Source organism: Salvelinus alpinus, chromosome 3 (genome assembly GCF_045679555.1).
Source record: "Salvelinus alpinus chromosome 3, SLU_Salpinus.1, whole genome shotgun sequence".
Taxonomy (NCBI): Eukaryota; Metazoa; Chordata; class Actinopteri; order Salmoniformes; family Salmonidae; genus Salvelinus; species Salvelinus alpinus.
Window position 1 is genome coordinate 36,518,628 of NC_092088.1, and position 60,948 is coordinate 36,579,575.

Genomic DNA, 60,948 nt, shown 5'->3' on the forward strand with positions numbered 1-60,948 from the left:
TATACATGTGTGTTTTGCAAATTTCAAATCAGATTTGGGCATAACCAGGTGTCAGATATTAGTCCGTGGGCCAGGCGACACACAGAGGAGACAAGAGGCAGAGGCAGAACTGGTTTGCCAGAGAGTGATGGGCTCCACAGGCCATCAGGGCCTCTGGAGCAGCCTCTAGATTCCCATAAGGGGTGATTAAGGGCATCCGCAACCTGGTGTTGGTCCAGATCAGTGATTTCAGGCGTATACGGGGAGGAAAGCATAACAGCATGAGTATGGCAGCGAGAAGCAGCATTCTTAGCAGCAGCATCAGCAGCTGCATTACCTAAACTAACGCTGTCAGTGTTGCCTGTGTGGGCACGGACATTAAGAATAGCCAACTTGGCAGGAAGCAACATAGCTTCAAGCAGGGCTTCTATCTGTAAACAGTGTTTAATACGGGTACCAGATGCGTTAACAAAGTTCCTACCTTTCCAAACCCCTATCCAAGACGGGTAAACGCCAATGCATATGCAGAATCAGAATAAATGTTAACCTTCAAACCACTACCTAATTTACATGCTTCAGTAAGTGCTAGAAGCTCAGTTTGTTGTGCTGAGCAATGTTCAGGCAAGGGCTGTTCAATCAACAATGACCTATGCAGTGAGACTATACCAAACCCTGCATGTTTCCTACCAGTCTCCCTATCAATAAAGGCAGAGCCGTCAACAAAGAGAGTAACATCAGAGAGCTCAAGAGGTTCATCATAAAGGTCAGGTCGGGCCTTTGAATCGCGTTGTACTTGGTCAGGAAAATGTCTCTACCCAGTAGGCTAACAGGAGTGGCTGGAGAGTTCAGAAAGGGAACCTTAATAGTATTACCTTATTAGTATTACCCCCAGGTCAATTGTTGTATCTTCAGTCCAGTACAACTTTTGAGGTATCCCAGCGACTCCCATCATCCTCACTGACTTAGATATGAGTCCCAGACCGAGGTGTTGGCCTGTGGAACCAATGCAGGAGGTGTGGCTCCAGTGTATATTAAAAATAGTACCTCTTGATCGTTGACCTTCAAAGTAATGATTGGTTCTTTGGTACCATCCGGAAATATGTACTGGTGACACTGGAGAAGGGGGTCAGGGCATCCCTATTGTTGATAATTCTGCGGTGGGAACCACGCCTGGTTTGTCGCAGGTTGTTGAGGCCATCCATATTGTCGACCATTCATTGGTTGAGTCTGGGCAAAAAAACAGGTTGAGGCTGTCCTGTAAAGGCCGATCTCCCGCCTCGTCCACCTTGGAAGTTCCCTCTGCCAGCATTCCCTCTCCATTGACCTCTCCCTCTCTGCTGCCAGGGTTACTGCTGCTGCTGTGGTTGGTGAGGTCACATGTTTCTCATATTTCCTGCCACACCGCAGTACCAGCACACCAGCGGTTGTCTCAGTGTGGGTTCCCATATGGTTGAGGAGGGAACTGAGTAGCAGATGTTTGGGTAAACTGTGGAGAAGGTGGTGGAGGAGGTTGCTGCTGTATAGCAGCTGGGGTTACAGCCACCATTAGATTGTTGGTTTTCCCTTTGTCCAGCTGGGCCAGCTGGGCCTTCTTGAGCTGTGTGTCAAGTCCAGTCTTCCTCTCTTTTTCTTCAGTCTTCATATTTTTCTAGGCTCTGCAGTGGTGTCTAATGTGGTCCTCCTTATTAGGGCCTTCAAACCTGTCCCATTCCACAACATTCATCAGTTTATCTCTGACCCACTTGGGCAGATTTCTGCAGTCTATCATAAAAGAGGTGGTGAAAGTGAAAGTGGAATCAAACCTCTCATTGGTTTCTCCTTGCCATTCCGTCTTCATCTTATCCATCCAGTCGAGGATATCATCATCTCCAGCGAAGAGCAGTTCACCCAGTCTTGCAACATCTCTGGTGGTGGGAAACATTTCCCTCAACTGTCGGTAGAGTGCTTGTCTGAAATGGGTGAAGGGCAGTTCCACTCTTGTGTTCAGTGAATTATTCACGTTCTCTCTCCTCTCTCTTCTTCTCCTCCCACTGTCTCCTGTGTTGTTCAGTTTTCATTCGTATTTATTTTTCCTCTCTTCTGTTCTCTTCATTCACTGCGTGACTACCACTTAGACTTTGCTCTTTATCTTCATTATTACGACCTCGTCTAATAACCTCAACAGCATTATCCATTTCTCTGTGCACCTTCATTTCTTGAGCTGCCATGAGGTCCTTTGCCGTGGTAACGCTAGGATAGAGAGGTGTTGATTGTGTGTTGGCATCATTCCATATTTCCCCAAGTTCTTGATACATTCTACCCGGTGCCAGAGGTGGAGAAGAATTATCGCCTGGAGCTACTACATTTACATTACATTTACATTTAAGTCATTTAGCAGACGCTCTTATCCAGAGCGACTTACAAATTGGAAAGTTCATACATATTCATCCTGGTCCCCCCGTGGGGAATGAACCCACAACCCTGGCGTTGCAAGCGCCATGCTCTACCAACTGAGCCACACGGGACCACTAGTTCGTTTGGGAGTAGTGGATCAATAATTTAAACCTATCTCAGCAGTAGGGAGGGGGCGGTGGAGCATATGGTGGGGCGCTACACTCCAGATGAAGCTTCTCTTTCTTAAGAGAGACAGGGTCTTTAGTCATTGCTAATTCTTTATTCAAACAGGTGGCTTTCTGTTTGGACCAGAATAGATCACCCTCAGTTTTTAGAATTGCCAAAGCAGTGACAGAGAACAGAGTGGATTTCTTCTTTCCCTTTGTCTTATCTTCATGTCTTCTTTTCACAATGTCCTGCATATGTTGATACTTGGTTTTATTAAATGACCCGTCCGTAGGCCATCTATATTCAGTGGCTTCCTTTGTCCAATCATGCCATTTCTTGAAAACCCAAGTTAAGTCCTTTTCCATAGTGTGGTATTTCCCAATTAAAAACTGTAGAGGAGTGGCGGGTTTCATTGGAACCGGCCCCTCTGAAACCCGGCATATCTGCCAGATCTCAAAAATGTTTTTGTTTTTTTCATATATTTTTTCATTTAGGCTCTACGTGTAATGTGAATACAGATAAATGAATGCAAAATAACCCTATATGTGTATAGTCTATCCCTTAACTCACATACGTTTATTTAAAGCAGGGTGATAAGTAAATGATAACAGAATACCATGTAATGTATGGGTGGTGTAAAATAATCTTCCTCTATGGAGCAACCACGAAATAGTAAAGGGTTCAAGATGATTTATAGCTGGTATAAATGTTGGTGTAACCTCCACAACAATCCTGGTATCTCTGTGATAATCTTCTCCTTCCAAGGGAGAAACTTTTACTTCAAACCTATTTCTTTTTAAAATAACATGGGTCAGTAACACACGGGTAGGTCTATTTCTTAATACAGCAATGGTGTATGCTTTAAGGTTTATACCCCTACAGGAAACTCTTTGAGATTTGGACCTGAATGTCCACACAGTAAATTCAAATACACGGGCATTATAATGTTTATAACTAACTCCTGATTTAATGTCCTGCCATCCAGTCATACCACACAGAAGACATGATACATAGAACAGTGACAAAATATATAGAACAATTACAGAATACCTTATCACAATATTAACAATCAGCGTTTATACTTGGAATTTTGCCCTAAGTCCTATCACCAAGTCACACAATAATCATTACAATCGGCGTTTATACATGGAATTTTGCCCTAAACCTATCACCAAGTCTCACAATAATAAACATTTAACCCAGGAATGTATAACCTATTTCCACCTAGGTGGTCTGTGCTTCCTTCCACGGGTTGTGTAACAATAATTTCACACTTTCAATTATTCCACTATTACAAAGAAATGTAGGTTCATATAAATTTAACAGCGAGGCGCCACTTACTTGCCAGAATGACTCATTAACCACAGCATGCTATACAAATTACAGACTTTAGATATAACAGGCGTCTGCTTACCCTGTAATTTTGTCTCGCTTGCACGTGGATCAATGGTCAGTCCAGCGAAGTGGTCACTCGCTCCTGGCAAGCTCTCCAAAATGTTGGTCAATTTCTTCAACAAATGATCATGTCTATATAATTATCAAACATACATTAGTCATGACAAGGTGAACGAGTGTAAGCATCTTCTGACAGGGGGCTGGTTTCACCAGGTCTGTGGCAGCTTTGTGTTCTCAGAAAACCAGATAACCACAGTGGGATCCAGACAGGAGGAGTCTGAATGTAGTTGCTTCTGATAGTGTCTGAAGGTCACAACACTCAACACAGGTCTTAACACACACACAGAGGTCTCCTGAAGAGGAGACCTTACAGTTTATCATAACATAATTTATTAACCCTTTAAAAGTATAAGGCCTTGGTTTAACCTTCTTTATAACAAACAATTACATGACTTACAGCATGGTCAAGCAAATTTACTAAACTACTGATTTAGAAGCACGGAGTTACTGTGAGTCAGCACAAAGACAACAGGAGAACTGCTATTACAGCACAGTTTCAATTTAAACATCATCAAATCAACTAGACTGTATATGTTTACGCAGGTCTGCATACCCACATCCATGCCCACACATGCAGTCAAAATTCTAATTTTTAGAGTTCATTTTCTGCAAATCTACACATTTTGCCATAGGGTGGAAAGAAATGTTTGCAGTTTTTAATATGGTATCTGACTCCGAGTGACTAACAAAATTAATGGGGGCCTCTATCTAGTTTAGATAGCTGGCATCAAGACTAACTTACAATCTAAAACATGTTAGCTGACATGGGCCAATTGAGTGACTGTCAGTGACTGACATAACATGAGAAAAACTGCGGCTGCACATCCAAATTTCGAAATTGCACACTGTGTAAATTTTTGTAGACCTACCACTCCTTTTTGGGGTCACGGATCAAAATGTTTGAAAACCACTGGGATACATGATAGTGGCAACAAATGGAGTTGGGTTGGATATAGTAGGCCTAATCGTAGGCTACAGTATTTATTACAATCTTCTATTTTGACTGGAATTGTGTTGGCCATTGTTAATAAGTGTAGCATTTATTCCGGTTCAAAATATATTTTTTAGGATCCCTGATTTTCCAGATAACTGATATTTAAATAATATTTTACTTGAAAATGATTGTGATCAGTGGTTATTTGTGGCTGGATATAGGTTATATGTGTTAATGTTCATCTCTCTCTCTCTCTCAAATTTTCAAATTTTTCAAATTCAAGCTGCTTTATTGGCATGAAAAACATTGTGTCAATCTTGCCAAAGCAACAATGTATACAATATACATTGTAATAAAATTATAAACAATGACAAATAATAATATAGAATGGCAGTAAATAATAATACAAAATTAAATATAAAAATAGTAACAATAAAATGGTAACAGTCAATAATCGAATGTAATGTAATAAAAAAATGAAACTATAACTAACTTATAACTAAATAACGGTCATCTTCACCATTACATCGGTACTACAACTACTATCATCATTACCACTACTACCCCCACCACCATCATTAAACTGCTATCATTACCATTACCACCCATACCATTACTACTTGGAATGATAAACAACAATAATAATAGTAATAACAATAACAGTAATAACAATAATAATAATAATAAGTAAGTTACTGCTTACTATGCAGATGTTATTATTCAGTGTCTCTCAGGCTATGGCAGGCAAATACATATTTGGCTGCAAGAGGAGCCATTGCTCCTTCGCCCATGAGTATTTTTAGTTTTTCCTCTGGGTTTAATAAGTAAAAATTTTGAATAAATGTAGTCATTTCTGTGAATAATGAATCTCTTGGTGAGGAATATTTATCACAGTAAAGGAGAAAGTGCATCTCTGTTTCTACCTCCCCTGTCGTGCAGTGAACAGATACACGCTCCTCTTTGGGTAGCCATGTCTTTTTATGTCTGCCGGTTTCTATTGCCAATCGGTGGTCACTCAGCCTGTACTTGGTAAGGATCTGTCTCTGCTTCGTATCTCTGACAGAGTAGAGATATTCAGCCAATTCATATTCTCTCTCTCTCTCTCTCTCTCTCTCTCTCTCTCTCTCTCTCTCTCTCTCTCTCTCTCTCTCTCTCTCTCTCTCTCTCTCTCTCTCTCTCTCTCTCTCTCTCTCTTTCTCTCTCTCTCTCTCTCTCTCTAGCCTGCTCTATGAGCATGGTGTTGGGCCACTGCAGTCCTCCTCGAGGCCAGGAGTTGGCGCTGATGGCTGGCTGGCTGAAGAGACAGAGGAGCATCATGAGGAACTGGCAACACATACACGCTCCTCTTTGGGTAGCCATGTCTTTTTATGTCTGCCGGTTTCTATTGCCAATCGGTGGTCACTCAGCCTGTACTTGGTAAGGATCTGTCTCTGCTTCGTATCTCTGACAGAGTAGAGATATTCAGCCAATTCATATTCTCTCTCTCTCTCTCTCTCTCTCTCTCTTTCTCTCTCTCTCTCTCTCTCTCTCTCTCTCTCTCTCTCTCTCTCTCTCTCTGTGTCTCTCTCTCTCTCTCTCTCTCTCTCTCTCAATTCAATTCAATTCAATTCAAGGGGCTTTATTGGCATGGGAAACATGTGTTAACATTGCCAAAGCAAGTGAGGTAGATAATACACAAAAGTGAAATAAACAATACAAATTAACAGTAAACATTACACATACAGAAGTTTCAAAACAAGAAAGACATTACAAATGTCATATTATATATATACAGTGTTGTAACAATGTACAAATGGTTAAAGCACACAAGTTAAAATAAATAAGCATAAATATGGGTTGTATTTACAATGGTGTTTGTTCTTCACTGGTTGCCCTTTTCTTGTGGCAACAGGTCACAAATCTTGCTGCTGTGATGGCACACTGTGGAATTTCACCCAGTAGATATGGGAGTTTATCAAAATTGGATTTGTTTTCAAATTCTTTGTGGATCTGTGTAATCTGAGGGAAATATGTCTCTCTAATATGGTCATACATTGGGCAGGAGGTTAGGAAGTGCAGCTCAGTTTCTCTCTCTCTCTCTCTCTCTCTCTCTCTCTCTCTCTCTCTCTCTCCAGCCTGCTCTATGAGCATGGTGTTGGGCCACTGCAGTCCTCCTCGAGGCCAGGAGTTGGCGCTGATGGCTGGCTGGCTGAAGAGACAGAGGAGCATCATGAGGAACTGGCAGCTACGGTGGTTCGTTCTAAGGACTGAAGCACTGTACTTCTATAAGGACCAGGATGAGACTTAACCTCAGGTATAATACATTAGTTTAATGCACATTTTCAGGTCATTCTACATATATTAGGACTGTATCCTACTCTCTAAAAGAGTTAATAATATGTTCTCTAATATCAGAAACAGGACACTGACTCTGTTGTATCTCCATGTAAGTGTCTCCTCGGGCCAGTCGACCTGTTGTCCCTCTCTGTATCTCTGGCTCCTCCAGTCTGGATTCTGTGTGCCTAGTTACCCGGCCACACTGGTTAGTTATGTAGGCTAACTTTTAATGTGGTAACTGGCTCCTCCATTCCAGCTCTGCAGGCTGTATAGTTGCTGGCTGTTTGACTGCTAATGTGGTAACTGGTTGGCCTCTGGCTAGGTTGGGTTATAAGTCAGAGACTTTAGTATCTGACCCCAGACCTGCCTATACTGGAGGGCATGGTAATGCAGAAGAGATGGAAGGGATAAATCGACGTAGAGATGTTTTCCTGAGTCATCCATCTCTCTGCCTTCAATACTCCTTCAGTTGGACACCTGCCAAGGCTTAAGCAGATAATGGAGTCTGTCATGTTTGGGAAAGTTTCTGTAATGTTTGTCATGCACAACACGTCTCCCTCTGTGCTTTAAACTATTTCAATTTCAAACAGAGACATAAGTAATGTTTCTATTTTGTTTTACCAAACCACACAATGCTCGACCATTAATATTTTGTTCTCTCCTTCCTGTCCTCTGTCTCTGTCTCTCTGCCTATTCTCTGTCTTTCTGTCTCTGTCTCTCTCTCAGGGATGCATCCTTCTCCAGGGCAGTCAGGTCAGCAAGCTGTCGGCCAATCAGGATGAAGCTGGTTGCCACCTGTTTGAGATTGTTCCAGGTAAGTCACCATAGTGGTATCTAACCCTTCCCTCTGATGAGGTATTACTTGAACTTATCCGTCAAGAAGCACTCATTTTTGTTTGCCGTTTCAAAATATATTGCTACTGTGTGCCCTATGCTGAACAAGACCCGTGTAAAGCCTAAATTATGAAATGATAGAGTTTCTCAGGGAACTCTGGGTAGCAAAGCAGTTCATAGACTAGAAAGTTATCGGTCTTGGTTAATATTGTGCAGTGCATAATACACTCAATACTTTGAATGAAACATAACTTGCATAACATAAACAAGATGTCAGACATTCCAACAAGGGATCTATTTAATGTGGTTCTAAACATGGCGGCGTAGGCATGGTGGTATTGTGGAAATACACACACACACACACACACACACACACACACACACACACACACACACACACACACACACACACACACACACACACACACACACACACACACACACACACACACACACACACACACACACACACACACACACACACACACACACACACACACACACACACACAATCTGTGGTTGTTGTTTGATAAGGATTAGCTATTTTGTGCAAGCTATTTTGTCCGTGAGAAAGGAACAACAGTGTAATAGAGAGAAAGAGAGAGGAAGGAGATAGAAGGGGGGAGGAGGGGCCATTTGGAAGAAAAGAAGGGATAAAACCAACAACTCCCTTTTTCTGAATGAATCAATGAATGCATGAATTGAATCAATTAAGAATACTTCTTGTATGACTTGTAAGGGGACTTGTAAGGAGATTTGAAACATGACTTGTAAGAGGACACATAAGGACTTTGTGGGCTTGTGTACTGTGCTACACTGGGCTGCTAACTCTCTCTGTCCTGTCATGCCCTGCTGGCACACAGGACCAGCCCTGCTTGGCACACACACCCTGGCTTGGCTGCGTGTGGACTGTGGACTCTACCCCCTGCAAAGCCAGCCAGCTGATAACTGACATGGCACAGCTGTAGCCCCTCTCCCCTCGTCCTCTCTCCCTGTCCAACCTCTCCACTTGCTCTGCTCTCGCTGCTCTGTGACTGTTGGGTGTGCACTCTCTTGTTGGCTACCCTCGCCCTCTTTCCTTGCTCGGTTGCCCCGTTGTTACACTGTCGCCTGCCTGTCTGGCCCTGCTTCTCCAGAGCTAGTATGGGGCAAGACTGTTGCAAGCTCCACAAACCCCAGATGGTCTACACTGTGGGTAAGGGCACCTTGTGCGTGTGTGTCTGTTTGTCTTTCTGCCTGCCTGCCTGCCTCTGTGTGCTGTGTCTGTGCAGTGTTTAGGTGTAAACACCTTGGTGGTGAACAGGTTATTGAGGGTTCTGTATATGTTCAGCGACGATCATGCAATGTGTGGCTATCTCAGTTGTAAATCACTGTGTGAAGCAGCGGGGCAACCAGAAGAGATGCAACGGAACTCTAAACTGCTCGTATGTGTTCAGACACTCACAAATACACACACCAAACAGCCGGACACACACACACACACACACACACACACACACACACACACACACACACACACACACACACACACACACACACACACACACACACACACACACACACACACACACACACACACACACACACACACACACACACACACACACACACACACACACACACACACACAGAGAGAACATTCAAGAATGCAGTATCATCACAATTAATACATGAATATCCAAATCAATCACTTTAATTTGGGCTCTTTCAACCTTCTCTGCTACTGTACACACTTCTCTGCTCCCTCCCTCCCTCATTCTGTCTGTCTGTCTGTTCCTCTGACTCAGGTGATAAATCTGAAAGAGAAAGTGTGTGTCTGTCTGTCCCTCTGTTCAGAGAAGGGAAAGTGCTAACCCTGTTGACCTGCATTCATGAACAGCCACTGGCAGCCTATACAAATCACATGAATGTCAATAGCGTCAACACCCACTGGTTGCTAGACGACTGCGCTTGTGACTGCGTCATGCTGGAGAGAGAGAGAGAGAGCGAGAGAGAGAGAGAGAGAATCTGAATGATTACAGCATATTGGATGACTGTCATTCAGATTCCATTCACCCAACATTAATAGGTTTAACCTACTACATGATATTGGAATTTGCCTTATACCCATCATGAGGTTGCTACAACCTAGCTACAAATTAAAGTTTATAACGTAGGTGCACAGGTCGAGAGACAAATTGGAATAATCAAGGTGACAGACAGTGACACATTAAATACCGCCTTGCACACTCTTGCCTGCATCTATCTGATCTGGGGTGTAATCATTAGTCCAAACAGTTGCAAAACGTTCCATTTTTCAACTAAAACAAGAGTTTCTATCGGACAAATTCAGGTAGGTCCCTCGCCATTTAATTTAATCAGTTTAACAAACATTTTGCAACAGAATTGGTGGAATGAATACACCCCTGATCACTCACAGTTCACGTTCATAGCAGCCACATACAGATTCATCACTTTGCTCATTGTATAATTCCTTCTCACATTTTGTGGACTTCAGTGCACAACAAAATTGCTCTCTGTGACCAGTAGCAAAAGCTTCTCCAAGCCAAACCTTCGTACCATAACCACTAACCGCAACACAGCCCACATCATTGTCAACATATTAACGTTATAGTCAACAAACTACACTGATCAAAAATATAAACGCAACATATAAAGTGTTGGTCCCATATTTCATGGGCTTTAATTAAATATCCCTAATATCCCCTTTCCATATGCACAAAAAGCTTATTTCTCTCAAATTTTGTGCACAAATTTGTTTACATCCCTGTTAATGAGCATTTCTCCTTTGCCAAGATAATCCATCCTTCTGACAGGTGTGGCACATCAAGAAGCTGATTAAACAGCATGATCATTACACAGATGCAGTTTTGTCAAATGGTCTCAAATTTTGAGGGTGTGTGCAATAGGCATGCTGACTGTAAGGAATGTCCCCCAGAGCTGTTGCCAGAGAAATTCATGTTCATTTCTCTATCATAACGTTGTGTTAGAGGATTTGGCAGTACGTCCAACCGGCCTCACAACCGCAGACCATGTTTAACCACGCCAGCCCAGGACCTCCACATTCGGCTTCTTCACCTGCGGGATTGGATCGACGTGTACGACAGCGTGTTCCAGGTCCCGCCAATATCCACAAACTTTGCACAGCCATTGAAGAGGAGTGGGACAACATTCTACAGGCCACAATCAACAGCCTGATCAACTCCATGTGAAGGAGATGTGTTACGATGCATGAGGCAAATGCTGGTCACACCAGATACTGACTGGTTTAAGGTATCTGTGACCGACAGATGCATATCTTTATTCCCAGTCATGTGAAATCCATAGATTAGGGCCTCATTTATTTATTTGACAGATTTTATTTCATGAACTAACTCAGTAAAATCTTTGAAATTGTTGCATCACGTTTATATTGTTGTTCAGTGTAGAACTAACGCGTTAGTAAACCCACAATCCAATCCACAAGTACAATGACTTAGTACAGTGTACAGCAACAGTTTAGCAGTTACACCGGTGGGCCCCGGTGGCAATAAATTAATAAAACCGACAGCTTACCTTGACTTGGACGAGTTGCAGTGCCTTAGCCAGCTAGCTAACATAAATAGCATTCTTGTCCGTTTGAGTCAGGTTGTTGAGTAGAATAAATTAGCTGCATTTATCACTAAGGTAAACTAAAAGGGGGGAAAAATACAAAACATATCTTTCTCTCTCTGTCTCTGATGCTTCTCCTTAATTTTTTAAGAAATTGATTTGTTCAAAACTGTTCAACTATTCTTTCTCTCTCTTTGAGTCAACTACCCACCATACTTTATGCACTGCAGTGTTAGATAGCTGTAGCTCATGCTTTCAGTACTAGATTAATTCTCTAATTCTATGATTGGTTGTACAACATGGAGGACGTCCTCTGAAAGTCGTCAAAGTAATTGTGTAATCTATGGAAGGGAGTGAGAACCATGAGCCTTCTAGGTTTTGTATTGAAATCAATGTACCCAGAGGACATAAAATAGCTATCCTCCAGCTACACCACCGTGCTACCCTAGAGGGTGCTGTTGAGGCTACTGTAGACATTTATTACAAAACAGTGTGTTTTAATAAGTTATTTGGTGACGTGAATATATTTAGTATAGTTTTATCTAAAAAAAAGTATAATTTTTTTAATGTTTCACTATTTTTATTTTTCAGAAATTCACTGAGTTGGATGGTCCTCCCTTTCCTCCTGAGGAGCCTCCACTGATGTGTGTGTGTGTTTGTTTGCAGGAGGCAGTGGAAAGAAGGATCGTTCAGGTCTGAGCGAGTCTTTCCTGTTGATGGCTAACTCTCAGAGAGACATGGAGGAGTGGGTCAGAGCCATACGAAGAGCTATATGGGCCCCGCTAGGAGGAGGTAATACACACACACACACACACACACACACACACACACACACACACACACACACACACACACACACACACACACACACACACACACACACACACACACACACACACACACACACACACACACACACACACACACACACACACACACACACACACACACACACACACACACACACACACACACACACACACAGACACTCTCTCATACACACAGACACAAACAGTAGCAAGAAAAAGTATATGAACCCTTTGGAAATACCTGAATTTCTGCATAAATAAGTCATCAAATTTGATCTGATCTTCATCTAAGTCACAACAAAATACAAACACAGTGTGCTTAAACTAATAACACACACATTATTGTATTTTCTTGATTATATTGAATACATAATTCAAACATTCACATTGTAGGTTGGAAAAAGTATGTGAACCCCTAGGCTAATGACTTCTCCAAAAGCTAATTGGAGTCCAATCAATGAGACGAAATTGGAGATGTTGGTTATACAAAACACTCACAAAATGTGAGTTTGCTATTCACAAGAAGCATTGCCTGATGTGAACCATGCCTCGAACAAAAGAGATCTCAGAATACCTAAGATTAAAAACTGTTGACTTACATAAAGCTGGAAAGAGTCTCTAAAAGCCTTGATGTTCATCAGTCCACAGTAAGACAAATTGTCTATAAACTGAGAAAGTTCAGCACTGTTGCTACTCTACCTAGGAGTGGCCGTCCTGCAAAGATGGCTGCAAGAGCACAGTGCAGAATGCTCAATGATTTTAAGAAGAATCCTAGAGTGTCAGCTAAAGACTTACAGAAATCTCTGGAACATGCTAACATCTCTGTTGACAAGTCTACGACACATAAAACACTAAACAAGAATGATGTTCATTGGAGGACACCATGGAAGAAGCCACTGCTGTCCAAAAAAAACATTGCTGCACGTCTGAAGTTTGCAAAAGGGCACCTGGATGTTCCACAGTGCTATTGGCAAAATATTCTGTGGACAGACAACAGTTGAGTTGTTTGGAAGGAACACACAACACTATGTTTGGAAAGAAAAAGGCACATCAAAACCTCATCCCAACTGTAAAGTATGGTGGAGGGAGCATCATGGTTTGGGGCTGCTTTGCTGCCTCAGGGCTTGGACAGCTTGCTATCATCGACGGGAAAATTATTTCCCAAGTTTATCAAGACATTTTGCAGGAGAATGTTAGGCTATCTGTCTGCCAATTGAAGCTCGACAGAAGTTGGGTGATGCAACAGGACAACAACCCAAAACACAGAAGTAAATCAACAACAGAAGGGCTTCAACAGAAGAAAAAACGCCTTCTGGAGTGGCCCAGTCAGAGTCCTGACCTCAACCCGATTTAGATGCTGTGGTATGACATCAAGAGAGCGGTTCACCCCAGACATCCCAAGATAATTGCTGAACTGAAACAGTTTTGTGAAGAGGAATGGTCCAAAATTCCTCCTGACCTTTGTGCAGGTCTGATCCGCAACTACAGAAAACGTTTGTTTGAGGTTATTGCTGCCAAAGGAGGGTCAACCAGTTATTAAATCCAAGGGTTCACATACTTTTCCCACTCTGCACTGTGAATGTTTGCACGGTGTGTTCAATAAAGACATGAAAACGTTTAATTGTTTGTGTGTTATTAGTTTAAGCAGACTGTATTTGTCTATTGTTGTGACCTAGATGAAGATCAGATCAAATTGTATGACCAATTTATGCAGAAATCCAGGTATTTCTAAAGTTTTCACATACTTTGTCTTGCCACTGTACATGCACACATACCCTCACAAAACACACATACACACACACACCAACATGTAACATACTGTAACAGCCAGTTTATTGTGTGTGTGTGTGTGTGCTTGGAATCTGGTTGCCGTTGCTCTAGGTATCTTCGGGCAGCATCTGGAAGAGACAATGCTGTGTGAGAGTGGGTGTGGCAGCAGAAACAAGACTGTGGTGCCTCTGCTGGTGCACCAGTGTGTGTGTTTTATACACCAGCACGGCCTCACAGAGGAGGGGCTGTTTAGAATGCCTGGACAGACCAATCATGTACGAGAGCTGCAGGATGCCTTTGACTGCGGGGAGAAACCACTGTTTGACAGGTAGGAGAAGTACTTTACTTTCACATCAAATGACAGGTAACACAACATTATGTAACACCACACACAACACGGACAGGTAGATGGGCTCAGTTATAATGATGTTTGACAGATTATCTACAGATACGGAATATTTAAATATTATCATGTAAAGAGGAAAACACAATGTATGACCGTGAACTGTACCGACCTCTCACCCTGACCTGTCCTGATTTGAAAGTAACACTGATGTCCACACGGTGGCATCCCTGCTGAAGCTTTACCTCAGAGAGCTGCCGGAGCCTGTGGTGCCTTTCAACAAATACACAGAGTTCCTCTCCACCGCTCAGCTACTGACCAAGGACAAGGAGGAGGTGTGTGTGTGTGTGTGTGTGAGTGACACACGCGCCTCAAGTAGTAATGCTCTCATTTAAACCCTAATGAATAATGATAGCGACATTTGTTCTTTTGAAGGGGATCTTTGAGCTGGGCAGGCAGGTGAGGACTCTTCCTCAGGTCAACTACAACCTCCTGAAATACATCTGCAGGTAAACAGATTATAATTATGTCATCTGTGAGTCTCGCCTACAGTCTCGCCTACAGTATCTCTCTCTAGTCTCCTCCATCTCTGTAAATATTATTAATAGATAATGACATCATCTCTATAGATACTGATGTAAATACATGTCTGTCTTCCATCTCTATTATTACTATCAATACATCTTCAATGACATCATCATTCTAGATATAAATCTTTAATGACATCACCTAATACTATAAATAGGTGTTTAATGACATCAGAAGGCAGCTGAGGCAGCAGAACAAGGCAGATCACACAGACGGTGCAAACAGCATGACTCACCACCACCTCTCATACTAAATCTGTCTCAGTCTGTATCATACTGAACATACAAGAAATTTGATAGTCAGACAATCTTGGATGAAATAAAATGTCCTTCATGGGTTTTTTTCCCTATGTGTTTTACGCTTACCAGCCTTTATATATATGTGTGTGTGTGTGTGTGTGTGTGTGTGTGTGTGTGTGTGTGTGTGTGTGTGTGTGTGTGTGTGTGTGTGTGTGTGTGTGTGTGTGTGTGTGTGTGTGTGTGTGTGTGTGTGTGTGTGTGTGTGTGTGTTTCTGTGTATATGCACTATAGATTCCTAGATGAGGTCCAGTCTCACTCCAGTCAGAACAAGATGAGTGTTCAGAACCTGGCCACTGTGTTCGGACCCAACATCCTCCGACCCAAGATGGAGGATGCACAAACCATGATGGAGGGTAGATACCAACGCGTTTTCCACTCGAATGACACACGCGCTATTTTAATTTTTGATTTTTTTTTTTAACCAGGTAGGCTAGTTGAGAAAAAGTTCTCATTTACAACTGCGACCTGGCCAAGATAAGCAAAGCAGTTCGACACATACAACAACACAAAGTTACACATGGAATAAACAAACATACAGTCAATAATACAGTAGAAAAAAAACTCTACATACATTGTGTGCAAATGAGGTAAGATAAGGGAGGTAAGGCAATAAATAGGCCATGGTGGTGTCATGACGTTGGCCTGTGGGTAAGGTTTATGACCCCCCCATAAATACCTTTCTCCCGTCCCTCTCTCTTGACTCTACAGAGGGACTCTTGAATAGCCTTTGTTAAACCGAGATTCTGGGAACATCAGAAGGTGGGGGGAAATGAATCATATTTTGGTAATCCAACCAGTTGAACATATGCGTTGGTACTTAATGAATATGATGTCAGTTCGGTTGTCATCTGAGACATTCTCATCAATGATAGGATGACAAACGGTACCGTGGAAAGTCTACACATTATAGTTATCAGATTCACATGGAATTGTTGTGCAATTTAAATGTTTGAATATAAAATTATTTGGGAGGGGATGAAATGTGATTTTAGCTTCTAAAATGTGAGAATTGGGTTGTCATGAGTGAATTAGGCCCGACTCAGTGGCCAGCCCACGTGAAGAGACGTTGGTTATAAACTATGAAACACGCCCTCCTCTCCCTTCCTATATAAAGCCTTGACGACAATATAACTTTCTGTTCCGGGTACATTAGGATGACGATCCGATGTCAGAAGGGTTCAGATAATAACTACAGAACGAAGCCAACCTCAGCGTGAGCTTTGGTCGCGAATGGTATGAACTTTGAACTCTTATTCACTACAGAAGTGATACCTCCTAGCCGTTGAGTTAGCAACAGCAGCTGCAAACGTGGGCTAGGAAAGAACAGACAGAGTATCCCGTCTACCACACAACGACGTTACTACAACGTATCCAATTTATCACTAGAGACATTCTTCAAAGGACTCTGTTGGGCAACATGGCTTTCCATCTACGACCAACCTACCGAAGCGCAGCTCAGAGTAAATATTTATTGCATTTTCCTTTTCCAAATGGGCGGTAATTTTAGAATGCATAAGATTCTGTATTTACGATAGAGTAGCTGCCTACGGCCTGATAGAGACATCGCTTCTCCCTTTGTTCTTCAGTCTTCCCGCTCTTTCACTCAAACCCAACCACCCTTTCTTTGTGTAACCAGCTGTCATCTGTTCCGTCCGCCAGGGACGTTTTCCTTTATGACCTAATTTGTAATCAAGGTATGATTCATTCTGTGTATATGTAATTCTGTGTGATTAGTTAGGTATTTAGTAAATAAATCATTGAACCCAATTTTGTATTGCTGATTCAACTTGTTAGCCAGGGTTCGTGAAGATAACAAAGAATTTACAACTTTCAGATGAGACTGAAATAAGGTGACGATTAATATTGACTGCTATTGATATAAAATATTACTAGGTCTAGAGAGAGTTTATTCGGAAGATAACAGCTCTATAAATATTATTTTGTGGTGCCCCGACTTTCTAGTTAATTACATTTACCTGATTAGCTCAATCAGGTAATATTAATTACAGAGAAAGGATTTTATAGAATAGCATGTCATATCACTTAATCCAGCATAGCCAAAGACACGACAGTGGCGAAGTAATTACAATATAGCAATTAAACACTGGAATGGTAGATGTGCAGAAGATGAATGTGCAAGTAGAGATACTGGGGTGCAAAGGAGAAAAAAGAAAAAAAATACAGTATGGGGATGAGGTAGTTGGATGGGCTATTTACAGATGGGCTATGTACAGGTGCAGTGATCTGTGAGCTGATCTGACAGCTGGTGCTTAAAGCTAGTGAGGGAGATATGTGTCTCCAGCTTCAGTGATTTTTGCAGTTCGTTCCAGTCATTGGCAGCAGAGAACTGGAAGGAAAGGCGGCCAAAGTAGGAATTGGCTTTGGGGGTGACCAGTGAGATATACCTGTTGGAGCGCGTGCTACGGGTGGGTGCTGCTATGGTGACCAGTGAGCTGAGATAAGGCGGGGCTTTACCTAGCAAAGACTTGTTGATGACCTGGAGCCAGTGGTTTTGGCGACGAGTATAACATGAGGGCCAGCCAACGAGAGTGTACAGGTCGCAGTGGTGGGTAGTATATGGGGCTTTGGTGACAAAACAGATGGCACTGTGATAGACTGCATCCAATTTGTTGAGTAGAGTGTTGGAGGCTATTTTGTAAATGACATCGCCGAAGTCGAGGATCGGAAGGATGGTCAGTTTTACGAGGGTATGTTTGGCAGCATGAGTGAAGGATGCTTTGTTGCGAAATAGGAAGCCAATTCTAAATTTAATTTTGGATTGGAGATGTTTAATGTGAGTCTGGAAGGAGAGTTTACAGTCTAACCAGACACGTAGGTATTTGTAGTTGTCCACATATTCTACATCAGTACCGTCCAGAGTAGTGATGCTGGACGGGCAGTGATCGGTTGAAGAGCATGCATTTAGTTTTACTTGTATTTAAGAGCAGTTGGAGGCCACGGGAGGAGAGTTGTATGGCATTGAAGCTCGTCTGGAGGTTAGTAAACAGTGTCCAAAGAAGGGCCAGAAGTATACAGAATGGTGTCATCTGCGTAGAGGTGGATCAGAGAATCACCAGCAGCAAGAGTGACATCATTGATGTATACAGAGAAAAGAGTCTGCCCGAGAATAGAACCCTGTGGCACCCCCATAGAGACTGCCAGAGGTCCCGACAACAGACCCTCCGATTTGACAGACTGAACTCTATCAGAGAAGTAGTTGGTGAACCAGGCGAGGCCGTCATTTGAGAAACCAAGGCTATTGAGTCTGCCGATAAGAATGTGGTGAGTCGAAAGCCTTGGCCAGGACAATGAATACGGCTGCACAGTATTGTCTCTTATTGATGGCGGTTATGATATCGTTTAGGACCTTGAGCGTGGCTGAGGTGCACCCATGACCAGCTCTGAAACCAGATTGCATAGCGGAGAAGGTACGGTGGGATTTGAAATGGTCGGTAATCTGTTTGTTAACTTGGCTTTCGAAGACCTTAGAAAGGCAGGGTAGGGTAGATATAGGTCTGTAGTAGTTTGGGTCTAGAGTGTCTCCCCCTTTGAAGAAGAGGATGACCGTGGCTGCTTTCCAATCTTTGGAAATCTCAGACATACGAAAGGAGGTTGAACAGGCTAGTAATAGGGGTTGCAACAATTTCAGCAGATCATTTTAGAAAGAGAGGGTCCAGATTGTCTAGCCCGGCTGATTTGTAGGGGTCCAGATTTTGCAGCTCTTTCAGAACATCAGCTATCTTGATTTGGGTGAAGGAGAAATGGGGGAGGCTTGGGTGAGTTTCTGTGGGGAGTGCAGGGCTGTTGACCGTGGTAGGGGTAGCCAGGTGGAAAGCATGGCCAGCCGTAGAAAAATGCTTATTGAAATTCTCAATTATTCATTGGTGGTGACAGTGTTTCCTAGCCTCAGTGCAGTGGGCAACTGGGAGGAGGTGCTCTTATTCTCCATGGACTTTACAGTGTCCCAGAACCTTTTTGAGTTTGTGCTACAGGATGCAAATTTCTGATGCAGGCAATGAGGCAGTGATCGCTGAGATCTTGGTTGAAAACAGCAGAGGTGTATTTGGAGGGCAAGTTGGTTAGGATGATATCTACGAGGGTGCCCGTGTTTACAGCTTCGGGGTTTTGTGTGAAATTGAGGGCATCAAGCTTAGATTGTAGGATGGCCGGGGTGTTAAGCATGTCCCAGTTTAGGTCACCTAGCAGCACGAGCTAGATGGGGGGCAAAGATAGATGGTTCACATATGGTGTCCAGAGCACAGCTGGGGGCAGAGGGTGGTCTATAGCAAGCGGCAACGGTGAGAGACTTGTTTCTGGAAAGGTGTATTTTTAAAAGTAGAAGCTCGAATTGTTTAGGTACAGACCTGGATATTAAGACAGAACTCTGCAGGCTATCTCTGCAGTAGATTGCAACACCGCCCCCCTTGGCATTTCTATCTTGTCGGGAAATGTTATAGTTAGGGATGGAAATTTCTGGGTTTTTGGTGGTCTTTCTAAGCCAGGATTCAGACATGGCTAGGACATCCGGGTTGGCAGAGTGTGCTAAAGCAGTGAATAAAACAAACTTATGGAGGAGGCTTCTCAACAAATGAGAGCACCTGGGGAATAGGAGTGGAGCTAGGCACTGCAGGGTGTGGATTAACCTCTACATCACCAGAGGAACAGAGGAGGAGTAGGATAAGGGTACGGCTAAAGGCTATAAGAACTGGTCGTCTAGTACGTCCGGAACAAAGAGTAAAAGGAACAGGTTTCTGGGCACGATTGAATAGATTCAAGGCATAATGTACAGACAAAGGTATGGTAGGATGTGGATACAATGGAGGTAAACCTAGGCATTGAGTGATGAGAGAGATATTATCTCTAAAAACATAATTTAAACCAGGTGATGTCATCGCATGTGTGGGAGGTGGAACTAAAGGGTTGGATAATGTATATTGAGCAGGGCTAGAGGCTCTACAGTGAAATAAGACAATAATCCCTAACCAGAGCAAACTAACCATAACATTTCATGTGGGGATTTGTAAAATGATAAGAGGAAGCAAAATTTAAGTTCTATCTTTTCTTTTACAATGTCAATGAAAAGGAGGAATTGTTTAACCAGAGTTTAAAGCCAGTATACGTAATTTATTTCTCAGCTAATCGGCAACCCTGTCACTTTTTTTTTGATAATCTGAAGCATTGGGCTGGAGAAAGCATTTTCAGAATCTGTAAAAACGCTATGTATAAATCCTATCAATAACGATTTTCTTTTTTTCTACCCTGCAGGTAGTTCCCAGGTGCAGCACCTGATAACCATATTGATCAGTGAACACTCTCGTCTGTACCAGGGAGAGGCAGAGACTCCCAGGGAGGACCAATTTGACCCTCCAACTCCCTATCCCCAGGCCCCCTCAATTCACCACTGCATGGAGGAGTGGCTCTCACAGCAGAGCCCCACCAACCCCATCCAGCCCTATCCCTCCCTGGGACAGACCCCTAACACCCCAAGTCAGGAACCACTTCAACCCATCCCAACCTCCAGTGGCTCCTCTCTCGATACTGACCACACTGTATCAACCACCCAGGGAAGAAAAGAGGGGTATTCTGAGGGAAAGAGTGACGGCAGAACAGAAGGAAAGATGAAGAGAAAGAGTGAAGGAAAGAACGAAAGAAAGCTTTCGGGTGGTAGTGGTGCAGCCTTCGGTCCCAGTAAACAGTCCAAAAGCCTGTCTTCATGGAGGTCCTCCTTGAAGGGCGGGTCTGGGTCAATAGGGGTGAGGGGGAAGATAGGAGGGTCAGCGGTTGACATGTCGACTGTCACCGGGGGCAACTGGGGGATGAACGGCTTGTCACCCTTCCACAGTCACCGACGGACCGCTTTGACCGGCAAACGACTCAAAGAGTCCTCGCTTTCCCTGACAGAGACACATAAAGACTCTCTGCCAGACTCCTATACTGGGTCCTCTTTGTCGATAAAATACTCTTCACACTCCCAAAGAAGTTCGCTAAAAGACTCATCTCCTTTACATATAGACTCTTCCAATTTTAGTATAGACTCCTCTTTTCCCAATATAAAGCCCTCCATCTCTGTCAAAAACTCCTCCCATTCCAACAGGCTCTCGACCTATGACAACGTTACCATCACTTCCTGCAGTCTGAGCTTGCCCGATGGAAGCCCCTCCCCCTGGACCTCCTGTGAAATCTCATTGGCTGAATCTACAGGAACTGATCGCACCACACTGAACTCTGGGTTAGGGTCTGGCAAGGCTGTGACGGGGTCCTCGGTGGATGGGTTCAGTAGCTCTGCTCTGGAGCTGTGTGTGAGCAGTGCTGGCTGCAGCAAGGGTGACCCTGGAGATGACATCACAGGTCTGAGGTCAGGGGTCAATGAGGGTCTGTTTAGCCTGGTGACAGATCTGAAGGAGGAGCTGAGGGCGCAGAGGTTCAGATATGAGACACAAATACGCAAGTAAAAACAAACTTCTTGTTGTAATGGTAATGGTACAGTATGTTGTGTTATGTGTGCATGTGTGCACATAATATAATATATGTCATTTAGCAGACACTTCTATCCAAAGCGACTTACAGTCATGCATACAAACATTTTACATTTAGGTGGTCCCATGAATCAAACCCACTATCCTAGCGATGCTCTACCAACTGAACTACAGAGGACTTATGTGTGTGTGTACACATCCATGTGTGTCTGCTGTACTCTCTAACCCTCTCTCTCTGCTCTCAGATTGGAGGAGTCATGTTCAGGTCTTCGTCTCCAGTCTGGTCGTTTAGAAGAGGATCTTAACCAGGAGAAGAAGAGGTTTCGCATGCTGGAGATCCAACTGGGGAACTCTAAACGTGCAAAGCAGGATGCAGAGACTTGGAATGTTCTTCTGCAGAAAGAGAAAAAGTTCTGGGAGACCTGACCACTGGCACACAAACCAGCTAGACCTGAGCTGACAGTGTCAGCCCACTGAGCTAAAGCCTAGGCATTCACTATGGGAGCTAACACAGGTCAGGTCTCAGGTGAGGTTAGCCATCAAATGAGTTTAATTCTGCTACACTCAGAAAAAATGTAAGAAAAATAACGAAAGTCTTGAATTAAACAGGAAAGTACTATCTGAGCTTATTCAACAAGAAATGCTATATTTTGTGTTCCATTGCAAAAATGTTTTGCTACTGTGTGCTCTAATGAACACAACCTAAGTGTCTCTCCGCCTGTGCATTAGGACTAGGCTTAATATGTGTCCATGAAACCGGACCCTGGAGTATTCATTCAGAAGTTGCTCAAGACTGTTGTGATACAGAAGGGGTTTTTCTTATCTGAAGTCTACTGCTGTCTATTACTCTGCATGCATCGTCATTCTTGGTAACTGTGGGCCAGTTTCACAGAAACAGATTATGCCTAGTCCTGGAATATTAAGCACTTTCAATGGAGATGGCCCATTGAGTTTATTTCAGGACTAGGCTTATGCCAGGATTCAGTCAGATCGCGCTTTGTTGGCTATGCACCTCTTAAAGGTAATTTTCCTGCGTTTGTGGAGACCGCATTCATGGTAAATGCTACATATGTTGGCTAAATCGGAAATTACCTTTAAATGTCGAGCGCATTATAAAACGGATCTCCTGCTGATAGGTTTGAATCCCTGACTTAATCTTTGTCTGGGAAACCACCTCTGTTATTGATCTCTTTAAAGATGAACCTCTAAATGGTTAAATGTGATACTTACTGAGCTAACACCGTACTGTTAAAAAAACAACCTCTCAGGTGTTCTAAATATTCTGGTCTGAGAGATGATATATATCTACTCCCGTACTTGAATACTCTTCTGAAATAGACGACTTTTACCACGCCATGGTTTCACCACACTACAGAACATTTTGCTGACTTGTTTCTGATTTAAGAAACAGGCCTTGTTTATCATAGCGATATCAGGTACAGACTTTTGTACAGACTCAAACTGACCAGACTCTAGTGAAAGCCTCTGAGCATTTGTCATTATAAACTAATGTCCTTTCAAGAAGTATGCGTTGAGAATAAAAACAATTCAAACAGAATCAAATTCAACCCTTTATTTGCAGAAGTTGAAGGTTGACATTGACCGACCGTTTCCAGTGTGTACATTACTGTAGGTCTGTAGTAAGGCCTTGTCTAGATCAAAAGGCTAACATTTACACAACCGGCCTTTGTGGAAAACAGCACGAAACCTGGGTTGCGTTCAAGAGTGTGAAACGTACTACATTGATTGCATGAATAAGAACTGAGATGCTTCCATATCTATTTGCACGTTCCACAATGTTGTACCCTCCTGAATGCAGCCTTGTTTCTGGTGTGTGATAGGCCTGACCACAGCCAGGGAATGGGTCCAGTTCCAAACATAAACAGGGCCTATAGGGATTGAACGGCGAGGAGCCATCAAATACATTTTAATCTAGAAAAAGGAAAAAATGTCGAACAGCAAACCTTTTTCAATCCCCTGGAGAGCATCCATCTAACATACATATCAACTACTCATCACCTACAAATCATATTACAAAAAATAGATAAATGAATAGACATAGTACTTTTGAATTAAATATACATTACATACAACTCTAGCAGTCTTCTAACATTGACAATGGTACATTTTCAAATAAATTTAAAAAACTAAAAATGTCACATTGTTTTGTTTTTTTGACCATATGCTGTGGACTGTTATGTCATTCAGAAACTCATATCGGTGAGGTAGTTAATAAAAACCAAGTCCTCTAACAGAGACATCACAGAGAGAGGAGCTGACGCTAACTAAGCTAACTAAACACTGAGTGCCTCTACTCTAGAGACAAATATAAAGGGGTTAAAAACAGAACTCAGGGATTCTTATGAGATGGGACAATCTCAAATTTCTTTTCACAAATATTTTTCTTAATATTAACAACATTTGAAATATATATTTTCAAATACCGTCCTGACTGGTTGCATCAAGGCCTGGTATGGGAATTGCGCCGTCCACGACTGCAAGGATCTCCAGTGGGTGGTGAGGGCGACCCAGTACATTACTGGGACCGTGCTGCCACCCATCCAGGACATCTACTCAAAACGGTGCCTGAGGAAGGCCTGCAGCATCATCCTCAAGGACCCCACACACCCCAGCCACGAGCTGTTCACTCCCTTACCGTCGGGCAGATGGTATCGGAGCATGATGTCTAATACCAAAAGGCTCAGAGACAGTTTCTATCTACAAGCCATCTGCTGAACACTTGAACTGGACTGACCACCTTCACTGATTCTCCGCATTTCAGCACACGCACACACACACACACACACACACACACACACACACACACACACACACACACACACACACACACACACACACACACACACACACACACACACACACACACACACACACACACACACACAGCTACCAGACCTAATATGATTAGTAAATACTTCACAATTTAAACACTTGATCCCCCATAACAAATGTAAATATTGGACTATAAATTGTGCCATCCTGTTTTATACTTATGCTCAAATGTTTATTGTACTCTACTGTGACATTTACTTTATGTTCGTATTCTAATATTTTATTATTTCTAATTGTTGTTGCATTGTAATGAAAAAACCTAAGCATTTCATTGGATGGTGTATACCATGTGTATCCTGTACATATGGCTAATAAAACTTTAAAGTATCAGCTATCACACCATGAAAAGGAAAAACCTCATAATTCAACAAAAGCAAAATCATGAAATGCAACTAACTGGATTGTCAACCCCGTCAGACACCATAAAAACCATTTCATTTTTACATGTATTGTCCAACAAGTCTTTAAAAGTATTGATTGTTTAATTCTAACAGTAGAGTATAGAAATATGTCATTTAAACTTATTTCTTACTTATTTTATAGCACTAAACTGTATAATGCTCCAGGGAAAATTTTGTTAGCATGTTTTTCTAGATTCAGAATATAAAACAACATTTAAAAAGTAAACATTGTCCCTTAGATCTAGCACAACAAATATCTCAATAGTTTAACCATATGTTGCAGAACAGTGATATATACAGTTGAAGTCAGAGGTTTACATACACTTAGGTTGGAGTCATTAAAACTCGTTTTACAACCACTCCACAAATTTCTTGTTAACAAACTATAGTTTTGGCAAGTCGGTTAGGACATCTACTTTGTACATGACACAAGTTATTTTCCAACAATTGTTTACAGACAGATTATTTCAATTATAATTCCCTGTATCACAATCCCAGTGGGTCAGAAGTTTAAATACACTAAGTTGACTGTGCCTTTATACAGCTTGGAAAATTCCAGAAAATTATGTTATGGCTTTAGAAGCTTCTGATAGGCTAATTGACATCATTTGAGTCAATTGGAGGTTTACCTATGGATGTATTTCAAGGCCTACCTTCAAACTCTTTGCTTGACATCATGGGAAAATCAAAAGAAATCAGCCAAAACCTCAGAAAAAACATTTGTAGACCTCCACAAGTCTGATTCATCCTTGGGAGCAATTTCCAAATGCCTGAAGGTACCACGTTCATCTGTACAAACAATAGTAAGCAAGTATAAACACCACGGGACCATGCAGCCGTCATACCGCTCAGGAAGGAGATGTGTTCTGTCTCCTAGAGATGAAGGTACTTTGGTGCGAAAAGTGCAAATCAATCCCAGAGCAACAGCAAAAGACCCTGTGAAGATGCTGGAGGAAAAAAGTATCTCTATCCACAAAAGTATCTATATCCACAGCAAAACGAGGCCTATATCGACATAACCTGAAAGGCCGCTCAGCAAAGAAGAAGCCACTGCTCCAAAACCGCCATGAAAAAGCCAGACAACGGTTTGGAACTGCACATGGGGACAAAGATCGTACTTTTTGGAGAAATGTCCTCTGGTCTGATGAAACAAAAATAGAACTGTTTGGCCATAATGACCATCGTTATGTTTGGAGGAAAAAGTGGGACGCTTGCAAGTCGAAGAACACCATCCCCCGTGAAGCACGTGGCGGCATCATGTTGTGGGGGTCCCTTTGCTGCAGGAGGGACTGGTGCACTTCACAAAACAGATGACATCGTGAGGGAGGAAAATTGTGTGGATATATTGAAGCAACATCTCAAGACATCATTCAGGAAGTTAAAGCTTGGTCTTCCAAATGGACAATGACCCCAAGCATACTTCCAAAGTTGTGGCAAAATGGCTAAAGGACAACAAAGTCAAGGTATTGGAATGGCCATCACAAATCCCTGACCTCAATCCTATATAAAATGTGTGGGCAGAACTGAAAAAGTGTGCGCGAGCAAGGAGGCCTACAAACCTGACTCAGTTACACCAGCTCTGTCAGGAGGAATGGGCCAAAATGCACCCAACTTTTTATGGGAAGCTTGTGGAAGGCTACCCAAAACGTTTGATCATGTTAAACAATTTAAAAGCAATGCTACCAAATACTAATTGAGTGTATGTAAAACTTCTGACCCACTGGGAATGTGATGAAATAAATAAAAGCTGAAATAAATCATTCTCTATACTATTATTATTCTGACATTCTTAAAATAAAGTGGTGATCCTTACTGACCTAAAACAGGGTATTTTTACTAGGATTAAATGTCAGGAATTGTGAAAAACTGAGTTTAAATGTATTTGGCCAAGGTGTATATAAACTTCCGACTTCAGCTGTATATATTTTCAGAATATTGACAAAATATTGACCTTAAGGGGGTTAGCCATCAGTGACGGAGATGACAAGCCACTGACGGAGTTGACAACAAAACAGACATATTTTTGCTTCTAAAAATAAAACTTCAATACAAACATTTGTAAAATATAGAAAATGATTTATTTGAAAATTCCCAATAAAAATATAACCATTCTATCATATATTTCAGCACTCTGACGGAGTTGACGTTCAATATTGTTTCTTTAAATCTATCAAAAGTAGATCACTTTGCAGACCATGAGTGGTTTTGTTGCACTATATGTAATGAGGACATTAAGAAAAGGTCCATGAGGTGTAGCTGACCCGGATCATTCTTGATTAATTTATGATTGTAGACAAATCTGACAGAGTTCATCAAATCTCCTGACAATTATTTTAGGAATCACAGTTTTGAGAGAAATATTATTTTAAGTCAGAGGTCTAATGCAAGAAACTACCTAAGATCCATTTTCAGTTAATATTCATTATTGCCGTTTTAAGAATTTTAAACACTTTTTTGGAGAGTTTGAAATTGCCCACCTTGGCTCCGGACAAGGACATTTACAGGCATAGAGCCAACATGGAAATGTGTAATATTGAAAATATTTAGAAAATTCCAAAAGCAAATCTTTCCCCTTATAAAATTCCCCTAAATGTAATTTTTAGGATCAAATAATGCAACAAAATAAACAATAAAAATAAAGTTAATCTGCCGGTCAAGGATTGTCCCGACTTTCAAGAATCCCTGAACTGTAAGAGCACTTAAATCAAATCAATGGGGCTGGGAGTTTTTCCTGGTCCTGTGACCTGAGGAAAGACTCCTGGCCCCGCCAATAAAACATAAGCAGCCTTCGTCCCTTCCCCTTGGCCCCAACCCTTTGATGTTTGCAGACCTGCACAGGTGTTTATACCTATCCAAAACCTAAAGATCTGCAAACATTGAAGGGTTAGAGCCAAGTGGGATGGGCCACTGGTTGAAGAAATATAGCAACAAAGATGGCTAAGTGACAAAGGTATTTGGGCCAGGTGATTTAATCCTTTGATTTAATGCAAAATAAATGTTTTGTCATACCCGTGGTATACGGTCTCATATACCAAAGCTGTCAGCCAATCAGCATTCAGGGCTCGAACCACCCAGTTTATAATAGAAAATAAATATGTGTTTGTAAGAAAACACTTTCTAATAGGGAAAAGGGGAAAAAGTTCCAACCACTGTGAGATTTGAACCACTATCATTTACAGCATAGACATACACAGCTTGGAGAGACAGAAACTGACACAAGAAAATAAATAAATATAGTAATTTACAGCATGTACACAATCAGCAATGCCTGATATAGGGGACATAGCAAATAAAAGAAGCTGTACATTTAAAAAATAAATAAAAACGTTTTTATTTTACTACGGACCCTTAAAGGGGCAATCTGCAGTTCAAACGACAATAAAGCAGCCACCCCACCACTGTTTTTGGTAAGCAGCTTAGGGTGGGGCTAGAGAAATGTAATTGCTCTGAAATTCATAGACAAAGCTATGGATGCAAGGACTGACCATCCATGATACAGTATCAAAAGTATAATTTTAACCATGTTTTGAGGTTATACACAGTGTTTGTTTACAATTACATTGTTTACAAACAATTGAGTAAACACAATGTAATCATGTTTTGAGGCTATACAGTGTTTGTTTACAAACAATGGAGTAAAAGCATTTATATATTATATTCTTCAAGAATCAATTGGTATATATCATTCAATGAAAAGGCAAAAAAGAAAATATGTAGCCATCGCAGATTGCCCATTTAAGTGTTTTAAACTATATACCGTGACAGGGGTGTGTGTGTGTGTTATCTGCAGCAGGCCAGTGCTCCCAGAGAGGTGTGGCTGTCCAGGCTGCTGTCCGTGTCAGAGGTCATGGTGGGTTCACTAGGGTCACTGGGGTCAGTCGACATGGAGGATACATCATTGGCTGAGGGGGAGGACGAGGGGTGCTGAGGGGAGCTGTCAATCACTGCTGCACCTGTGCTGCGAAAAACACACAGGATGACTGATACACCTGTACTAGGAACTAGCACGCACATGCGCAAACAAACAAACACACACAGTCCTGCGACATACACACATAACTCACACACACCATAGGGAGCTGGAAGAACACCTCTGAGTCTGTGAGGGGTGCAACACCCCCCCCCCCCCCCCCAATAGAGCAACCTACTACATTATTCACCTCCCTCCTATGAGTCAGCTGTGCATGCTCTCTTTCAGCAACAGCAACAGCAACTTTAGAAACTGTTCATTCTTATGATTATTCCACTGGAACCTCTTTAATCTAGAAACACCACTCAAACGTGCTTCTACACCTGCATTGCTTGCTGTTTGGGGTTTTAGGCTTGGTTTCTGTACAGCACTTTGAGATATCAGCTGATGTACGAAGGGCTATATAAATAAATTTGATTTGAAATTTGATTTGTATAGTGTGCTTGCCTTGCATACAGATTTTTTATATATTTTTTGAACTATAAACGTTTTAATTGTGCATAAAATCTCCATAGGCTTGAATGGGAAGTATTTGGATTCGCCACTGCTCTTGAACTGTTAAAGCTACCAACTATATAACAACTTTAAAACATGCAGACTGGGACTTGTACTGTTGCGTGATTTTGTTTTTATATACACTACTTATGCTTTTCACACTACAACCATATTTGCATAAATACCTATGCATTTCTGGGGCCATAGATTTGAATGGGAAGATTTCTGGTCGCTACGAGTCTTCAACTGTTTAAGCTTGAAATGCCATTCAAACTAAATTGTGCAGACCAGTCTGGAATAATGTGCTTGTATACAACTTTTTGATATCATTTATACTTTTTGAACTAGACCAACATCGAAATGTACAGACGGACTCAACTTCGATTGATTGTCAAAAGATTGTTGATGCTATTTGTACTCTTTGAACTATAACGGTTTAAAATTTGCATAAAAGCTTAACCTTTTACACTCGTGGTAATTGAGCTATATGGATAGGGATAAATTGAAATGAACCATGGTTACAATGGGAACCGTTTGGAGATTATGGGAAAATGATTAGACTAAAGGTAAGTACACAACAGTACACCTGACACAGACTGAATCCAAACATTGCACTGTTGATTTTATGTGGATTATGTATTTACTGTACTTTCACCACATTTTGTTGATAACGAAATCTGAAAATACTCTGGATGAATTCAGTAACATGATAAACATATTTTTAGAACATTTGGAGTAAGTGCAACGTAAGACAAAAAAATGACGATGGTTTGAGTGAGAGGTCTAACTGGTGTCTTCAAAGTGTGACTTGTAGTTACTTCAGAAGTAACTTCAATGCACTTTTGTGACTCTGTGCCATCGAGGAACTAGAGCAAGCACACTTGTAGTTGTTTTGTTTGGAACACAGCCCTGCATCCGCGCCATCACACAATTATTGTTGTTGTTTAACGCAATCCAAAAACGGTCCATTATAAATCTAAATCTGGGTCAGGTCGTCATCATTTGAAAGCTTGTTATATTGCCAACATTACTAGCTAAATGATAAAATATGATCTTTCAGTGTTAGGCTTTCACAAGGCAATTCAGAAAAGCAAATCGTAATATTGGTGCGCATAGAATGGCGTCATGAGCGCATTCAGATGCGTGTTCCGTGGCAAATTTTCTTCACAATACAACAAACATAGACTCACTCTGTTCAGGACAACCCAGGGTATGACGCAATGTCCTCTTGTAACTGTACATCAAACATAATGATCATAAACACTGACACTGTATATGACATGAGTTTTATGATATGGAAATGTGAAGTGCACATTTGGACTCAAGGGTGTTTGGCTGCTTGTATGACATCAAAGCGGTATTTATTGTAATCCGCAACGTCTCATCTTTCAAAATACTATGAGTCCTCTTAATTCACAGCATTTGCCTCGCTCAGACAACAGAACATTTGCTAAAGTTGCCCAATTTCTGGGAGGAATGGGGGTAACTTCTTGTCGCGTGCAGTGCTCAAGTTCAGAACGTCTCTCAGTCAAAACCCATACAGAGCTGTGAAGGAGAGACATTGAGCTCTGACATCATGTATAGCATGTTACTGTACAGTCACTCTGTTCCAATTTAGGTGCTTATCAGTGTCCAAATCTGCCATTTTCAACCTGTATATGGGTTGAAAATGCTCTTGGTCAGTTTCAGCTACAATGCTCTTGGTCTGACCAATGCTCTTGGTCAGTTTCAGCTACAAACACCACCCCAACATTGGCATGTGCAGAAGGACTCAACTTAAATGGCTTCAACACAGCTTTTTGCTATCATTCTTAAACTATAAACTATACAGCTTGTTGTATCCCCATTAATTTGGCTCCCGAGTGGCGCAGCGGTCTAAGGCACTGCATCTCAGTGCTAGAGGCGTCACTACAGACCCTGATTCGATTCCAGGCTGTATCACAACCGTCCGTGATTGGGAGTTCCATAGAGTGGCGCACAATTTGCCCAGCATCGTCCGGGATAGGGTTTGGCCGGGGTAGGCCGTCATTGTAAATAAGAATTTGTTCTTAACTGACTTGCCTAGTTAAATAAAGGTACAAAAATATTTAAAAAATTCAATGGCGGATTGCAGGCTTAAACATTCTAAACAGTGCCACAAATCTTTCAGAATGTTCAAACTACAAAATTTTGTGATCTTAAAAATGCATATGGCTTATGATGATATAGTACTGACCTACTATACTAGCCCAGTATAACCCACTATAATTACGCCACACCTACAAACCACCCCAAAATAGGTCAACATAACTAACACATTGTATTTGCAACCGCACCATTCAAACGAGGCTGCAATGAAAACTAATGGGACTGTAGCGTTCTGTGTTGGCATCACAATCCGGGCTGTGAAATACGTTTTGATTCAGCGTTGACTGACATGGTAATGGTCCAATAGTATTCGAGAAAATATCTAAATATGGACTCCCTCTGATGCGGTACGTTACATCGCGACGTGTCACTTTTTTGTGTCGTACAGCCTCTTTCCACCAGGGGTAGCCCTTCTCTCGCAGATTAAAAACAAGAAAGGGACAGGGTAAGGGGTATACCTAGTCAATTGTCCAACTGAATGGATACATTTTTTGCGTCATTTCTGCAAGCTATCATGACTCTCAAAAGCCGCGACAGGCGCTGTTTACTTCTGAAGATAACTTTAGCGACACCCTAAAAACCCAATTCAAATTCGACACAAACCTTCAAATAGGTATGTAATGACACATTATATAAACACTTTATAGTGTTTTATTTACATTTTAGATGTGATAAGTTGGACAGATCGGGTGAAAAAAGCCATTTCCCCACACAACATATCTCCCAGTAGGATTCCCTTCCCCACCCGGCATTTTTAAAAAGACCCGACGGAGCTCATTGCCTTCTTCAATCATGCAGAGACGGGTAACATGAAGGTCTCGTCGTTGATTTTGCTGGAAAGGGGAGAAATTGTGCTTTACAATTTGTATTCATATTACAGTTGACCTGGAAGTATTACGTTTTTGGGGCACTAAAATAAGGCAAATTGTACAGAATAGCACGATGTATAAAAGTGCGTTAGTTACTGTTACTTGTCATTTTTTTTGCTTTCTGGGGGGGTTGCATGGTTTTTTATTGGGCACAGGGGACAGTAGTGTGTTTTTTCCCTGGCTTGCTGCCCGGCGGGCCATGGCATAAATATATATATTTCCCCCCTTAGCACACGGGATGGGTAATCAATAAACTCAGCACAGACCAGTCTGCGAGCCTGTCGCGCATCTCTGACTCCCTGAAGCATCTTTGTAAAAAAAAAAAGATATAAAAAAATCACACCCACAACACGAGCTGATGCGATGGACTTGACGTGAATATTCTGACAGTAGCCTCCTAAACCTTTCAGCGTGACTGCCAGAGCATTGTAGTTACAGTGGCAGGCTAGCCTACATAGACATGATATGCAATTTCCAAAAACATGAATGTGACACATGAGTCATTGAGTAATTGCCATTTTAGCACATTGACTAACCCGGATTTACATGAGATATTTGAACAGGCGAGTAAATAGCCTATGGTCAAATAGCTACTGTAAGCAAAAAAATAAGCCTCTTGTTTCTTTAGCCAGCTAGCATCAGGGATCCAATAATGGTGAGTTGAAATGGTATTACTATTCTCCCAAGTGAAGCTTGCTTGCCTATTGAAATCAGAAAAAAATACAAATTATTATTATATTATTTCAAAGTTAATTAAATGACGAGGAAGGGAAAAGCATGTACAAGGGGAGGGTCACGTGAAAATATGTTTTACGATGGGGAGGGGGGTGCATTTTTTTAAATGACACCTCAAGTTGGACCCTCCCCAGTAATTTTTGTATGGTACCATAAACATACCATTAGCAATGTTTTAATCCATGTTTTTTCAGAGTGAAATATACAGATTTAGTCGACATTAACACAATAACAGCAGACACCAGCTCACATAAGCAAAATAAACTAACCTAAAAGAGGTTGTCCTTTGATCACGCCATTCTGCTTGGTCCACTCGTCCCACTCATACACCTCCTTCCAGATCAGGTCTACAACAGGGTGAATACAGGGAGGGAGGGAGAGAGGGAGAGAGGGAGAGAGGGAGAGAGAGAGAGAGAGAGAGACAGCAAGAGGGAAAGAGGGGGAGATAAAGGGTGAAATGAGAGAAAAGACAAGGACAAGGAGAGAAAAGAAGAAAGGTGGAGAGAGAGACATAAAGGAGGGGAAAGAGACAGTTCAGAGAGGAGGGAAAGAAGGAGAGAGAAAAAATATGACATGTTTTAAGGACATTATCAACATACATATTTAACTTATTAATTGTCGTTTCAACATTATAATGGAATAATATGCATTTTAGCTAAGAAAATGTAGCCTATTTCTGAACCAAGTAGCAATTTTCATTCACTATAGAAATAAAAATGTAAATGCTCAATCCTAAAATGTGCGCATTCATTAACAAACATAATCTGGTAGCAGAGAGAACAGTCTGACTTGGGTGGCTGGAGACTGACAATTTTTAGGGCCTTCCTCTGACACCGCCTGAAACAGAGGTCATGTATGGCAGGGAGCTCGGCCGCAGTGATGTACAGGGCCGTACACACTACCCTCTGTAGAACCTTGTGGTCGGATGCCAAGCAGTTGCCATACCAAGCGGCGATGCAGCCAGTCAACAGGCTCTCAATGGTGCAGCTGTAGAACCTTTTGAGGATCTGAGGGCCCATGCCAAATCTTTTCAGCCTCCTGAGGGGGAAGAGATGTTATCATGCCCTCTTCACGGCTGTGTTGGTGTGTGTGGACCATGATAGATCCTCAGTCTTGATGACGTTGAGGGAGTGGTTGTTGTCCTGGCACCACACTGCCAGGTCTCTGACCTCCTCCCTTTATACTGTCTCATCGTCATCTTTCCTCAGGCCTACCTCCGTCGTGTCGTCAGCAAACCTAATGATGATGTAGGAGTCATGTGCGGCCACGCAGTTATGAGTGAACAGCGAGTGCAGGAGGGAACTAAGCACGCACCCCTGAGGGGCCCCCGTATTGAGGGTATGCGTGGCAGATTGTTGCCTACCTTCACCATCTCGGGGTGGCCCGTCAGGACGTCCAGGATCCAGTTGCAGAGGCAGGTGTTCAGTCCCAGGGTGCTTCGCTTAGTGATGAGCTTGGAGGGCACTATGGTATTGAATGCTGAGCTGTAGTCAATGAACAGCATTCTCACATAGGTGTTCATTTTGTCTAGGTGGGAGAGGGCAGTGTGGAGTGAAATACAGATTGCGTCATCTGTGGATCTGTTGGGGTGGTATGTGAATTGGAGTGGGTCCAGGGTGTCTGGGATGATGGTTGTGATGTGAGCCAGGACCAACCTTTCTAAGAATTTCATGGCTACAGATGTGAGGGCTACAGGGCGATAGTCAATTAGATAGGTTACGTTGGCATTGTTGGGCACAGGGACTATGGTGGTCTGCTTGAAACATGTAGGTATTACAGACATGGTCAGGGAGATTAAAATGCCAGCTGGTCAGCACATGCTCTGTACGCATTCTGGTAATCCGTCTGTGAATGTTAACCTGTTTAAAGGTCTTACTCATATCGGCTATGGAGAGCATGATCACACAGTCATCTGGAACAGCTGGTGCTCTCATGCATGGTTCAGTGTTGCTTGCCTCGAAGCGAGCATATAAGGCATTTAGCTCATCTGGAGGCTTGCGTCACAGTGCAACTCGCGACTGGGTCTCCCTTTGTAATCCGTGATAGTTCGCAAACCACGCCACATCCGACGAGCATCAAAGCCGGCATAGTAGGATTCATCTTAGTCCTGTAATAACGCTTTGCCTGTTTGATGGCTTGTCAGAGGTCGTAGCAGGATTTCTTATAAGCGTCCTGATAAGTGTCCTGCTCCTTGAAAGCGTCAGCTCTAGCCTTTAGCTCAGTGTGGATGTTGCCTGTAAATCATGGCTTCTGGTTGGGATATGTACATGCAATTACTCCTCAATGCCATTGGATAAATTCCGGAACATATTCCAGTCTATGTTAGCGAAACAGTCCTGTAGCTTAGCATCCACTTTGTCAGATCTTCCTGTTTTGAGTTTTTCTTGTTTTGAGTACTTCACTGGTACTTCCTGTTTGAGTTTTTACTTGTAAGCAGGAATCAGGAGGATAGCGTTGTAGTCAGATTTGCCAAATAGAGGGCGAGGGAGAACTTTGTATCCATTTCTGTGTGTGGAATAAAGGTGATCTAGTTTTGTCTCTAGTTGTATAGTTGACATGCTGGTAGAAATTATGTAAAACAGATTTCAGTTTCCTTGCATTAAAATCACCGGCTACTAGGAGCACCACCTCTGGATGCTTTTCTACACATTTTGCCATGAGGCTGAGAGAAAAGTTTGCATTTTTAAAGCTAATTAATGCAAACAACTATAGCTGTGTTGACTGTTATAAAGGCACTGGATTATGAGCTGTTTTGTTTGCTAAATGAACAAATTAAGTATGCAGTGACATGGTGCATACAGCCATAGAAGGACAGGGACATATGCCTCAATGCAGCCATATTTGTGGCTTATTGGCGTTGTGGCTTTTAGTTAGTTATTTTTGGCCAACCATCCCATGAAAGTGAATGTCATTCCAGTTCATCTGAATGTCATTCCAGTGCACTGCTTGCTAAGAATTCTAGCTGATGGTGTTTGGAAGTTTAGGTAAAAATACAAATAATACCCCTTTTGGAACACTGACAAGTAGAGAGCATAATACAGTGCATTCGGAAAGTATTCAGACCCCTTGACTTTTTCCACATTTTGTTACGTTACAGCCTTATTCTAAAATTGATTAAATAAAATCCTCATCAATCTACTCACAATACTCCATAATGACAAAGCGAAAACAGGTTTATATATTTTTTTGCAAATGTATACAAAAACAGAAATGCCTTATTTACATATGCAAATATATATATATATCATATATATATAAATATATATATCATATATATAAATACATATATATCCTCTATAATTGAGAATTTCAATAAGCATTTTTCTACGGCTGGCCATGCTTTCCACCTGGCTACCCCTACCCCGGTCAACAGCACTGCCCTCCCCTCTGCTACTCGCCCAAGCCTTCCCCATTTCTCTTTCTCCCAAATACAGTCAGCTGATGTTCTGAAAGAGCTGCAAAATCTGGACCCTTACAAATCAGCCGGGCTAGATAATCTGGACCCTTTCTTTCTAAAACTATCTGCTGAAATTGTTGCCACCCCTATTACTAGCCTTTTCAACCTCTCTTTCGTGTCGTCTGAGATTCCCAAAGATTGGAAAGCAGCTACGGTTATCCCCCTCTTCAAAGGGGGGGACACTCTTGACCCTAACAGCTACAGACCTATATCTATCCTACCCTGCCTTTCTAAGGTCTTCGAAAGCCAAGTCAACAAACAGATTACCGACCATTTCGAATCCCACCATACCTTCTCCGCTATGCAATCTGGTTTCAGAGCTGGTCATGGGTGCACCTCAGCCACGCTCAAGGTCATAAACGATATCTTAACCGCCATCGATAGGAAACAATACTGTGCAGCCGTATTCATTGACCTGGCCAAGGCTTTTGACTCTGTCAATCACCACATCCTCATCGGCAGACTCGACAGCCTTGGTTTCTCTAATGATTGCCTCGCCTGGTTCACCAACTACTTCTCTGATCGAGTTCAGTGTGTCAAATCGAAGGGTCTGTTGTCCGGGCCTCTGGCAGTCTCTATGGGGGTGCCACAGGGTTCAATTCTTGGACCGACTCTCTTCTCTGTATACATCAATGATGTCGCTCTTGCTGCTGGTGATTCTCTGATCCACCTCTACGCAGACGACACTATTCTGTATACTTTTGGCCCTTCTTTTGACACTGTGTTAACAACCCTCCAGGCGAGCTTCAATGCCATACAACTCTCCTTCCGTGGCCTCCAATTGCTCTTAAATACAAGTAAAACTAAATGCATGCTCTTCAACCGATCGCTGCCTGCACCTGCCCGCCTGTCCAACGTCACTACTCTGGACGGCTCTGACTTAGAATATGTGGACAACTACAAATACCTAGGTGTCTGGTTAGACTGTAAACTCTCCTTCCAGACTCACATCAAACATCTCCAATCCAAAGTTAAATCTAGAATTGGCTTCCTATTCCGCAACAAAGCATCCTTCACTCATGCTGCCAAACATACCCTTGTAAAACTGACCATCCTACCAATCCTCGACTTCGGTGATGTCATTTACAAAATAGCCTCCAAAACCCTACTCAATAAATTGGATGCAGTCTATCACAGTGCCATCCGTTTTGTCACCAAAGCCCCATACACTACCCACCACTGCGACCTGTACACTCTCGTTGGCTGGCCCTCGCTTCATACTCGTCGCCAAACCCACTGGCTCCCCCCTTATCTCAGCTCGCTGGTCACCATAGCAGCACCTACCTGTAGCACGCGCTCCAGCAGGTATATCTCTCTGGTCACCCCCAAAACCAATTCTTCCTTTGGCCGCCTCTCCTTCCAGTTCTCTGCTGCCAATGACTGGAACGAACTACAAAAATCTCTGAAACTGGAAACACTTATCTCCCTCACTAGCTTTAAGCACCAGCTGTCAGAGCAGCTAATAGATTACTGCACCTGTACATAGCCCATCTATAATTTAGCCCAAACAACTACCTCTTTACCTACTGTATTTATTTATTTATTTTGCTCCTTTGCACCCCATAATTTCTATCTCTACTTTACACTTTCTTCCACTGCAAACCAACCATTTCAGTGTTTGTTTTTTTTTACTTGCTATATTGTATTTACTTCGCCACCATGGCCTTTTTATATTTTTATTTATTTATATATATATTTTGTTTGCCTTCACCTCCCTTATCTCACCTCACTTGCTCACATTGTATATAGACTTATTTTTCACTGTATTATTGACTGTATGTTTGTTTTACTCCATGTGTAACTATGTGTTGTTGTATGTGTCGAACTGCTTTGCTTTATCTTGGCCAGGTCGCAATTGTAAATGAGAACGTGTTCTTAATTTGCCTACCTGGTTAAATAAAGGTGAAATAAAAATTAAATAAATAAATATGTATTCAGACCCTTCGCTATGAGACTCGAAATTGAGCACATCTGTATCCTGTTTCAATTGATCAACCTTGAGATGTTTCTACAACTTGATTGGAGTCCACCTGTGGTAAATTCAATTGATTGTACATGATTTGGAAAGGCACACACCTGTCTATATAAGGTCCCACAGTTGACAGTGCATATCAGAGCAAAAACCAAGCCATGAGGTGGAATACACACACACACACACACACACACACACACACACACACACACACACACACACACACACACACACACACACACACACACACACACACACACACACACACACACACACACACACTTATGCTCTCTACTGGTCAGTGTTCCAAACGGGACATTATTTGTATTTTTACCTAAACATGCAAACACCATGAGATATAATTCATAGCAAGCAGTGCACTGGAATGACATTCAGATCAACTGGAATGACATTCACTTTCATGGGATGGTTGTCCAAAAACTAAAAATGTGTATATATACTGTATATATAAAGATTGCACAATTTGATTGGGTGGGCCTGTAGGTGTACAAATAGTGCTGTAATTTCTAAATGGTTCACCCGATATGGACCCTAAAATGAAAGCTGACAGTCTGCACTTCAACCTCATAGTCATTGTATCATTTCAAATCCAAAGTGCAGAGCCAAAACAACAAAACATATGTCACTGTGCCAATACTTTTGGAGCTCACTGCTCACTGAAAAGTGATAGGTGTAGTAACATCTTTAACCTTTCCACTCCTCCACCGTATGCTCTCGCTCATCCAGCTGCTTGTCTGTGATCTTCGGAGGGGGCTGAGACGAGAAAGAAAGCAAAAGAAAGAGAGGAAAAGAGCAGAAGAGAGCACAGGAAAAGGAGGAGAGGGAAGAAAGGTTCATCCCTACATCGAACCATCAACCGTAGTTCACTCTTCTGACTAAAAGTGTCAACCGTGTCGGTCCAATTTACAAGTTCCTCCTCCAATAGATTGTACCATTTGTTAAACACTTACCGCCTCCACTTCGGCTGGGTCGTACCACACGTTGATATAGGGGTGTTTCAGGGCCTCGTCCACAGAGATCCTCTTAGACGAGTCGATCACCAACATCTTAGACAGCAGGTCTCTGGCCTGGCTCGCTGGAAGTGGAAAGTGAATATAATTCATACCAGCATGCACACACACGCACACCACACACTCACCCTACCCACATACAAACACACACACTCCATTTCCAGTACCTTTCAGTTTGTTGTGCTCTGAGTCTGCAGGGAAGAGGACGTCAGGGAAGAGTTTGTCAAAGCTGTATCCTGCGTAACGCGGCCTGTTCTCTACGTACGTCCTCACTGATTGGTTGAGCTTCATCAGGAACTCCTGGGGCGGAGTCCCAAGCTGCTCTATCACCTTGTTCCACTGGTCAATGTCTGAGCAGGGGGAGTTAGGGAAACACTACACACAGACATAGCTTTCTCCACAGACACACATAACTATGCTAGAGAAGTACTGTTCCAGAACTATTCCTGTTTTCTAGAACTATCTCTGTGTATTGGCAGAAGCTTAAGTGGTTATGGGGAGGGAGGATGGGAGTATGGGTGTACTTGGATATGGTGGATATGGTGATGGGAATAGTACAAAAGGGAATGCTCCATGGGGCGGTGGTCGGTGGTAAAAAGAAGGTAAAAACACAGACATGGTGAAATGATAACACAGGAAAATAGGAAAGGATACGGTCAGAGCCTGGGAACAACACACTACCTCTGACCATCTCAGCCACAATACAACCCACTGACCACACGTCCACTGCAGGATGAATGGAGGGATGACATGCAAACACAGAGAGAAAAAATGAAGAAAAGATTAAGGAAATGAGAGAGGAATGTGAATGAATTACAAAAAATGTACAACACAAATAAATCAGACACATGAAACTGAAATTGGAAAGAGGGATAAATCTGGTGAATGAAGGAGAAAAAGGAAAGCATGAACGATTAAATTGGGTGAACAAGAATGAAATTGAATGCAGCATTCAGGGTCTGCCAGTCTCCAGGCACAGGAAGGGAAAGGAAGGAAATCAGGACGTGAAATAAATGGCCATCTCATAAACCGAAAGACTGAAGAGGAAGGATGCAAACTGTTTCATTTCGGCAGGAGACAATTTACATCCAGAAGCACCAAGGATACAGTCCCTTCCTGGGAACAGGATTTTGTGGCGGATCATTTCTGCCAGAATACACCCCACAGACCATATGTCCACTGTTACAACATGGGCAGGAGAGGGGGGGGGGGGTTAGCTTTTAGTAGTTAGTAAAGAGACCATTGTTTCTCATTGTGAACAACTTTCCCAGAGGCTTGAAGAGTAGTGGATGGCTAATGTATAAGCTGGCAAAAAAAAACAGTGTTGTTATTGATTTAATTTCCATGATTTATAAAAACATAAATGTAATGAAAACAGTGCTGTTGGCATTAGGTTGGTTAGAAAATAATCCGCATTAAAACAATATGAGCATTTTCCCACCAGAGATGTGTTTCCATCAAATTGACTTGTTGCGGATAAGAGGCTGTGCGTGATGACGTAGTGTCATTATAAACATAATTAATATTTACAAGAGTAAAACAACATTAAAACAATGTCATGAAAGAATCTGCAGTGGTGGTTAAGGCATAAAATCAGTATTGTGAATGAATATTTGCTTGATTGATAGACAGGTACTGACCGTTGGCCTGGTAGCCCATCCCCAGTATGACCTCTGGTGCTCTGTAGTATCTGGTCACTACGTAGGGTGTCATCAGCAGACCTGTAGCCGCCGTCCGAGCTAAGCCAAAGTCCAAGATCTTCAACGTACAGTCTGACTTCACCACAACGTTACTGGGCTTTAGATCCTAGAGAAGGGACAAGGAGAGAACATCATCATTGTCATGATCTTTGTCGTCGTCATCATCGTCATCATCATCAATAGCAGCAGCATATTTTAAAGCCCAGACACAGCGAAAATTGTCTATACCCTGCGCAATGTGTCCCAGAGCATTTTTTACTAAAAGATTATGGCAGACAATCCCGTCAGAGAGCACTATTTGCCGCCTTGGCAGATTGTTTTAGCTATTATAGTAAGGGAACAACATGCTCCCCAAACAACGAGAGAGGCAGATGGGGAACATCAGTGAAGCTATGTAGGAGTATAGGAATATTGTCATCATAATATTATAAAAACAGGGCAGCATTCATAATCATCACCATCTTAACTACAGTAATGAGTCACTCCATTTTAACTACAGTTACTGAGTAGTGGTAAACAAGGTAAACAGCCTGGTAGTATGACATACAAACCAGTTACATTATTCTAGAATCTAGATTAATCTCAGAATGATCTCGGTAGTTATTTGTTTTTTCCCATCCTTGAATCAACTTTACATGCTCCATTGGGCCAAGCATGTATCCCAAATGGCACTCTATCACTCCCTATACATTGCATTTATTTGACCAGAGCCCAGGAATAGGGTGACATTTCAGACGCAATACTCTGAATGAGTATTTAGATCATTAGCATGTTCCTCCTGCTCTACTGTGGATATAGCCAACATCACAGCTCTGACATAGAGGAGTTACTGTAAATCTGGGCTTTTAGCTTACAGTAAAATCTTTGGAAATACAACAATCCCCCATTATTGGTTTAGTGTAACCCAGTATGAGCCATACCCTGTGTCTACCTGTTAGCTTATTGTTATTGGTGTGAACTATACCCTGTGTCTACCTGTTAGCTTAGAGTTAGCATGCATGAGCCATACCCAGTGTCTACCTGTTAGCTTAGCGTTAGTGTGTATGAGCAAGTATGAGCCGTACCCTGTGTATGATGCCGGCAGCGTGGAGGTGTTTGATGCCACACAGCATCTGGTAGAGCAGGTAGGACAACCTCTCATGATCCAGCTCCATCTGAATCACCTGGCACAAGTTGGCATCCATCAACTCCATCACAATGTATCTACACAGGTAGGAAGAGAGATGAAAATACACACACACACACACACACACACACACACACACACACACACACACACACACACACACACACACACACACCGAGCAGGCGCAGACACCCACATCTGTGGAGCCAGCTGGAAGGCTTAAACAGAGAGGGATACAGTATACAGAGAGATTTCAGACAGTTATTCTGGTAATAGCTGAGTAATTGTTTAATTGATGACAGACAGGCCCTATTAAAATATCATTCTATGATCCTTCTATGTCTTAATTCCTAACAGCATGTAATCATTTTACACTGTCAAAGGTTTATCATGTTATTATACATCAAATTAAGGTGCATTTCGACTGAGGATTTTCCCCCAGTGTTTTACGCAAAAGGCTCAAGACTTTTCTTATAATGTACTTACACATCTGCAAATTCTTCTAATGATTTTTGTGGGCTGAATACGTTTAATAGGCCAATGATCTATAACAACATGAACACACATGAGTCATACACAATGCTTGCTAAATTAGTTTCCTCAATATAAGGTAAACAGTCCTTCATCATAACACGTTTGTAATCAAGTAATTTTCAAATGTATTATGCAATATAACAATAAAAAATATGAAAACGGGTAACTGCAGTTCTGGATGCTGGTTGAATGAATCTGCATTTTAGCTGTGTGTATATTAACTATATGGGCTACCAAAGTAAATGCCTGTTTACTGTTCCTTCTGAAGTACCATTATGCATTCATACAATAATATTCTTAGAGTTTCTCTCTATGTCCAGCCAGGCCATTCATAACCATAATTGAGGATAATTGTCAGAGTCATACCTAGAATATAATAAAACAGCAGGAAGAAGTCATTGACCAGTGTTGGTAGGCAGACTTACATTTTTGTGATTGACACATTTCATTAACACCAGTTCTCTGTACGCTCTCTTGGCATGCGTCTGGTTCTGGAACGGCCGACTTAACTTCTTAATAGCCACATTTCTCTCAAGGTTGTGGTCATACGCTGAACTGAAAAAGCAAAACCAAGAGCATGGCAATACATGAACACATCCCTAACAACAGGGTGATACAGACTGTAGGAAATAGGAATTTAAATGGATATCTAATTTGTGTTTCTTTCCATTGGATGTTTTACAGCATGTGACCTTGAAACATTCCATGGTCCATTGTGCCATTGATGGACCAGCTTTGGCATCAACCTTCCTCCATTGATTAAGCACCACAGTATTTAGACAAATTCAAACTGGGGTACTTTGGTATGTAGCTTTTAATTTAATGTTGCCTTGTAAACTAATTGAATCTGAAAAAAATGTATCTCATGGGGAAAAAAAAAAAAGACGAAAACCTCAAGCAAAAAGGATTTGAAAACAATACATGGTGATACTTTGTTTTGTATCCTGTTGTTTACTGGTAATTACCTAGTACAACCCGCTGTTAAAACAGTAATTAACTAGTATATGACAGGCAGAAAAAACTAAAAGGGTATGAAGGCCACCACTTAGTTAATGAAAAATGTAGAAACATTTATCGTGGGGTTGACTTTTGCCCATAAAGGCAAACGGAGGGATGAACTTATTATCTGGGCATTTATTTTCTGGGGCATTTCGTTAGAAATAGTTAAAAACGGCCTCTTGAGTAGCACTGTGGTCTAAGGCACTGCATCACAGTGCTTTAGGTGTCACTACAGACCCGGGTTCGATCCCGGGCTGTGTCACAACCGGCCGTGACCGGGAGTCCCATAGGGCGGCGCACAATTGGCCCAGCGTCGTCCGGGTTAGGGGAAGGTTTGGCCGGGGGGGCTTTACTTGACTCATTGCGTCTTATTGACTCCTTATGTTGGGCCGGGTGCCTGTTGAACGACTTGGTCGTCAGTTGAACAGTGTTTCCTCTGACACATTGGTGTGGCTGGCTTAAGGAGCGCGGTTTGGCGGGTCATGTTTCAGAGTACGCATGACTTGACCTTTGGCTCTCCCGCAGCAATGAGACAAGATCATAATTGATTCGCAAATGGATATCACGAAATTGGGGTAAAATTCACAACAGAATCAAAAAATAAATAGTTAAAAACATGACAAACAAACTCCAACGCATTTTGGCATTGTGTCAGCCTTCATCAAGGCATAAAGATTTGAGCGTCCACATGGGAGCTCTATAAATCACCTTTGGGTGACACAATAACCAATAAGAAAACATGTCACATAAACAAAATAACAACATATGAAAATGAAACAGGGATGTGAACCTAGAGTAAATTATTTATGAATAATAAAAGTAGCAACATAAATGTAAAAGATAGCATAAACAATACAAAATATATAGACAAAAATGACTATGCCAATCCAACAATTTTCATTTACTAAGAGGTGATCTCTTCTGCCAGTCATAGACTACCCTTTTCAAAAAGTACCTTTTACCAAGTCTCTATGGCCTTATAGTTTTTTTAAACCAGCACATTGTTTTTTCTTCTCAGTAACTAGTAATTGCATAGTGATTACACTTACCAGACGATTCCCTGTGCTCCTGAGCCGATGGGCCTTAGATTCTGGTAGCATTTCAGAACAGTGAAGGTGGAATCTCCGACATCTAAACTGTAGAGCTCCCTCTCTTCTCCTCGCTTGTTTTTATTCATGATGAAACCTTGAGGAGCTGCTTTCTGGGCATCCAAACTATGCTCTCTGTACTATTGACCCACATGCACGCACTCACACACACACACACACACACACACACACGCAAATGCACAAACGCATGCACACACACACACATACACACAGAAAGAGAAAGAGAGAATAACATATTTTTAGGATACAGAACACAGGTAGCTACGGTATGTTCTGAAGTGCATATGTTTTTAGCTTTAAAGATCAAATCTGCATTAGGGGAAACAGAGCCACTGTTCGCCCCAGTGCCTTTGTTATTGTTTTTGTTGTTGTTATGGTAATCACATTGCAGATACTTTTGAGAAAAAAATAGATGATTACTTGTAGGATTACCTTTAAATTCAAAAAAGATGTTTGGTCCTTATCTATATTTTCAAGTCCTATTCTTGAATATCAAGGGGTATTAAATTCATTCGAATGACTGACTGGAAATCTGACAGACTTTGATTTTGTAAAGATATAGCCTAATCATATTATTATCTGTATTAAAGTAGAAAGCAATGGGTTAGAATAAGCCTAGTTAACCAACCCAAGTAAAATGCAACAACCATTTATGGCCAGCTATGTAAAATCTACCATTGATTTATCCTGCAATAGAAGTCGTTCAAATGGTAAAATTAATTTATGTATTCTTCTAATGTGAAAGTAATCTAAAAGTAACTGAGTTTGTGTAATCCAAAAGTTCCGTTAACTAGTAACTGTAATGGATTATATTTCAAATTTAACCTACCCAACCCTGCTGGTGACATCACCAGGCAGTAAATTAGTTAATAGACCAATAAGAGAGTTCCAAACCTCTATGCCAATAACAGATCATTTCCAGTTTTCTCCTCCCCACTCAAACCACTCAGTCCTATCAAAATTACTGCTCAAGGGTCATTACACTCCAAAATCAGATGATATTTTCAAACCTCAAAGCGATCTTCTCTCCAAATAAGTCCACATCCCAGGCATTCTGTTTTGTAGAAGGAGCTACAGTGTAAATGCCACAATCCAAAATTAATAGAGAAGATAAGCATAATGCAATTTACAGATCTGCGGTGCTAATCTTTACCATTCATTTGTTGGGTGATGTCACGCCCTGGCCATAGAGAGGCTTTTATTCTCTATTTTGGTTAGGCCAGGGTGTGACTAGGGTGGGCATTCTAGTTTCTTTATTTCTATGTTTTCTATTTCTTTGTTTTTGGGCGAGTGTGGTTCCCAATCAGAGGCAGCTGTCTATCGTTGTCTCTGATTGGGAATCATACTTAGGCAGCCTTTTTCCCAACCTGTGTTTTGTGGGTAGTTAGTTTCTGTTTAGTGTCTGCACCTGACAGAACTGTTTCGGTTTTTCACTTTGTTATTTTGTTCAAGTGTTTTTGAGAAATAAAATATCATGAACACTTACCACACTGCGCATTGGTCCATGACTTCCGACGAGAGACGTTACAGAACTACCCACCACCAAAGGACCAAGCAGCGTGGTAAAAAGGACGAGTGAACATGGGAGGAGATCCTGGACGGAAAAGGACCCTGGACGCAGGTCGTTGAGTATCGCAATCCAAAGGAGGAGAAAGAAGCAGCAAAAGCTGAACGGCGACGTTACGAGGAGTTGGAGCAACGAGGCAAGAACGAGAGGCAGCCTATTCAGCCTATTGCGGACTGTCTAAGCACTGATGGAAGGATTGTACATTCCTGGTGTAACTTACTCCCGGGTGGCGCAGTGGTCTAGGGCACTGCATCGCAGTGCTAGCTGCGCCACCAGAGTCTCTGGGTTCGCTCCCAGGCTCTGTCGCAGCCGGCCGCAACCGGGAGATCCGTGGGGCGACGCACAATTGGCATAGCGTCGTCCGGGTTAGGGAGGGTTTGGCCGGTAGGGAGGGTTTGGACGGTAGGGATATCCTTGTCTCAGTATGTAAAAAAAAATGTTATAAAATGTATGCACTCTACTGTAAGTCGCTCTGGATAAGAGCGTCTGCTCTTGGCCGGTAGGGATATCCTTGTCTCAGTATGTAAAAAATGTAATAAAATGTATGCACTCTACTGTAAGTCGCTCTGGATAAGAGCGTCTGCTAAATGACTAAAATGTAAATGTAAAATGTAACTTAGGTAGTTGTTGTTGTAAATCTGTACCTGTCCAGCAGGTGGGATGTTCGGATGTACCGATCCTGTGCATCTGTTGTTACACATGGTCTGCCACTGTGAGGACGATCGGCTGTCCGCCCTGTCTCCCTGTAGTGCTGTCTTAGTCATCTCACAGTACGGACATTGCAATTTATTGCCCTGGCCACATCTGCAGTCCTCATGCCTCCTTGCAGCATGCCTAAGCCACATTCACGCAGATGAGCAGGGACCCCGGGTATCTTTCTTTTGGTGTATTTCAGAGTCAGTAGAAAGGCCTCTTTAGTGTCCTAAGTTTTCATAACTGTGACCTTAATTGCCTACCATCTGTAAGCTGTTATTGTCTTAACGACCGTTCCACAGGTGCATGTTCATTAATTGTTTATGGTTCATTGAACAAGCATGGGAAACAGTGTTTAAACCCTTTACAATGAAGATCTGTGAAGTTATTTGGATTTTTACGAATTATCTTTGAACGACAGGGTCCTGAAAAAGGGACATTTCTTTTTTTGCTGAGTTTATTTTCAAGAATTGTGGTGGCAGCATCAAGTTATAGGTATGCTTGTCACAGGCAGGAACTGGGGAGTTTTGTCAGGCCCAAAATAATTATGAAAGGGGCAAAGCTCATGTAAAAACTTTGAGGAAAACCTGCCTCAGTCTTTTGAAGACCCAACATTGTTGTAGTTTTATTTATCAGTGGGACGATTACACACATTTTAACACTTAGGACACATCAGAATGACTTTCTAATAGATGATGAGTGTTCCTGAGCGGTCCAGTCTTAGTCCTGACATAAATCTGTTTGAAAATCTGAGAAAAGACTTGAATATTGCTGTCCATCAATGATCCAAACACAAAGGATATGTATTGCTACAAGATATGTGCAAAGTTAGTGAAATCTTATTCAACATGATTCACAGATTTAATTATTGCTGCCAAAGGTGACTCAAACAAGTAACTCTGGGGTGTGAAGACATACGCAATCAAGACATCTTCATTTTAATATTTTAGAAAATCTCACATTTTTCTTTCACTTTGAAAATGTGGAGTAGGTTGTGTAAATCAGTAGGGGGATAAATCTTATTTCATCCCTTTTAAAATTTACTGTTGAAATCAGAAGTTTACATACACTAAGGTTGGAGTCATTAAAACTCGTTTTTCAACCACTCCACAAATTCCTTGTTAACAAACTGTAGTTTTTGCAAGTTGGACAGGACATCTGCTTTGTGCATGACACAAGTAATTTTTCCAACAATTGTTTACAGAGAGATTATTTCACTTATTATTCACTGTATCAGAATCCCAGTGGGTCAGAAGTTTACATACACTAAGTTGACTGTGCCTTTAAACAGCTTGGAAAAATCCAGAAAATGATGTCATGGCTTTAGAATCTTCTGATAGGCTAATATACACAATTTGAGTCAATTGGAGGTGTACCTGTGGATGTATTGCAAGGTCTACCTTCAAGCTCAGTGCCTCTGCTTGACATCATGGGAAAATCAAAAGAAATCAGCCAAGACCTCAGAAAGAAAATTGTGGACCTCCACAAGTCTGGTTCATCCTTGGGAGCAATTTAAAAACGTCTGAAGGTACCACGTTCATCTGTACAAACAATAGTACGCAAGTATAAACACCATGGGACCACGCAGCTGTCATACCGCTCAGGAAGGACACACGTTCTGTCTCCTAGAGATTAACGTACTTTGGTGCGAAAAGTGCAAATCAATCCCTGAACAACAGCAAAGGAATTTGTGAAGATACTGGAAGAAACAGGTACAACAGTATCTATATCCACAGTAAAACGAGTCCTATATCGACATAACCCGAAAGGCAGCAAGGAAGAAGCCACTGCTCCAAACCCGCCATAAAAAAAGCCAGACTACGGTTTGCAACTGTATATGGGGACAAAGATCGTACTTTGTGGAGAAATGTCCTCTGGTCTGATGAAACAAAAATAGAACTGTTGGCCATAATGACCATCGTTATGTTTGGAGGAAAAAGTGGGATGCTTGCAAGCCGAAGAACACCATCCCATCCGTGAAGCACGGGGGTGGCAGCATCATGTTGTGGGGGTGCTTTGCTACAGGAGGGACTGGTGCACTTCACAAAATACATGGCATCATGAGGGAAGAAAAGTATGTGGATATATTGAAGCAACGTCTCAAGACATCAGTCAGGAAGTTAAAGCTTGGTCGCAAACGGGTCTTCCAAATGAACAATGACCCCAAGCATACTTCCAAAGTTGTGGCAAAATGGCTTAAGGACAACAAAGTCAAGGTATTGGAGTGGCCATCACAAAGCCCTGACCTAAATCCCATAGAACACTTGTGGGCAGAAATGAAAAAGCATGTGCGAGCAAGGAGGCCTACAAACCTGACTCAGTTACACCAGCTCTGTCAGGAGGAATGGGCCAAAATTCACCCAACTTATTGTGAGAAGCTTGTGGAAGGCTTCCAAAAACGTTTGACCCAAGTTAAACAATTTAAAGGCAAAAGCTGAAAAAAATTATTCTCTCTAATATTATTCTGACATTTCACATTCTTAAAACAACGTGGTGATCGTAACTGACCTAAGACAGGGAATTTTTACTTGGATTAAATGTCAGGAATTGTGAAAAACTGAGTTTAAATGTATTTGGCTAAGGTGTATGTAAACTTCCGACTTCAACTGTAAGTATAATGAGGCAGCAAAATGTGACACCTATGCAAGGGGTGTGAAAACTTACTAGGCACTGTAGCTGGATCTAAACGGATGGCATGGGATGTAGATTCGTCTTGACATAAGAGTACTTTTGTGGTCTGAAACGCCTGACAAAATGTGAATTTTGAGTGTAATGTCCCCTTAACTATACAAACATGAGGTGGGAGAATATAATATAATCAGAAGCTACTGGACTGAGTGTGAACCATACACTCAGAAAAAAAAGTGCTATCTAAAATGTAAAAGGGTTCTTTGGCTGTCCTATAGGAGAACCCTTTGAATAACCTTTTTTGGTTCCAGGTACAACCCTTTTGGTTGTAGGTAGAACCATTTTGGGTTCCATGTAAAACCATTTCCACAGAGGGTTGTACATGGAACCCAAAAGGGTTCATTCTACCTGAACACAAAAGGGTTATCCTATAGGGACAGCCAAATAACCCGTTTGACACCCTTTTTTCTAAGAGTGTAGGTGGTTTACATCTCTCACCACATTAGTATATGAACCATCAGCCTAGGAATATATTTTTCAGGGCTCAGGGTCCAATCGGATGAGGTCACACTGATACTGACCTCCCAATGGGTGTTTATGATCTTCACCCTGTGGTGATTTCTGCATTTTGTTACTTCTCATGGGGGAATGTCAGACGTGTGACATGCAATCTTCTCTTCTTTCCATCTCCTTGAGTAATTAGAGAGAGATATGCTGTATATTTTCCCTCCTTTGCAGTCTCTTTCTCCTTCTCGCTTATTGTCTTTCTTTCTCTCATTTCCCCCTCTCCCATCCTGTCTCTGATCTAAGTATTCATTCCTGTCTTTTAAGCCCAGTCTGGAGTGGACTAAATCCCAGAAACATTGGCCCGATTTGACTACATTGAAAATACGTATTTCAATGGATAGTTAACAGCAGGGGTCCACTATATATCTTTCACCTATTGTATCATGTCAAATCAGCGATTTCCATCCATTTTGAAATACATCCTCCCTTACCATTGAAGGTAACAGCCATTAAGGGTTCCACTAGCTTTCACCTATCTTGTCAAAACTGTGAATTCCCCAAGGAAGGTAAGACGGAAACATGCATTGTGATTAGTCCATCATTAAAAGGGCTAAATATGATTCAGCCCATTAGGTTTCCTCTGACATCCCGTCTGTCTCGCTAAAGTCTCATTTGTGCAAAGTAAACACACTCAAAATGCACACCCACTCACCCATTGGTCTTAAATACATCTAAAACTAAAAGCATTGTATTTGGTTCAAAACATTCTCTAAGACCTAAACCTCAGCTGGAGGATTGTATAAAGGGGGTGACCCTTGAGCAAGTTGAGAAAGCTAAACGCCTAGGTATAACATTGGATGACGAAGTTGTTGTGAAGATGGGAAGGGGTATGTCTGTTATAAAAACAAAAATCAACTGTACCAGTTGCTCAGGCTCTGGTCTTGTCCCATATTGATTACTGTGTGGTCATATGGTCAAGTGCAGCAAAGGAAGACTTAGAAAAGCTGCAGCTGGCTCAAAACGGAGCAGCAGGCCCTTAACTGCACATACAGAACTAACATCAACAACATGCATGCCAGTCTTTCCTAGTTGAGGGTTGACGAGAGACTAGCTGTGTGCTTCTCTTCTTGTTTTAATGAGAAGTATTACTGTCATGAAAATGTCCGATTTTCTACGTAATCAAATAACATTAATCTCGGACACCCATACATACCCCACAAGACATACGCATACATACCCCACAAGATATACCACAAGGAGTCTCTTCACAGTCCCCAAGTCCAAAATGAATTCACGGCAACGCACAGTATTATACAGAGCCATAATCGCATGGAACTCCCTTCCATCTCCAATTACTCAAGCAAACAGCAAAATGACCTTCAAAATGATTAAACAACATTTCATAGAACGGCAGGGACTGTAAGGGGGACACACACAAACACATGCACACAGACACGATAACACACACATTATTTTTGTTGTTGTATTGTATTATTATTATTTAATTTTTTTATTGTCTGTATATTGCGGTATTTTACATGTGTGTGATTGTCCTTGTCTATCAGTGTTTTTTTATTTGTCATGTTTTGTGTTTTTTGTGGACCCCAGGAAGAATAGCTGCTGCTTTGGCAAAAGCTAACGGGGATCCGAAAAAAACAATGAACCACACACACACACACACACACACACACACACACACACACACACACACACACACACACACACTGTGTCACAGTATAATCACACCATTCCTCATATCAATCATCAGACAGAAGCCAGGCAGTCATAAGATCATTGTTCAGATGGATTAGCTGGGTGGATGGAGTGTGGTGCTTAGCTTTACTGCTTTTAGTTGTAGGTTATATGCCTGCATGGGTCAAATACAGTTACTAACATGCATGTATAGTGTAAGTCTGAATGAATAAATGAACAATTGCTGTATAATGATTTACAAACACACAATGGTTAATGAATGAAGCATAACCTTGTGTAGCCAACATTATGCTATAACAATGGAGCTAAAGTGCTTAGTTCTTGGGTGTTGTCAGTTACTGTGAGTTGCAGTCACCAGTAAACAGTGACCCCTGCTAATGTTTTACAGTGACTGTTTATTGTGAGTAATCAGTATGAGACAAAAGGATGAATACTGGCTATAACTGCAGTATCTTAGCTTTCCATTTCAGTCAGTGACTGGCTGCACCAAGAACAGCTCTCTTGCGCTCTCCCTCTCTCTCCATCTCCACTCTGCAGTCAGAAGGCTTGGGTAGTCTATCAAGGGGCCTGTGAGTTAGGACAGCTGAATCACTTCTACAGCCCTGCAATTACAGTAAGCGACCCTCCATTTCAGCCTCCACTCCATTGTAATGACTGATGAACTGTGTTCATAATGAACATGACAAACAGCTCCGCAACACTGGCAGTCAATCCTGAGCCCCACCCATAGGAACTGACTATAGCTTACATCTGGCAAAACATCCACAATCATTCATCTCATCTGAAACAATTAATAGTATAATTGAGCATTGAATAACAATGGAACTTACACAGTAAGCATCTGATTTAATTCCTAAATAGAAAATTCCTTCTGCATTTAATATAGAATAATACATTGCTTACAAGTGGCATGACCTACAGTTGAAGTCGGAAGTTTACATACAGCTTAGCCAAATATATTTAAACTCAGTTTTTCACAATTCCTGACATTTAATCCAAGTAAAAATTCCCTGTTTTAGTTCAGTAAGGATCACCACTTTATTTTAAGAATGTGAAATGTCAGAATAATAGTACAGAGAATGAAATATTTCAGCTTTTATTTCTTTCATCACATTCCCAGTGGGTCAGAAGTTTACATACACTCAATTAATATTTGGTAGCATTGCCTTTAAATTGTTTAACTTGGGTCAAACGTTTCAGGTAGCCTTCCAAAAGCTTCCCACAATAAATTGGGTGAATTTTGGCCCATTCCTCCTGACAGAGCTGGTGTAACTGAGTCAGGTTTGTAGGCCTCTTGCTCGCACACGATTTTTCATTTCTATCCACAAATGTTCTATGGGATTGAGGTCAGGGCTTTGTGATGGCCACTCCAATACTTGACTTTGTTGTCCTTAAGCCATTTTGCCACAACTTTGGAAGTATGCTTGGGGTCATTGACCATTTGGAAGACCCATTTGCAACCAAGCTTTAACTTCCTGACTGATGTCTTGAGATGTTGCTTCAATATATCAACATAATTTTCCCTCATCATGATGCCATGTATTTTGTGAAGTGCACCAGTCCCTCCTGTAGCAAAGCACCCCCACAACATGATGCTGCCACCCCCGTGCTTCACGGTTGGGATGGTGTTCTTCGGCTTGCAAGCCTCCCCCTTTTTCCTCCTAACATAATGATGGTCATTATGGCCAAACAGTTCTGTTTTTGTTTCATCAGACCAGAGGACATTTCTCCACAAAGTACGATCTTCGTCCCCATGTGCAATTGCAAACAGTAGTCTGGCTTTTTTATGGCGGTTTTGGAGCAGTGGCTTCTTCCTTGCTGAGCGGCCTTTCAGGTTATGTCGATATAGGACTCGTTTTACTGTGGATATAGATGCTTTTGTACCTGTTTCCTCTAGCATCTTCACAAGGTCCTTTGCTGTTGTTCTGGGATTGTTTTGCATTTTTCACACCTAAGTACGTTCATCTCTAGGAGACAGAACGCGTCTCCTTCCTGAGCGGTATGACAGCTGCGTGGTCCCATGGTGTTTATACTTGCGTACTATTGTTTGTACAGATGAACGTGGTACCTTCAGGCGTTTGGAAATTTCTCCCAAGGATGAACCAGACTCGTGGAGGTCTAGAAATTTTGTTCTGAGGTCTTGGCTGATTTCTTTAGATTTTCCCATGATGTCAAGCAAAGAGGCACTGCGTTTGAAGGTAGGCCTTGAAATACATCACAGGTACACCTCCAATTGACTAGAATGACTGTCAATTAGCCTATCAGAAGATTCTAAAGCCATTACATAATTTTCTGAAATTTTCAAGCTGTTTAAAGGCACAGTAAACTTAGTGTATGTAAACTTCTGACCCACTGGAATTGTGATACAGTGAATTATAAGTGAAATAATCTGTCTGTAAACAATTGTTGGAAAAATTACTTGTGTCATGCACAAAGTAGATGTCCTAACCGACTTGCAAAATCTATAGTTTGTTCACAAGAGATTTGTGGAGTGGTTGAAAAACGAGTTTTAATGCCTCCAACCTATGTATATGTAAAATTCTGACTTTAACTGTATATAGGGCTAAGTATTAAAAATGTTCTTGAAATGTTAATATTATACATGGAATAGATCATAAAATGCTATCTGCCTATTTTGGCTATATTTTGGCTTCAGTTAGTGCTAAACATGGCTGCTAGAATCTTGACTAGAACCAAAACATTTGATCATATTACTCCAGTGCTAGCCTCTCTACACTGGCTTCCTGTTAAGGCAAGGGCTGATTTCAAGGTTTTACTCTTAACCTACAAAACATTACATGGGCTTGCTCCTACCTATCTTTCCGATTTGGTCCTGCCGTACATACCTACACGTACGCTACGGTCACAAGACGCAGGCCTCCTAACAGTCCCTAGAATTTCTAAGCAAACAGCTGGAGGCAGAGCTTTCTCCTATAGAGCTCAATTTTTATGGAAAGGTCTGCCTATCCATGTGAGAGACGCAGACTCGGTCTCAACCTTTAAGTCTTTATTGAAGACTCATCTGTTCAGTAGATCCTATGATTGTGTGTAGTCTAGCCCAGGAGTGTGAAGGTGAACGGAAAGGCACTGGAGCAACGAACCGCCCTTGCTGTCTCTGCCTGGACGGTTCCCCTCTCTCCACTGGGATTCTCTGCCTCTAACCCTATTACAGGGGCTGAGTCACTGGCTTACTGGTGCTCTTCCATGCCGTCCCTAGGAGGGGTGCGTCACTTGAGTGGGTTGAGTCACTGACGTGATCTTCCTGTCTGGGTTGGCGCCCCCCCTTGGGTTGTGCCGTGGCGGAGATCTTTGTGGGCTATACTCGGCCTTGTCTCAGGATGGTAAGTTGGTGGTTGAAGATATCCCTCTAGTGGTGTGGGGCTGTGCTTTGGCAAAGTGGGTGGGGTTATATCCTGCCTGTTTGGCCCTGTCCGTGGGTATCGTCGGATGGGGCCACAGTGTCTCCTGACCCCTCCTGTCTCAGCCTCCAGTATTTATGCTGCAGTACTTTATGTGTCGGGGGGCTAGGGTTAGTATATCTGGAGTATTTCTCCTGTGTCTTGTGTGAATTTCAGTATGCTCTCTCTAATTCGCTCTCTCTTTCTCTCTCTCGGAGGACCTGAGCCCTAGCACCATGCCTCAGGACTACCTGGCCTGATGACTCCTTGCTGTCCCCAGTCCACCTGGCCATGCTGCTACTCCAGTTTCAACTGTTCTGCCTGCGGCTATGGAACCCTGACCTGTTTACCGGACATGCTCCCTGTCCCAGACCTGCTGTTTTCAACTCTCTAGAGACAGCAGGAGTGGTAGAGATGCTCTGAATGATCGGCTATGAAAAGCCAACTGACATTTACTTCTGAGGTGCTGACCTGTTGCACCCTTGACAACCAATGTGATTATTATTTTTATTTTTTTACCCTGCTGGTCATCTATGAACATTTGAACATCTTGGCCATGTTCTGTTATAATCTCCACCCGGCACAGCCAGAAGAGGACTGGCCACACCTCATAGCCTGGTTCCTCTCTAGGTTTCTTCCTAGGTTCTGGCCTTTCTAGGGAGTTTTTCCTAGCCACCGTGCTTCTACCCCTGCATTGCTTGCTGTTTGGGGTTTTAGGCTGGGTTTCTGTACAGCACTTTGAGATATCAGCTGATGTAAGAAGGGCTTTATAAATAAATTTGATTTGATATGTAAATACTAGTCCTACACTATGCAACGGTTATTGTACCCTAAATATATCCCAGGCATAGCTGTCTTTGTCACCTAATTGACTGTACACTGAATGAACAATGTTGTAGTCATGGTGTTGTCAAGACTTCCAGAGTGGCAGAGGGAAGATTCTAAGGCTTAGGCTATACATTGACCATTCAGATGTTGACCATTCAGATTGTTTAAAACCAATAGTGATCAATTGCTATAAATGGCCCTGACAAGCCACAGTGTTTTAATACCGTCATAATAACCTTGGCCAGCCGACCTTTCACCGTTATACGCCCCTTACGGTGGCTGTGGCTGCCAGGTAAAACAAAACACCGGCGCCTTGACAATATGATGATGATATGACGATAACCAACCTCGCTAAAAATGTAGCAAGTATGTCTATAATTCCCAAGCAGGCATGTTGGTAATAGCCTGCTTTTTACAGCCTGTATGTAGTCTATGCGATACGTTATTAACCTACACATAGCGGGATAGCCTATTTTGAGCACTATCCTATGCCAATCCAACAATCGAATATATTGTGGTAGCCTTCCCTGTTACATTGAATCATGGACAAGTAGGCTATTAGGTGAATATGATAGAATACATTGACCCATTATAATATATTGACAACAAACCGCATCTGTAGTTGCGTGCAATTCGCCGCAAACGACCCTCCCCCACAGCTAAACAATACCATGGACAGCGGCGCAAAAACGTAAGCGCTTACCTCAGTCAACAATGTACAGAATGATCACTCCTCGATTCTCCACAATAGTCCGCGTTCTTGACGATGAATTCAGTTTATTTATAAGGATAATACAAATTTCGCTATTATGTTGTCCAGCTACAAACATGACCTCACCGAATGCACTACGCTCTCTGCATTGCCAGGCTGTGCGCGCACTGCAGAAGACATGCGTACAACGTCACTCAAGCCCTACGCGGCCGTGAAAGCAGAGCTACCAAGAGGAAGAGGTGAAGCGAGAAGTTTCACTCTGACCAAAATCGGTCCACGAAAGAGAAAGTGTCGAATTTGGTCAGCAAAAAATGTAATTGATCATTTGCACATTAGGCTTATTTGATATCATTTAAATTTTGTAATGGTTAGATTGTTAGTTCTGAATGCACTGATATAAGTGGACGTACTGGCATTTCGGCAACTTACCGAAAAACGACTTTATATCGGAGTGCCTGTTGTCATAAAAATAGATAGAGGACTTTTCATGGATATAACGCATTTTAGTATCGACATTGCCATTGAGGGCTTCCACCATTTGAAATTAGTTAATTGGGTGGTGAGTCCTATGAGTTGGAAGCAATCAGCCAATGAAGAAGAAAATTGACTAATTTACATATAAGATAGCATGGGCAGCACCACTGAGGCTGTCACATACGCTATAAAGGCAAAGATACAAAAATGAGTCCTCTATTTATCTCTATGGCCGGTTGTTCGCACATGTATCTGCCCTTTAATTGATCAGAATGGTTACACTTGATCTCGCCTCCTCCCGCCTGCCTTCCATCTTTGAGGACGTGCATTTCCATTGTTAGAATGGCCAGTCGAATATCTTATCAATATAATAGACAACATTTGGAGGTTCTTCTTCTTCTACGTTATAATGGTGGTCCACCAACAAACGTTTAAGGTGCATGCAGCCACCTACTGTGCTGGAGTTTGTGATCAATCATGATTTGCCTAATTCTGTACTGTAAAGAAAACGTTTAATAATAATAAACATATAAATCCCTACTAACGTCTAACAATCTGTCCCTTATCCCCAAAACCATTCCAACCCCCCCCCCCCCCCAACCTCTTCAAACGTTCCCTCTTTCATGCTGAAACAATCCATCTTTAGGATTATGTTGAGAATAACATCTGTTACCCCTAATAACTCTGTAGCTGTATCCACAAGAATCTTCAACCTGGCATTTCTGCTTTCCATAATCGGAGTTGTGTTGATGACCTTTCCAATGGAAGCTATAAAAAGTACATTCCGGTTTTGGTGGCATGCATTGCGTGGCCTTTTCGTTGCTTTCTTTTGCAAATTACTATGAATTAACAGATGTATTTCCTAAAACTTGTCAAGGCTAAACATCAGATTGCCTAAGGCAGGTTAATAACGTATCGCATAGACTACATACAGGCTGTATGTAGAAATCGAAATCGAATAAGCATAATACAAAAATACCAATAAAAATGTGTCAGTTTGAGCTAGAGAAATGTTTTTTTGCATTGGATGAGTCTCAATCCGCTGCATCCGCCTATGTTGCACTTCCACATTCCACATTCAGCCCTTTCTGAATCCCTTAACTCAATGCTCTCGGAGTTTGTGCTATTAGTACAAATAAACATACAGTGGGGAGAACAAGTATTTGATACACTGCCGATTTTGCAGGTTTTCCTACTTACAAAGCATGTAGAGGTCTGTAATATTTATCATAGGTACACTTCAACTGTGAGAGACGGAATCTAAAACAAAAATCCAGAAAATCACATTGTATAATTTTTAAGTATTTAATTTGCATTTTATTGCATGACATAAGTATTTGATACATCAGAAAAGCAGAACTTAATATTTGGTACAGAAACCTTTGTTTGCAATTACAGAGATCATACGTTTCCTGGAGTTCTTGACCAGGTTTGCACACACTGCAGCAGGGATTTTGTCCCACTCCTCCATACAGACCTTCTCCAGATCCTTCAGGTTTCGGGGCTGTCGCTGGGCAATACGGACTTTCAGCGCCCTCCAAAGACTTTCTATTGGGTTCAGGTCTGGAGACTGGCTAGGCCACTCCAGGACCTTGAGATGCTTCTTACGGAGCCACTCCTTAGTTTCCCTGGCTGTGTGTTTCGGGTCGTTGTCATGCTGGAAGACCCAGCCACGACCCATCTTCAATGCTCTTACTGAGGGAAGGAGGTTGTTGGCCAAGATCTCGCGATACATGGCCCCATCCATCCTCCCCTCAATACGGTGCAGTCGTCCTGTCCCCTTTGCAGAAAAGCATCCCCAAAGAATGATGTTTCCACCTCCATGCTTCACGGTTGGGATGGTGTTCTTGGGGTTGTACTCATCCTTCTTCTTCCTCCAAACACGTTGAGTGGAGTTTAGACCAAAAAGCTCAATTTTTGTCTTATCAGACCACATGACCTTCTCCCATTCTTCCTCTGGATCATCCAGATGGTCATTGGCAAACTTCAGACGGGCCTGGACATGCCCTGGCTTGAGCAGGGGGACCTTGCGTGCGCTGCAGTATTTTAATCCATGACGGCGTAGTGTGTTACTAATGGTTTTCTTTGAGACTGTGGTCCCAGCTCTCTTCAGGTCATTGACCAGGTCCTGCCGTGTAGTTCTGGGCTGATCCCTCACCTTCCTCATGATCATTGATGCCCCACGAAGTGAGATCTTGCATGGAGCCCCAGACCGAGGATGATTGACCGTCATCTTGAACTTCTTCCATTTTCTAATAATTGCGCCAACAGTTGTTGCCTTCTCACCAAGCTGCTTGCTTATTGTCCTGTAGCCCATCCCAGCCTTGTGCAGGTCTACAATTTTATCCCTGATGTCCTTACACAGCTCTCTGGTCTTGGCCATTGTGGAGAGGTTGGAGTCTGTTTGATTGAGTGTGTGGACAGGTGTCTTTTATACAGGTAACGAGTTCAAACAGGTGCAGTTAATACAGGTAATGAGTGGAGAACAGGAGGGCTTCTTAAAGAAAAACTAACAGGTCTGTGAGAGCCGGAATTCTTACTGGTTGGAAGGTGATCAAATACTTATGTCTTGCAATAAAATGCAAATTAATTACTTAAAAATCATACAATGTGATTTTCTAGATTTTTGTTTTAGATTCCGTCTCTCACAGTTGAAGTGTACCTATGATAAAAATTACAGACCTCTACATGCTTTGTAATTAGGAAAACCTGCAAAATCGGCAGTGTATCAAATACTTGTTCTCCCCACTGTAACTGCTTATTTGGACATAGCTAGCTATTTTACTGTAAAAGTGAGGTAAATTATTGGAAAAGAAATTAACAATAATCTAGTATTTGATGTATTTCGACCCGCATAATTCTAGACTATTATTTTATCTTAATCAGTTTTGTGTATTGCTTTATCATATTGTATGCTGGAAGTGATTTCTATTCGCTCTGGCCAACATTGTTGTTGTATACTAACATTAACCTTAGCTTGTTGGTTCCTGTGAGAGTGTAGGCCTTTTAGCTAGCTGTTTAAAAATCTACTCGCTGTTGTTATCATTTATGTAAAAAGACAATCAATAATATCAATCGTGTAAGCACATGGAAATACTTTTTAGCAAATTATGTA

General features: G+C 41.9%; 2 protein-coding genes across 8 annotated transcripts; one reads left to right on the forward strand and one right to left on the reverse strand.

The window, feature by feature from the left end:
• Nucleotides 1-9,065: 9,065 nt before the first annotated feature.
• LOC139570616 (rho GTPase-activating protein 22-like) lies at nt 9,066-23,897 on the forward strand. The gene is made up of 8 exons (XM_071392627.1): nt 9,066-9,254; nt 12,317-12,442; nt 14,341-14,557; nt 14,775-14,907; nt 15,008-15,081; nt 15,691-15,812; nt 20,725-21,907; nt 22,181-23,897. The coding sequence occupies exons 1-8, from the start codon at nt 9,203-9,205 to the stop codon at nt 22,359-22,361; spliced, it is 2,088 nt and encodes a 695-aa protein (XP_071248728.1). The 5' UTR covers nt 9,066-9,202; the 3' UTR covers nt 22,362-23,897.
• On the reverse strand, nt 23,494-57,540 carry LOC139570617 (mitogen-activated protein kinase 8-like). Of its 7 annotated transcripts, none has more exons than XM_071392631.1 (12): nt 57,351-57,540; nt 45,254-45,432; nt 43,631-43,760; nt 43,158-43,216; nt 42,610-42,748; nt 41,486-41,651; nt 40,500-40,571; nt 40,013-40,195; nt 39,786-39,910; nt 39,525-39,588; nt 33,655-33,732; nt 23,494-29,142 (listed from the first exon to the last, which is right to left on the reverse strand). In XM_071392631.1, the coding sequence occupies exons 2-12, from the start codon at nt 45,379-45,381 to the stop codon at nt 28,970-28,972; spliced, it is 1,317 nt and encodes a 438-aa protein (XP_071248732.1). In that variant the 5' UTR covers nt 45,382-45,432; nt 57,351-57,540; the 3' UTR covers nt 23,494-28,969. The 7 variants fall into 7 exon arrangements, with proteins under 7 accessions (XP_071248732.1, XP_071248731.1, XP_071248729.1 ...); XM_071392630.1 differs by lacking the exon at nt 40,500-40,571 and adding an exon at nt 40,953-41,024 and having other exon boundaries at nt 45,254-45,427; nt 57,351-57,539; XM_071392628.1 differs by lacking the exon at nt 40,500-40,571 and adding an exon at nt 40,953-41,024 and having other exon boundaries at nt 57,351-57,539.
• Nucleotides 57,541-60,948: the final 3,408 nt, after the last annotated feature.

What these genes read in the sequence shown, in the direction of transcription:
- LOC139570616 (XM_071392627.1), top strand. Translation starts at nt 9,203, where the DNA reads ATGGGGCAAGACTGTTGCAAGCTCCACAAACCCCAGATGGTCTACACT. An exon ending in TGACCAAGGACAAGGAGGAG is followed by an intron (nt 14,908 to 15,007) that starts GTGTGTGTGTGT and finishes GTTCTTTTGAAG; the next exon opens with GGGATCTTTGAGCTGGGCAG. An exon ending in CTCCTGAAATACATCTGCAG is followed by an intron (nt 15,082 to 15,690) that starts GTAAACAGATTA and finishes TATGCACTATAG; the next exon opens with ATTCCTAGATGAGGTCCAGT.
- LOC139570617 (XM_071392631.1), bottom strand. Translation starts at nt 45,381, where the DNA reads ATGAATAAAAACAAGCGAGGAGAAGAGAGGGAGCTCTACAGTTTAGAT. An exon ending in GTTGTTCCCAGGCTCTGACC is followed by an intron (nt 40,196 to 40,499) that starts GTATCCTTTCCT and finishes CCCCCTGCTCAG; the next exon opens with ACATTGACCAGTGGAACAAG. An exon ending in TACGGTGGAGGAGTGGAAAG is followed by an intron (nt 33,733 to 39,524) that starts GTTAAAGATGTT and finishes ACCCTGTTGTAG; the next exon opens with ACCTGATCTGGAAGGAGGTG.